The sequence below is a fragment of the Limanda limanda genome, chromosome 4 (genome assembly GCF_963576545.1).
Source record: "Limanda limanda chromosome 4, fLimLim1.1, whole genome shotgun sequence".
Lineage (NCBI taxonomy): Eukaryota > Metazoa > Chordata > Actinopteri > Pleuronectiformes > Pleuronectidae > Limanda > Limanda limanda.
The window spans coordinates 26,043,572-26,113,671 of record NC_083639.1 but is presented as its reverse complement, the minus strand read 5'-3'; the positions used below and the strand labels follow the sequence as shown (position 1 = coordinate 26,113,671).

Genomic DNA, 70,100 nt, shown 5'->3' with positions numbered 1-70,100 from the left:
CATCCTCCACCTCCTTCAGCTGATGACACAATGACACAAAGACACACACACAGTGTTTTTACAGCATCTGTTCTCCGCTGGTATAAGCCCCTGCAACATTTTGTATTTAAACAAACTGACCTCACATTCCTTCCATCCTTGTTTATCCTTTGATCATCCTACAACACTTTTCTGGTGCAGACTGACATGTGTCCATAGCACCAACTATCAAAAACTGTTCAGTAATAGATATTAAATGAGAGGTCAGATTCTGGTCAGACATTTTGAATATGTTGCAATAATTTTGTTTTATTACGACTTAGCTCAAGCTGTTCAGATAGAAGTTATCTACCCCTTAATAAGCTGTGACAAACAAGTGAGTCTGTTATTACTAATTTAATCTGAACTTCCTCAAAGAAGATAATAGTTTCAAAAACTACCAACTATGACTGAATCTTGGGGATATGATGCACAAGACAGGTAAAATATTTCCAGAGTATGGATTTTAATATTTTACAGTGTATTTACTGTAACACCAACTTTATGTAAATATATATGACTATGTTGTATTTATTACAGTCCTCTCTTTTATTTTCTCAACAAAAATAGGATGTTCACGCTGGTATTTTATGAGCATGATAATATCTATTTTTGTATATTTTCTATGATTTCTGACAGCTGCTTTCTTTACCTGTGTTGAGTTTTTAAAAGTTAGTCTCACCTTCCTCTTCAGCTCGGCATGCTGGGCCTCGAGCGGACTATGGGTTTCCTGTCTGTCCGACCCAAACTTCTGCTGCTGCCTGTTAACTGAACACACAGAACAACAGAACTTTGTCAACACGCTTCCACTCGACAACTTCACACAACTGCAGAAGTTCTGCGGCTGACAGTATGGGAATTTACTGTGATAACAAGATACTTAATGTAGTTTCTGGTCAAATCTGTGTTACAACTACATTTATGGATCAATCATACTCTTTCCCCATTCAAGGTGGAACATTTTCCATCTGAACAGCGATTTGCAGTTTTGCTGTGACCTCACCAAGAGGCTCTCTGCTTGGTATCCCAGCATTCCCTCTGCTGCTGCTGCTGCTGCCGAACCCGAACGTGTTCTCTCTGCTCTGCTTCGATGTGGCTCTGCTCAGAGGTTTGTTCTGCCCTGTGCACGACGGCCAGGCCGACTCCACCGGTTTGTTTTCTGCTTTGGACCCAGGCTCCGCTCCAGCAGAGGTCGAGCTGAAGGCCTGCGAGGCGAGGACGTCAATCTCATCCAAGTCGTCTTGGGTGAAGTCCTCGTCATCTCCAAACGGGTCATCAAAGGCCGTCGCTACTTCGTGGTTTAAGCCTCGGAGGCGCTTGGTGGGAGGACAGTTCATGCTGTGAGGGAAGAAGAGGAGAAGGAGGAGCCAGCATGTTAACAATCTGACAGCTCTGACCTTTGACCTCCAAAAGACGGCTGGTTTACAGTTTGTGGGTCAGAGTAGGACTTCAGTCCTTACTGGCAACTTATGTTATGCTATTAAAGCAAGGAGTAAATGGCAAGTATCTTGGAAAACAGATAAAATCCATATTTTGTGAACATAAATCCATATTTCTTAAATATAAAATATGACTCAAAGATACAAGGCTTGTCAACGTGTCCATGAATCATTACAAATCATATATATAATCAGTTCAGCTCAGCTCGTCTCTGCATTAATAACAAATACAAGAATTTGGTGATTTTGGAAGAAAATAAGAGACAAATAGAAATGACAAATGCAGTTTGTTCCTGATATACAAACCGGTCAGATATAGATATATGTTTAAATAAAGGATTCATTTTTAAGTTGACTCTCGGGTTTAAGGGGTTGAATCAATTCATACACAACAGAAGCTTCACGTAACTTCTTTGAAGTCGTTTTAAAAAAGCACAAACAAAGTGCTAAGAACAGCTTGACTTGGTTATTTAATCATGAATGATTCTTTTGACAGGGTTCACATTTTGACCAATGGATTCCAATGACTTTTCAATGACTTCAAACCAATTATCCATGACCAAACATTTTGTGGAATCTCGGTGTATGAATGAAAAAGTGAAAAAGTTTAGTATTTAAGCTAACAATGAGAATTCCAAAGCATACACTATACATTTAATTACACAAATGAATGAGAGACAATAGTTTGATTGAGGTCTTTGTCTGTTGTAACCCATGACATGTACTTTTCCATTTGTAGCCAAGCGTGGTTAAATCTACACTTCCCTGGCATAGTGCATTATCTAGCCTTAAAAGCATATGAATTATTTAAAACTCAGCATAAAGGAACGACATGAAAATATGACCAAATTCCCATGACTTCTCCAAAACTTCTGGGATTTAAATTTTTTCAAGCACTTTTCCAGGCCTGGATATTACATTTTTTACAATTCCATGACTTTTCCAGGTTTCTCATGACCGTAGGAACCCTGGTCAATGTGTCCATGAATCATTAAAAATATTATATGATCAGCTCAGCTCAGCTCGTCTCGTTTAAGGTTGTTGAATCAATTCATACACAACAGAAGCTTCACGTAACTTCTTTGGAGTCGTTTAAAAGAGCACAAACAAAGTGCTAAGAACAGCTTGACTTGGTTATTTAAACATGAATGATTCTTTTGAAACTTTTAACAAACTGGGCTTCACTTTATTCAGCTGACTGGTGGAACTGGTTTTGACTTTGATGATCAAACAAGCGGATGAACACCGGTTCTGTCGAGGCCACACTTTAATAAACAACCTTTAATAAACACTTTGCTAACATGTGCAACGTTTACCTTGTTTCTCTCTCGGTGCTGCAGCTGGGACTCCTCACTTCAAGCTAACAGCTAACAAGCTAACAAGCTAACTCTCTGTGATTCCAGATGGGGGAGTTAGCCTGCTATGCTAACACAGCTAGCTCCGGCCCGACAGGCTTTAAACAGGAAGTATCGCTTCATTAATGATTTATCTGAGTAGTCTCATCCTTCACGTTGTTCCCGGGCTCCGAGTTAAAAGAGAAAGTTATTTGTTTAATCGTTAATAAGACGAAGAAACTCGCAGTTTAACTCTGACAGGAAACTGAGGTTCGGCCATTCACCCGCTCCGCTACTGCAGAGAATCTGACCAATCAGAGAGCTGCTCTGACGAGTCGACCAATCACCGGCGCCCGTGGCTGCTCTACGGGTCGCTGTTCGAGACAAACTGTGCCAAAAGCGCAATGTGAGGGAAACACTATTATTGTTTTATTCTCCAACAACAGGAAAAATGCAGGTTTTTCAAGTGCTTCGACATTTTCTCAAAGAAAAAGACTGAATTTGGCTCCGTGTTGACAGGGTTGACTGTTTATTCTAAACAGTTTTTTATGTATTGTCTTGTGTTTTATGTATTTGTTGTTAATTCCTGTTGTATGTTCTGTATTCTCGTGTGTTTCTGCATTGGGTTGTTTTGTATTTTGTCCTTCGCATAGTTTTGTTCTGCATTTGTATTCTGCATTATATTGTTTTGTGTATTTGATTGTTATTGTTGTTTTTTGTATTACTTTGCGGTACCTTACAGAATGCTGTACGTGTGATGTTAAATTGGTAAATATATAATTTCCGTAATTCTCATTATTTAGACTTTAGTCCATACTACATATAATAGGCTGCTATACCTGCAGCTGGTGAACTTACCTGAGCACATAGACTAGAAATAAGGGGAAGCACCTGTTAACAGAGTTAGACAAAATCTAATACAAAGACTGTATAGGGCCCATGATAAACATGTTATATCTTATAATCTTTATTCCATGAAAAATGTGAAATTGGCAGGCTGAGGTTTTATTAGGTGGCATGCGTTTCCTGGACAATTGTTGGCTAAACTGTGTCTGCATGAGAGGTTGAGCCCTGATATCTACATTGTAAATATAATTCCATTTAACATATTAAACCAGATTAGTTAAAAAAGTGGAAACAGTGACACACAGGAATCCCAGTTCTGTGCAAAGGTACTAACATTTAACCACCAGCAACTCAGAGCTAATTTATGAACATATATGATGAGTTTGTCAAATGTCAATGAATCAACATTTTGTCAGCTCCTTTTCCTCTGAATTTTGGCAGATGGATTGTCAGATGGTGGCTTAGAGAGATTTTACTAAAATAATCTGTAACAATACACAAAGCAGCCTGTGATTTACAGGGATTTACAGGCGTTGGCTGAGATATCGAATAATGTTGGCTGTTCTCTCCCTTTTCCACTTTAATTATACAATGAGTTTTTTTTATACAATACATTTACGTGTGATTTATTTTGCGTATCCTCTAAAATGTTTCTCTCCTGCTCTTTCTTTATTGCTTTTATTTAATGTCACCTGATCAATTCAACAAAATCACAGCTGAATTCAAAGTGTTACCAGGAAATCAAACCAAAATGTTGCTAAAATTGGAAAAACTGTGACGTGACAATGTCTCCGTGTTCCTAGTGGAAATTATTAAGGCAAATTTAATGAATTAAATGTGCCTCTTGTTAGTCCCTCCATGAGGCGAGTAATCAGCTGCCACAGTTTTTATCCACATCCTATTTGAAAGGCTGGTGGGTGTTGATATGAATCCCTGCACGCACACGCTCCTCATATAGAAGCTTCTGCAGCTTCTCAGCAACAGCAAGAGTGCTTTCCATTTTTAGACACAGACAGGTCTGTGTGTGTCGCATCCGAGCATCTGCTGTGTGTGTGTGTGTGTGTTTGTGTAGCTCTGACACATGCTCTCTTCCTCTCTCTCTCTCTCTCTCTCTCTCTCTCTCTCTCTCTCTCTCTCTCTCTCTCTCTCTCTCTCTCTCTCTCTCTCTCTCTCTCTCTCTCTCTCTCTCTCTCTCTCTCTCTCTCTCTCTCTCTCTCTCTCTCTGTCCCTCTCTCTCTCTCTCTCTCTCTCTCTTCCCACCTCCGTAGAGAAATGGCAGAGCTGAGGCATCCAGATTCATCCGTCATCATCATCATCATCAGGAAACACACACACACACACACACACACACACACACACACACACACACACACACACACACACACACACACACACACACACACACACACACACACACTTAATCTGTACCACAACCCACTATCAGATAATAATAATATTCATACCTTTAATTACACATGAGTATACATACACATAATAACATTAAATGAAAAAACGAAAACACACACACACATCTATATATATATTATGTTATTTTATCTTTATCCCTTTTAATATCTTAATTATATATTTTTTACATTTTTCACTTTTTACACCTTGTGATTCTTTGATACAGGCAAAGGAATAATTGGCAGGCGAACTGGTTACCATAACAACCAAACAGTCAAAGCAGGGTCACTCAGAATGAATCGGAGTAAATGAAGCCTCCATAGACGTCTGTGTGTTTACACTGCAGAGCCGAGGCTGTGAATCGGAAATGTTTCCTGCGGATGTCTCAGGAGACGCTATCATGGGACCCTGACCGCTGTCCAATCAGAGCTGAGCTGTGTTCATATTGGAGCCTTTTACACAACCTGTCTAAGGCAGGAACGAAGCACCCAGTTCTATATAACAGGTACAGAGACAAAATGTTCGACCTTCATGGTGGGAGCATTCGTGTATCACCTGATCCAGCATCATCAGCATCCTGTGGTATGAATGTTGTGTTGCACATCACGCCTCTGAAACCAGAACACATGTATTCTATCAGTCAGCCTCTTTGAAACAGAGATCCTGGACCTCGCTGACCTCATTACGTCATTTTTGCTTGTCTACACTGAACCAAACAAGTCGGCATATTTTACAATGAGGGCTCCTGTAGAATAACCTTCCCTTATAAATCAGGCCAGCTACCCCAGTGTCCTCATTTATAACTGTTTTAAAATACATTTCAATACAATGGCTTTCAATTAGATGTTTTATTCATTTATAAGTAGGAGGTGGCTCATAGTAGAAGCTTCCTCTCACTGGGCAGAGCTGTAATTTAAACAGGAAAACATGTATCTAAGAATCCATGTATCTGGATGAAATACATCTGACATGTTTAGGAGACAGATATTTGTGAGTGTGGGCAATGTGGTGCAGAAACAAATATATATCCGGTCAATTTAAATGTGGCATTATTGGGGGCCAGTTGGACCCTGGTGGAGGTAATAATAACTCAACGCACTGTATTTTAACGAATGCAAATCAAAAGGAGAGAGGTGATGGGAAATAAATGATTGTAAAGATGGCAGCTCTTCAATCTGAAATAATAAAAGTCATATTTTATTGAAGGTAATGTTCTATTCACATTAAGTTGCCAATAGCAATAAATGCTCCATGAATTAAAGAAATATGCATGAGCACAGCAATATGATAACAGTATTTCACGTCTACCAATATTGTGGATATGTTTATTTTTGCAGTTTTTACAGCACATATGAAGAAGATGAAGATTTTAATCCAAATAAGGAAAAATAACCACATAGTTTTATTAGATGTGAATTGTAGACGCATTGGACTGAAACTAGGAAATCAGTGATGTGTTGTTGCACTTTGGCCACAGTCATTAACAGCTGCTGTAGATCCTGCAAACCATCTGGACTCACTGTGCTCGGTTGGTTCCATGCCCCGAAGTCGGTTTTTGGCAAAAATGGAAAGAACGCAATAGTTTCATAAGACTCTGTTTATCCATTAGGCCACTCGTGAATCAGAAAATAGATCGCGTTAGTCACAATGACGTACAAAGACTTGTGCATTGCATCCAGTGTGGCTCAATTCAAATGACTGTAATCGTCACCCTTCAAGCCGGAGACCAATAAGCACACATACGATTAATCCATGCACATAACAGACAAGAGTGAATACTCACATACTCAATATTTTATTTTAGAAAATGCCTACTAAGGTTTAAGTGCATTTATCAAGGTAATTGATCATTTATTTGATACACATGCAAACACATTCCTGATGGCGGCAGCTGGACGTCATCATAGAAGACTGTGTGGGGGGGTCATTGATTATCTCATGTGTCTTCTTCAGGAATTAAGCTGCACAAGAGATTCTTGTGTTTGGAGCTTGACATTGGTTACTGTCCATCTGATAGAGGGATTTGAACACACCTTCATATGGGATCTGGTCTCCTTGTGTCGGTTTAGACCAGGTCTGATCTCCAGGTTCAGGTAGACTCTCTCATACGTTGATGACATGTAATAGATATAATTACGTAAATTCGAATTTCCTGCTTCAATTACTTCTGTTGCATTGTATCCTGTGTAGACTTCATCAGTTTGGGATTGGAAACGATGGATCTGGACTAAACCGCCCGTGTGAATGCGCCTATAAGATCAGGTTTAGACGAGGTCTGTTTTCCAGATGTTGATTTCTACGATGATTTGTCCACATGGACCTCAGGTAGATTCTCTGAGAGCCAATCATTAGGAACACGAGACCTCTGATAGACCGACTGGAGGAAGTAATCCCCCGTCATGCCTTGAGCAGCATCTGGTGGGAGTTCCTCGACGAGCAGCTCGTAGATGGATGGTTGGATGGTGTGTTTCTCCTGTTACTGTGCATATCGCTGCAGTACAGGCAGGCTCCTGCACATGTCCAGGCTTCACTGAGGAGTTTTCCGTCAGAGAGGAAGACATCCAGAGGGAGACCACCGCGTCTGATTGGCCGATTGCCCCGAGAAGGCCTCCAATCAGACACCATCCTCGCTGTGTGACTGCGTGTGTTTCCCTCTCGCCTCTGAATGCACTGTGTCAGCCTGCGCATATTTTTATCTTTGCAGCAGTGCATGCATGCAAGAGTGCGAGAGTGTGTACATGTGTGTGCAGGATGCTAATATCTGGAGCTGTGAAGGGGGGGGAGGGGCGAGGAAGGAGACGCTGAAGAAATTGATAAAAATAGAAAGAAAGGAGGAAAAATAGAGGAAGGAGGGACGAGGGACAGGGAGGAAGGCACAGATGTTGAGGAGAGGAGGATACAGAAAGGCACACTGAGCAGAGATTGACGGAGAGAGTGACGAGGAGGAGGAGGAGGAGAGGAGGAGGAGGAAGAGACGATCTGCTGTAGGAATCAGCAGCATCGTTGATTTTCACAGGAACCAAGGCAACTCTCCTCTGTTGCCGTGACGATGGGCTGCTGGCTCTCTGGACCATGGATGGGTGACCAAACGGTGAGCGACCAAAGACCTGCCTCACTGCTGTAGACAACTAATGATGCTATGTGTGTTTTGTGTTTTACGTCTCATTTGAAGAAGATGGAAAAAGCTCCATTAGGCCTGTTCACGTTTGTCTGTGTGAGTGTGTGTACATGCATGTGTGTGTGTGTGTGTGTGCGTGTAGATGCAGATGCGAAATGGCAACGTTTAATTATTTCTGCACGATTCAGCATTTGTGTGAATAATAAACCACAGGAGGATTTTTAAATCTCGGACAGTTTAAATTTTTACCTCTAATACGTTGAATTTTCATGTTGCGTGAACGGACGTGGTTCATGCGTGTGAAACGCTGGAGCCCCACAGTCGTTCTGCTGCTGTCCTCCACACACAGGTGCCATTTTGTGCTTCCCAGCTCATGCTGTGTGTGTGTGCGTGTGTGTGTGTATGTGTGTGTGTGTGTGTCTGTGTGCGTGTGTGGTTAAATGTAGCAGTGGGTGACTCACGGTTGTGATGTGCTGGAGTTAACAATACTGTTCATGCGTCTAATTCGATGGCCGCTGAGCTGCATGTATGTATGCGTGTGTGTGTGTGCGTGTGTGTGTGTGGGGCGTGCACAAGTGTGTGAAGCAGGATGGGGTTTGTGTTGCCTTGTAGGTGTTAACCCTTTAGTGGAAGCATGGACACCGTGTACACGTTCATCGTATTTGACTTTGGTCGCAAACATTTCGGTCTCACTGGGATAAACCCTCCATCTGTGTGCAGGCGGAGCTGAGGCTTGTGACCCAGTTGCATAATGTCGACAAATTCAGAGTATTGGGTTTGTTTTGTGTCAAATTGTAAAAAAAAAAATAAACAAAACTGAAGTGCAGTGCAGTTAAAATGGCAGCATGGAGAATAAAATCGGATTGTGGTATCGATGGATGCTGCTCCGTCTACATGCATGAATGAATCAAGGCCTCATCCTGTGAAACTCTTATTTAAATGAAGTTCTTTCGAGACACAGATCAATAAAAGAATTGCGCAGAAGAGTAAGATGCTTTACATGTTAATATCAGTAACTTCTTGAACACTAACACACCTCTAGTTTGTAATACAATCAGGATCTCCCAGTTAATAACCCCGATGATGGTGGTGATGATGTCACCAGGGGGTCATTTTTTTTAACGCCCACAGCCACAGGACAAAGTGTCTTCACAGGCAGGAACATGCAGATGGTTCATGGACCACATTTACATTTCTATTCTTGAAGAGCACTCGAAGCGTTTCACAGTACACTTCACATTCAGCCAATCACACGCTGAATCTCACGCTGCCGCGGCACGAGAACCGGACGAGCCCGAGAATCAAACCACCGATCGTCTGATTAGTGACCAGCCCACTATATCTCCTGAGCCACAGCCGCTCCTAGAACTGAGTCAAATTGATGGAGTGTCCCTTTAATTTGTTGATGAGCCCTGGACAAAAATGTGCTGCTGTTTTCTTATTTGAATTAAGAAAAATGTGCCTCATTCACATAAATATATGCAGAATTAATTGGAGACTAATTTAAAAGTCTCTCTGCTTCTGTTTTGAATTCACTCTCTTTGGTACTTAAGCGATACTTCAATTAAATACTCATCTTATTGTATCATTAATTGATCTTGGTCTTTAAATGTATGTGTCTATTTCGAGAGGAAATCCAGTAACGTTGTCCTGTATGGAAAATATCTGCTGCTTTCTGGTGCACAAGCAAACATCATGGCTTCTCTGATCCAGACATAAAAATGTAATAAGGGATGTAGAGGAGAGTCTGGGTTTGTTCCTCCTGAGCATCACATGTTCTATATAAATATAATGATATAAATATAGAAGAGTAGATACATACACAGTACAGAAAATAACATTTAAATATCAGCATAAACTAAATTCTCTTACATTGATCAGTCGTAGCTGACAGTAATTCTTAAAGGAAGCTAAAGGCTACAGGTACTTTAGAAGAGACTTTAGAAAATAAGTTTTCTCAGTTTGAGGGATGTTTTTTTCATAATAATCATAAGATTTAATTTATATTTGATATTGATCACACTCATTATTACTCTCTGATCACTGATATAATTGATTGGGTGACTAGAGGTGCAACATGACTGAAAGTTTCAACCTTGTTTGCTGACTTTGTTTCCAGATGTAGAGTTTGAATGCAAAAATACACATGAATGTAAATCTATGAAGCTTTACGATCACAAAGAAAAACATCATCCTAGTGTGGACATAATCTTTTTAAATAATTAGCTGCATGCTTGATTAAACATAATTATTGTCATTTGCCACAACATTGTATGTAACTTAAGGAGGAAGAAGGAATTCTAACAGTTTTGTCGTTAATTCATTCAAATTTGTACATAAATGTAAAATAGATAATTCTCACCATCTCTGCAGTTCCCATAAGCTTGTTAATCTCCTTTAGCTCCTAGTTTTGGTTTTACCACATTTACAAGCCAATTTCCAGCATGTGAAGACAAACAGGTGAAAAGCCAGATGGTTTAGAAACAAGAGTTTTTTCCACATTAGTCAGGTTGATGATCATGTTGCTCTGTGTCTGCCGGACGTGCGGATTGGCCGGTTCTTGCTAATGTCGCATCGCTTTGATATTTGTGCTTGTCTCAGATGAGTGGGCGGAGTCTAGCAAACCTGAGCCAGCGGGATGCTCTGCGAATCCTGGCGGCCAGTCAGCATCCAATCACCATGCAGATCAAGGGTCAGAGGGGGTGTGGCACCGAGGCAGACAGGGGAGCGTGGGAGCCCCTCCCCCTCAATCTGCAGCACCTCAACTTGCCCCTCCCAGTGATGGGGGCGGGACATAACGCATCAAGCCCCTCCTACCAGGACAGGTGAACACACCTTTCTACGGCCATGATGTTGTCAGATTTCTAATTTATTTAGTCTTGCTCAGTAACAAGTTTTTTTTAAATCCAGAGTCTTGCAAATATTAATTCTGTGTTGTTGTTGTCCATCACAGACATTACTACAGCCACATGTCTCTGCCACAAGATCACTGCGACAGAGGACGCTACAGCTACCTGTCCAGCTCCCCTGGGGACACAGTGGACATCGGCCACCAGGTGACACTTTTATACTTTTATGAAATGCAGCTCAGTAGCATCTGGTTTAATCTGCATGGGACTAACAAACTAGGCACTAGTATAACCCCCATGCCATTTATAAAGTTAGGAAACAGTTCCAAAGTGTCACTTTAACTTCAACACTGAAGAACAGATTTAAGTCCTACAGCAAGAAAATGAAAAAGTTTCATGTTTTGAGCTGTTTCTCATTTTCTCTGTCTCACATCATGAATCCTTCAGGATCCAGAACTGAGCGGTCGTCGACCGAAGGAGCAGAACTGTCTGATGAGATGTTGCAATACCAACATGGAAGAACAGAATCGCTGCCACAGTCAGGTAATCCAAAATTATTCATATCATCATTTCTAAGTTTCTAAGTAAAAAAAATACAGTTTCATTATTGATTCCACAATAATGGATTTTTCTTTATAGCGTTTTAAGTGTAACTGTTTTTGCAGACTGATGATGAAGACTTCATGCTGGAGAAGACAATGGGCTTCCTGCCTCTGCACCATGAGCTGGACAGTGGGTTGGGTTGGACTGATGGCTCCCTCCACCAGGGGGACCTCTCGGGGCTGGAGACTGAGGAGGGAGGCCTGGAGGACTGTCATTCCCATGGGGTCCTTGCCCCAGGCAGTTGTGGGGGCTTCGGGGGCGGTGGCTCACCCTCATCTGAGTCCTTCATCTCCTCAGAGCTCAGCGACTCTGGCTTCTACAGTGTGAGCACCGGTGAGTTCAGGCACTTCCAGAGGCTCCTGGAGAAGCGCATGCGGCTGTACAATGCCAGGCTGCAACACCAGGGCGAACCCTGTGAGAGGCGGGAGCGGCGTGACAGTTGCCCCAAGAGCCACCGTGAGCTGCTGGAGGCCATTCCTGAGGCTCTGACCATGCAGCCACAGAGTCAGCACCTGCAGGTCGGGATGGAGGAAGCTGGGCCCGTCATGGACCTCCCACCCCGAGGACTCTTCAGGTAGCAGCTCATAGAATAAATGTCCCTGCATAATGATCAACTAGATGTGATCCGAAAATCAGGTTGCATAAGTCTCTGGGGCTGGTTTCACAAAGTCCTGTCAGACTGGTGTGCAGAGTCTGTACTTCACACATCTATGAGTTCTGACAGGTCCGGCTATTTTTACCTTCCAAATTGTTAAAAATGTAATGTCTTTGAACAACAGCTGAACTTAGATATGTAAAATAATCTTTCTGAATCCGTTTCCTGACTCGTTTGTTGACATCTGTGTTTGAATTTCCAGGGTTTCATCGGTCCAGTTCCACAAGGCAGATCGACCCTGTCTGAACCGGCACAGCTCCAGCAGCGGAGCCCTCTTCAACCCTTCTCATGCTCACGCTGCAGTCTCACGAATGACTGCTCCGATCCTCTCCACCTGCAGCACCCCCACCAGCCACAGGAGATCACTGGTACCCATACAGCAGCACCATCAAGGCTCCAGCTCAGTGGGGATGCTGAGGAGAAGCCGAACGCTGCACCATCGTCCTCCGCCACACGAGTACCGACGCCGGGCCAGTCACCCAGCATCCCCTTCCTACTGCGCAGCAACCATGCATCACTGCGGAGGGGTCACACCACAACATGTCCTGCCACCAGGTCTGCCAGAGGAAGGGGAGCTAGAGGCCGGGGGGATGTCTTCCCACCCAGCGTCCCTGGCCATCTCACCCCAGCAACATTCCACCTCTCTGGGGCACATGAGGCCTGCTGAAGCCCACGAGCGATGCTACGACAACAGCAGCCAGATCGCTCACCATGACTGGTGGCACTCACAAGACAGAGCCATGATGACTCAGACAATGCTGGCAGAAAGGGAAAGAGAGATCGAGAGGGAACTAGAGCAACAAAGGCAACTGCAGAAGGAGCTAGAGCTGAAGAGGGAGAGGGAGGCACAGATTCAGGAGGAGATGGACAGAGAGAGGCAGCAGGAGCTGGAGAGGAGCCGAGCCAGGGAGCAGCAGCACCTCCAGAGCCTGGTTCACCCTCCTCAGGCTGGAGACGTCAACGACACCTGGCCTAAACCAGCCAGTCGACAGTCCGCGGGTTGCGGAGGAGGCAGGGGGCCTTACAGCACCCTGGAGGGCTACATCGGCCCTGGTGCTGGTGTTGCTGCTGGATGGGAGGCAAAGAAAGGAAACATTAATGCGACGTCAAGCCCTAATCCCAGTTGTGGTCCAAAATTTGCCCCAAGCTCCAAACCCACCCTGAACTCTCGGATGGCCAGGAACCAGCTCCTGAGGGACCGGGCGTCTCAGCTGGCGGACGAACGCAGCGGGATGAGCACTGACGAGGAGACCAACACCGACATCCTGATGGGTCGTTACTGGAGTCGAACCGAGAGGAGGGAACACTTCCTGTTGGCTCGCGAGCAGAGGCAGCAGCAGCAGCTGCAGGCCAGAGGAATGGCTATACGAGAAGCTGTCGGCAGAGGAGGAGCCATCACAGGTGGAGGAGGAGCCACTTTTAGTGATGGAGGAATGCTGGACAGCAGGGGAGTTGGACCTTTTGCAGAAGGACGGTGCAACACCGTACTGGAGCTGAGTCAGAAGAAACTGAGTCGTTTGAGGAACAGGAAGCTGCTGGACGACTGGACGACAGTAGAGGAGCTGCTGTCTCATGGGAACAGGTTGGACAGCCACGGGAACATGTTGTGTCCCAGCTCCCTGCTGACGGTCACCACTGTCTAACTGCATGACACGCCACGTCGAACTGTAACTCTGTGTGCGAGTGTGTGTGAGATAAGATATAAATCAGGCATTTTTATAAATCTACTTGTTCTGTCTTTTCCTGAGTGAGAAGGGAAGATGGTTATCAGCTTCATCTCAAGGACATTAGCCTCACTTAGCACTAATTTAGGAAGCAGAGGGAAATTGCCAGCCTCATGCCATCTAAAATAAAGCCTACCCCTTCCCCAGCCACCAGGGGGGGCTAAACAATAAGAAATAGTTATCTGTTCCTCTCATTTGATGAAGGACTCGCAATTACCTTGATAAGTAACGAAATATAACGTGTTAATCAATCAGTTTTGGAGTTATTGGAAGGTGTGGAGCTAGGCTAGCACTGTCTTTATGCTAAGCTACGCAGAATGTGCTGGATTGTGTTCTTCATCAAGGACATCTGGATGTTATCCCACAAAAAAAACCTGTCAAGCTATCTTGGTTGTTTTCTCACATTTGGACTAATTTGTTAATATTAGATCAAATATTAATCACTGCATCAGCAAAGCCACCAGGGTCTTGATGATGTAGATTTGAACATCAAGTTGACTCAAGCCAAACACATACTTTGTACATGCTTAGCGAAGTGTGGATGTCATATTATATTTATGACCACACAAAGCGTTTGAGCCTGCAGCACAGGCTGGACTGACCCGCCGTGTCCTTGTATTGTCGTCATTCCTGAATCTTGAAGCTCAAAGATGAAGCTGAGACTCGTCTTCTCACAAAACTAAGAGGAAGACGGAGAACGAGGGGTTTTATGGAAAGGCTGGACTGTTCCTTTAATGAATGTGTGCGTGAGAGAGGGAACCTCACTGTCATCGCTGTACATCACCTCGACCGATAGCGTTTTTTGGGCGAGAGTGTGTGTCACCATTGTACAGCACTCCAGACAAAACGTGCGTGTCAGTGCATGACGCCTGTAACGACAAACAACAGAACAAGGTCAGCTGAGTGTGTTTGCATCACGTGTTTCATGCAACATCTTACGCTCCGTTTATTTCACAGTATCTTTGACAGAATGACCAGAAATTTGGGTTTGGACTTAAATCCTCGAAGCAGATCTTGACGTTTTGGGGAGCAATACCGTTCCGCGTGCTGTAAACCTGGTTGTGCACTAACGATAGATCACATACAACTACTTTTGCATCAAGGCCACAGAACACATCCACTGTAGCGATGCAGACAGTGACAGCTGAGAGTGGATACCAAATCCTGGATAGTTTTTTATAGAAACTCTGTTTACAAGTAAGAATAATAATCGGTGGGAGCTTTTGTAACTCAATGATAAAGACACAATCTGATTCACTTGCTTGTGCAGCACTAGTCCAAACTGTGATGATGAACAATGCACCACAGAGGTTCGATCACAGCTTCTCTCTGCTGCACAAGTTTAGGCTGCATTCACGTCCGAGATCTCCAGTCCTGCACAAACATGCAGCTGAGTCGAACAACATGTTTACGTCAAATTGTGACTCTGAGGTGGAAGTTTGAGGAATTTCTGACAGGTCATGTGTTCAGTAAACATCCGGCATGTTTAAAACAAGTATTGTCAAAATACAACAGTAGCAAAACGGAACAGAAAATACACATTTTCTTCTCTAGAAAATGTCAATTAATAACAAAAAAGGTAATATCATGTTATTAATGATATTACTCAACTAAACGTGCAATTTTAAGCTAAGTGATCAGACTATAGATTACTGTTCTGCGTGAATGCAGCATAGACAGTGCGGCTGGTGTTCTCGGCTCATGGCTCCTCGTTCCTGCAGGTGTCTTTACTGTTGTCAGGATGTTTACAGATCTACCTTCCCAGGTAACAGCTTATGCACATTTACTGAAATCTGCAGCGACTGCGTGCAGACGATTTTAAAAGACGAGAACACACACCTCAAGTCGACTTTTCGTTAGGTCGTCCGGACTATACAGCAGCGTCTGTGCAGTCAGGACAGACAAAGCTCAAGTCAGCGTTGTTGACATTCCACTACACAAGAAGGTACAATGTAATCTGAAATCTACTGATTCCAGCTTCTGCCGTTTGGGAAAATGTGCAATATTACCTCAAGCTAGTTTTAATATGACAATGATGATGTTGTGTGCACTCTCTGACAGGTCTCCATTGAATGCAGTGACGGATGCACAAAAGGGGCGAATTACGACAAGTGCACAGTAATCCTATAATCTAAAAAGGAAAGAGCAAAGGTTGTGTAGATATTCATATTATTTCTCTACATTTTTTTTCCATGAGAGGGACCTAAGAAAACAACTTTTGCACATAGATTTTTATACTTAAAAGTTCTCCCTACCTTTCTCTACCAGGGACCTAGGCCAGTGGAACGACTGTAGATAGAATGACAGTGTGTGTTGATGTTTTCTTTATAAACTATCATAGTGATTTATGGAGGAAAAAATACAGTTTATTGTCATTGTGTTGGACATATTTCAATATTTTCATTGTGATGGTTATAAAAACAACAAGAACTGTTTTTATGATCTTTAAAATCGAATTAATTTATTTAAAAAGCTGGTGATACTTTGATTTGCCGTTTTTCAAAGGGTGAACACAAATTGTGAATATTATTGTCTCTTTAAATGGATAAATTGAATTTTACTGTTGTTTTGTGTCATTATGACATGTACATATTGATTTTGTGGAAAGGTGCGGATGAGGACCAGGTTAGTAACAGGACACGCTGACGCCATCAGACGTCGCCAGTGGTTTGATCGTGTGATTCTGTCGGTTTGTAGCTGTGTTACGGAGGCTGTACATACAGCACGGAGATTTACATTGTAGTATTAGTACATATTAGTTTAAAACTCACAATATTGTCAACATTCATAGAAAGTGGTTCAGTTTGTTCTGAATGTTACATGTGACATCCATAAATTATGAGTAGAGTCACTGACGCTAATTCTTAAGGAAACGTTTCGATATTTTCAGATTTATCTTCTTTATCATCTTCTCCAGAGTCAAATGTATTTGATGGATGTGACTTTTATTTCCCAGTGTCCAGTACAAAGATCATTCAAGGACGTTAGCCTTGTAAAGCATAAATACTGGAAGCCAAAGAAAACACTCACGTGACAAGTGTGGCTAAAAACCCACTTTTCAACCACTACAATGTGTAAAGCAAAGGTTAAAATTATACAGTTAGAAAAGGCGGAATTTCATGTAGCTACTCTATGCTAGCTCAAAATGTCTGCTGTGATATGAAATAACAGAAAGTTAAAGTTAAGCAATATGATTTGCTACGATACAATACTATTCAATAAGATACCGTAAAATGTGATACAAAATGATTCAATATGATACAAAATGATACAATATGATACAAAATGATACAAAATGATACAAAATGATACGATACGTTATGGTATGATACTATACAAAATCAAACTATATGATAAGATACGATATGCTACGATCGGGGGGGAAACTGAATGTTACTTTACACTTTGTACAGAGACATCAGTCAAGAGAAAATCCCAACAACCCAACAGCATCAGATCATCATCACCAGTGACAGTCAGTCAAGATCTAATTCAAAATTCCAGCGTCATTTGTAAAAAAATCACCATTTTGATTGAAAGATTGTAATAATGTAACGTAACAACCTGTGCAGCTGCAAATATCTCATTCATGCGCCCCAACTACATTTCTGTGTAAATATTTCTCACCACCTTCCCATCTGTAACCAGGGAAACAGCACACACGCACAGATCAGTGATGTGGGCGTGACTCAGAGCCGGGCGTAGGAACGTCCTGGTTACCAGGTGTGAGCAGTGGGTTTGTTTAAATCTGAAAGAGGAGTTTCTGAAAGGTGGATTCTTTCCCCAGAGGCTCGCAGTGTCTCCTTGTGCTTCCAAATTCTGCTCAGCTGAGCAAGTCCTGCACCCATCACTGTGCTGGACAGATGCAAGGGACGTCCATCTTGTCCTCTGACTCTGGAGAAGAAGGAGAGCGTTAACAATTTACAGACATTTCACAGTGGTTTTTTTTCTTCTTTTGAATACATTTTAAACCCTGAGAAAAAGAAAGAGGTGCTGGAGGTTTGATTCCACACTCCCACCCCCCCCTGTCTCAGCTGTGACTCAAACAGTCTGAATAATGGATGACGAAGAGAGAATATTTTTCTTCTCACCCCCCCCCCCCCCCGCCCCTTCACTCTCTCTCTGCTTACGTTACACAAGAGCACAGAGAGCTGAAAATAGCTGCTGTCCTCATGTGATGTGAAATTAAAAGCACACTGGAGCGGAGACGCACTCGTTTCACTCCATCTGACAATCCCTCCATCCGGCCTGCAACACCTCCTCCATCCGTCCGGGCGAGGGTACTTTTCACCACAGCAAGCTTTTTTGGAATATGATGATGTACATGTGATTGTAATAAAGAGATTTTAATTAGCTATGACACAGTGGTGCTGTGTTTTCACTGATTGCAACAATTTCCTGAAATGTAGGAAAGGCTTTTAAAGTGACATATGAGAAGTGCATATCGGGTTGAGTTAGTTATTCATCTCTGGTTAGAAATAGAAATTGAATATTAATTTTATAACATTAACATGGTAATTGTTTGTTGAGATCTGTATTTTATGTACGTCATGTGAAGTCAACAGATGACCTCTTCAGTTACTAGCCAGGGCCCACATGACTTTGTCACATATACACGTTAACATACATATAAATTTATGATGGGTCATTCCTTTTTAAATTATTTAATGAATATTTCAATGCATCTTTTTATAAAGCGTTGCCAAGGTTTTGATAGATTAAAATGTCCCCTCCCTAAAACTGCAATGATACACTTGATATATAATCACCTCTGATCCTAAATATCAAATATTCATTTTCCTCATTTTATCCCACAATTTATTTTATAAAATAAAACACAAAACCTAATTATTTTCCATTTACTACATGATAATGATATTTCTTTTGGAGGGTCAACACAGTCGGGACTATGTCACTGCTTAGCAGCAACATTGTTTTTTTTTGCATTATTATTTTATTAAGATTACCATTTAAAACAGGTTGAGTTTGAGGAATTTAACTCCACATCCACAAGGGTAAAGTTCACTTCAGACATTCCTCAGCCCAGTGTGGCATCACAATGCAGTTAATGGGATGCACACTGAGACACACTTGTATTGATCCCTCAGTAACAGTGATGAAAGGACTGAGTGTGGGAACCCGGAGGAGAGGGACTCACAGAGCCTCAGTGGTCCACAGATCCAGACCTCTGCCCCAAGGACACAGATGTTAAAGGCTATTGAAGCACCAAGACAAAAACATATACTGAGGTATCTCTAAGTATTTGTTTGTAAAAAGTCTTTGGTTTTTTGGTTTTAAAACATCCTTGAAATGTTCTATATGAAAATGGCAGTGACTTATTATATTGAAGTATTCCCCATAATCTCAAATTCAAAATGCCACTGCTTGATTTGACAAAATGTCATACAATGGTCTCAGTAGATTTACTCTTACTAATAAAACAGTCAAACCAACAGATCACTTTCTATTATTTTCTTCAGATTATGTTTTATAAAGTGTAGATTTCTATGCTTGTCTGAAATGTTCATAACTTATTTTAAAAATACAAAAAAGATCCCAACGTTAATCTTGAGAAGGCTTCTATCTTTGTAGAATAAAATTAAAGAGAAGAAACGGAGTCTGCTTGTGTGGACTAATCCTCTTTTAACACAGCACACGTCCCAGCCTGAGTTAATGGGAGAAGTGTGGGAAAGCCCTGAAGAGCACAGCCACAGTTCAAGTTGATTAGCGTCTTAATCACACAATCAGCCGCCTCCTGTCCCGAGGGACCGGGCACACTTCAGGAAGCAGCTGCTCCGACCTCCCGGCTCCTGATGGGAACATGTGAAATATTGATCTGTTTGATTTTAACAAAAAGTGAATTTCGACTGGAAGGTACAAGATTCTGCAAGTGCATATTGAAAGTGGGAGGAAATTGAGGACGATTGCTTGTGTTTGTATTTTTTCAGATTTTTGTTGTTCCGCTCCAGATGGTTGGTGACGTCAGGCTCGGTCTCAGTTACAGCTCAAATCCAGGATCCATTACAAAAGACTCTTTTGTTGTGAGCGGGCAAATGATCAGTGTGGGAAACGGAGGGAAACTTTCTACTCACACTCAGAGGAGTGAGGACACATCTGCTACATCTGGACTTTATCCAAATTTAGTCTTTAATAAAAAAAAATACCATGATTTCTAATGATGTGTTCCAGTGCCTTGCAGCGTAAAACTTTTACTTTACAGTTAAATTATTTAAATAATTAAATGAGAATACCTCATATAAAATGTGTACATTTTGAAGCACAAAGTTTTTAGATCAGTGCGACTCTACTCACTTATACATACTTTATTAAGCTTTCATTTACTTTGATATATTTTATAGGCCATAGGGTGAATTTTGCTCTTATACACAAAAGTCTGTTTGTTTATGTGATGTTCTGACAACGTGTGCTGAGTCAAAGTCATTGATCAGGCAACAGATCTGCTCTCTACAGGGTCACCACTTTCCCAGATTCTCCCTCCATCACCCCCCCAGTGCTCCACCTGTTCCCCTGCAATCCAACTATTGTCTCCGGCTCGTATGACAACTGAGCATGTGGCAGCCCCACAGTCCCTTTCTCTTTTCCAGGCTCCCTGATTGGCTGAGACTGTGGGAACCTGCAGCCAGCCCCAGACCCACACATTGATATGGAGATGTGGGACTATAAATAGGAGGGATGAAGGCAGCAGAGATCAGATTGTCTCTACACAGACCTCTACAGCACAAAGATCCACACATGGCTCCTACAATCACTGCAGCAATGACCAACTCTCAGGAGCATCTGACTCGGAGCCACAAGGTAAATTGAAGATTCAAGGAGACGTGCTCTTCTTCTACGAGAGCTTGTGTTTGTTCATGCTGACTCTTGACTCCAGAATGACTTGATGACTAACTTTGTTCTTGTCCCTGCAGCTCAGAAAGCCTCTGGTGGAGAAGTTACGCAGAGAGCGAATCAACAGCAGCATCGAGCAGCTCAAGTCTCTCCTGGGTCCAGAGTTCCTCAACCAGCAGCCAGACTCCAAGCTGGAGAAAGCGGACATCCTGGAGATGACCGTTTGCTTCATGACACAGCTGCTGCAGCAGAACCAGCAGCAGAGAAGACTGATGAAGCACGTCCACAAGCTGCAGTCTTCCTCTGAGGAGAAGCTGAGAGAGGCTGACTTCTCTCCTCTGAGCTCCACAGTCCACAGCAGCATCTCCAAAGACAAGAGTCCAGTCAGCAGCGCCCCCTGGAGGCCGTGGTAGACTCCTACACACTGGAGTTACCAGCAGACAAACTGGGACGAGCTCAGTGGTCAGAGACGACTGGAAGTGAATTCCATGAAATGTAAGGACTTGTTCTTCTGTATGAACAGAAACACGTATTGGACGTTTCCTAAGGAAAAGAAGCAACAATATCTTTCAAGTGAAGAAAGAAAACATCTTGTCATGCATGTTGGATGAATCACATCTGATTGCATCAGCAATTATTATCACACCTCACTGTGTCAGTGATGTATCATCACATGATTTGTTACCTGTTGATTAATATTGATCTTTGCTGTGAAAACATCTAAATGTCCTTTTTGTGGACGTGTTTTCATCAGGATTTTAACTTTGAATTTCTCTGTTCAGTCAAAAATGATCTGTTTTAAGATCCAAACGTTTATTTCATTTTCTTTATGAACGAGAACATCTTGTCATTCATGTTGCATGAATCACATCTGACTGCATCAGCAGTTATTATTGTACTTCACTGTATCAGTGAAATATCATTACATGATAACATTTATTCATATTATACCTCACTGTACTTCATGGTTGAAGAGAAATCAGTGGAAACATTTTAACATGTTTCATTAATATTGATCTTTTTGATCAGAAACCTTAACTTTCTCTTTGTTTACATTGTTAATCATTGATTTTAATCTCTGTGGTTAGTTGCATTTGTTGTGTTGTGCATCAACAAATACTGAAACCGAATTCTATGGAATTTAAGGACGTGTTCTTCTGTGTGAACAGAAGGACGATTAAATACTAAATGTTTTCAAACTCTCCTTTGGAGAAAAATGTACTTTTCCTAAGGAAAAAGTAAATATGGAAACTTCATCTTTCACATTGAGAAAGAACATTATTAATTCATGTTTAATGAAAGTTTATATTTCTCTGCATTTGTATGAGATGACCTTGTACTAATTCTGTATCTTTGATCATTTTGATCAAACTGACTTAGTGTCATATTTGTTAATCACTTTGATTAGTTAATATTGATCTGTTATAGGATCTATATGCATTTATATCCTTTAATCCAAAAGGTATGTGTGTAAATCTGCTGCTGTGGCAGTGAACTGTTTACTTTAATGAAAGTGACCTTTATACTCACCTGATCTGTTCTAGGGTCAGTTTGTTCCACCTCAGCTTTTATATAAAGCGTAAATGTTGATTTTAAATCATATTTTATATTAAGATGAACGTCAACTGTTTGTGTCTTTTGTAAAGACCCATGTTCCTCCACTCAGTTTGAGTGCAGCGTGACTTGGAGATGCTGCCAAGTTGTTGTCGTGATGCATCATCACATGTTTCTGCTCTGGATGAAAACTTCATCTTTACGTTTGTCAATAAACCAAACCATAATCGAATCTACTGCATTCTGTTTTCTTGTGTTACTCATACTTACATAACTATACCACAGTGATGAGGAACAGATTCCCAGAGAGATTTCTGTCACGGTAGAGGTCATGTATCATCAAACCATGGTTTAAGAAGGTGGCACGGTGGTACAGTGGCCCCTCTTCTTGTCCAATGTCAGACAGGATTGGCATCAGCCCACTTGATTTCCCTCATCAACAAAAACAGATAAATGGATGATGACCAAACATCAGTCGTCAAACCTTGGACCTGATTCTCTCTCCACAATGCAAACAATCATATTGTAATTTAGATCAATATCATTTTTCAGTGTAAATACATGTGTTTGATTATCTGACATCATCCACTCTCTGTCACTTAGTGAGGAGGGTCTAGACTTTTTCTCTTTGCAATGGACCCCCCTACAAGACAGAACATATTCTGGGAACCCCCTTGTTTACGTTACTTGGAAAATGTTGTCATGAGCCTAATTTTTATACTTCTACTCTATGTAGGACCAACACAATAGAAATGTGTTTGAAAGATATTAGAAATGCATTTAAACTATTTTCACCATGTCAACACTGAATATACATATATCATGATGATTTTAAAGGATGAGTCTGGATCTTTTCTCTAACCCCTGGCAGTTTGCTACAGACCCAATTTGAGAACCACTGACTGAGTGGAACCTCATGAGTCATCAGACCACATGCAGACATTTCCACTTTGACTCTGACTTTGTCTCAATGACAAAACTTCAGCTGAGTCACGTTTATTTGGGAAACTGTTGGAAAGTTGTTTCGAGTTTATAGTTAAATTTTTCTGCTGTTAGAGAATCAAAGTGAACATTCCCCTCTGCAAGAGGCCGAACATCGGAGCTGGTTTGTGACAAAGTCAGTGACACACACTTTGTATTGATCCCTTTGGTTAAATGCATGAAAGGAGAGAGTGTGGGAAACCAGAGGAAAGTCACTCACAGGGTCCCAGTGGGACAGTGAGGGATGACCTCTGACCTGAGGAGACAGAGGTTAAAGTGAATATGTTGCTATTAAACCGGAAAACACGCCTATTGTTTCAAATAGCGCGCATTAATTTATAATCTCTTTTTAAAACAAAAATAATTCTATTAACATTTCAAGACCTATTGCAAGTTCATTGGGTGGAGACATGTTTTTTTTTATAATTAACTTTAATTACAGGCCACTTCTCAAATTCAATTATATGTGAATCAGAAGGTTGTAACAGGATTAAACCATTTCAGGACAGAAGCAAATCAGATCAGGGAATAAAACATTACAACAAATAAATAATAATAAAGAAAAACAGGTAATGAAAGTTGTGTAATGTAGGATTAATAAAAAGCTTTTTTTTGTATTCATGCTTCAAGAATATGTCGCTGATTCTGGTTTAAAATAGACAAAATGGACACTAAAATAAAATGTTAAATGAAACTATAACTAAAGTTTGTTCTGAATACAATCTCCCAACATGGAGTCTTGAGAAATGTTTTAAAAAGCAGCGGATCCTTCGGTGTAAATGTACACACTCATACAAGTACACACAAGTGATCACACTGTTTAATACAACCTAGGGCTCTCATAATAAAGAATAATTTAAAAATATTAGTTTCTGCCTATGCCAAAAACCCTCTCTCCTGGTTTGAGGTGACAGATGAACGGACTGAATGTAACAGAATGTGGGAAAGCACCGGACAACTCTGTCCCACTTCAGCCTGATTAGCATCTTTAACCACACCAGCAGTCGCCTTATTGTCCGGAGGGATTTGGCACACGTCAGGAAACAGCTGTCATCAACCCTCTACACTTTGAAAACATTCATCAATAACAAGGATATGTTTCAAATAACAATATTTGAATTTTTTACAGTTACGATTGAAACGGTTACAAATAAACTGCTTAGATTGTATGTATTTTTACGTTATAATTTTTGGAAACTATCAGAGTTTAAAGATCCCTCTGATCCAATGAGGTTGTTTCCCTCCAGATGGCCGGTGGGCTGACGTCAGGTCAGTGTCTCCATCGCAGCACACGCCCACGTTCTGTCACTAAAGCTGCTTTCAAAGAGCTTTTGTCGTTCACTGACCACATCATTCAAACCCTGAGTGTGGGAAACTGAGAGAAACTTTCTACTCACACCAGCAGACACAAGACCACACAGCTGCTGCATCTGGACACAAGGACAACTTTATAACTAATAGACAAAAAAACAACACAGAGTGGTCTCAAATTAAATATAATACACTGATTGGTTACATGAATCACTGTAGTTAAAGTACTGTTGGTATATAAATATATGATAACATTTGTTATCTTTTGATTGATATTGATAATTGTGACAATATGTTGAGATGTCCTTTATAATGGAAACAGTTATTATCTGGACACCAGGGAGACTAAATTTAATCAATTAATAAAAATCTGTGATACCTGATGTTCATCTCCTGTGCCTTGCAGAAGAGATGAAATATGTTTAAATTTTCCATAAAATGAAAACAATTTATAAAGCTTATTCGGGTAATATAGATTATACAGGAATTGTAAACTTGGACAGAGTTTAGAGTTTGTGTAAAACTTCCATCTCCTTCTACTGATGAAGAGTCTGGTTTGACACGTGTGCTGCTGAGCGTGTGCTCAGTCAAAGTCTTTGATCAGCATCAGGCAGCAGATCTGCTCTCTACAGGGTCACCACTTTCCCAGATTCCCCCCCCAGTCCTCCACCTGTTCCCCTGAGATCTAACTATTGTCCCTGAGGCATTAGCACCATTCAGCATTAATTGTCCCCCCGAGCTCTCTGATTGGCTGAGACTGTGGGAACCTGCAGCCAGCCCCAGACCCACACATTGATATGGAGATGTGGGACTATAAATAGGAGGGATGAAGGCAGCAGAGATCAGATTGTCTCTACACAGACCTCTACAGCACAGAGATCCACACATGGCTCCTACAATCACTGCAGCAATGACCAACTCTCAGGAGCATCTGACTCGGAGCCACAAGGTAAATTGAAGATTCAAGGAGACGTGCTCTTCTTCTACGAGAGCTTGTGTTTGTTCATGCTGACTCTTGACTCCAGAATGACTTGATGACTAACTTTGTTCATGTCTCTGCAGCTCAGAAAGCCTCTGGTGGAGAAGTTACGCAGAGAGCGAATCAACAGCAGCATCGAGCAGCTCAAGTCTCTCCTGGGTCCAGAGTTCCTCAACCAGCAGCCAGACTCCAAGCTGGAGAAAGCAGACATCCTGGAGATGACCGTTTACTTCCTCAGACGACTGCAGCAGCAGAATCCAGCTGTGGGCTCAGCAGCCGTCAAACGGGGCTACTCCAGATGTGTCCAGGAGGTGGCGCACTTCCTGTCCAGGGAGGGGATGAATGCACAGTCGCAGAGAAGACTGATGAAGCACGTCCACAAGCTGCAGTCTTCCTCTGAGGAGAAGCTGAGAGAGGCTGACTTCTCTCCTCTGAGCTCCACAGTCCACAGCAGCATCTCCAAAGACAAGAGTCCAGTCAGCAGCGCCCCCTGGAGGCCGTGGTAGACTCCTACAGACTGGAGTTACTGGGACGAGCTCAGTGGTCAGAGACGACTGGAAGTGAATTCCATGAAATGTAAGGACTTGTTCTTCTGTATGAACAGAAACATGTATTTGTGTGTTGGACGTTTCCTGAGGAAAAGAAGCAACAATATCTTTCAAGTGAAGAAAGAAAACATCTTGTCATGCATGTTGCATGAATCACATCTGATTGCATCAGCAATTATTATCACACCTCACTGTGTCAGTGATGTATCATCACATGGTTTGTTACCTGTTGATTAATATTGATCTTTGCTGTGAAAACATCTAAATGTCCTTTTTGTGGACGTGTTTTCATCAGGATTTTAACTTTGAATTTCTCTGTTCAGTCAAAAATTATCAGTTTTAAGATCCAAACATTTATTTCATTTTCTTTATGAACGAGAACATCTTGTCATGCATGTTGCATGAATCACATCTGACTGCATCAGCAGTTATTATTGTACCTCACTGTTCTTTGTGTATTAGAGTTTTATCATTATATGATAACATTTGTTAACTATTGATCAGTATTGATTGTCGTCATTAACAAATATTTCTGTCCTTTTTATGGACATTACTCAGAATGGATCTGTTTTAGGATCCAACATTTTTCTCTTTTACAAAGATTTTACTTAATATCACTATTTTCCAGTGATACTTTTGTTTTCCATTGTGTGTCATGTATTGTTAAAATACAACACAACTGTAATATTTTCCAACTATGGAAATGTACTGATCAAATTGATCAAATATCTTAATTATCCTTTTTTGGATATTTTGTCATAATTGACGCTCCATCACTTGTTGTGATTGTTGAAAACTGATCTGTTAAGGTCACAATGTCTATTTATTTTACAGTAAAGGTACAAATGTAATATCAAAAGTTTGATTATTAAGCATAATGTTTATAATTGTGAAAACTTATTTTCCATGTGGAAAAATGCTGTGAAAGTACAGTGAGCACTGTGTCCTCACATGCTGTCCACTGTTTGTCTTTTATAAAGACACTTGTTCCCTCACTCTCTCTGAGTTCACTGTGTCTTGTAGAAATCTGCAAGGTGTTGTTGTGACGTATCGTCACCTCTAGTTGGCGCTGTCATACTCTCATTGTGACTTTTTGAATAAACAAACTTTCAAATGAAACATTTTTCTCTTGTCATTGTGTTTTAAAGTGACCCTCTTTATTAAGACGAATTTTCAATTTTAATCCTAATTGATATATATCTACAGCATTACTCCTGCATTTAATTACAAACAAATACAAATAATTAATACAATTGAGTTTCAGTTGAGATTGTTTTTCAATGAAATTAGGTCATAAATGTTACATCACTCTGTCCATATGGAATAAATCAAGACATTTAATGCAATCACGTTAAAGACACTTCTCCTGGACCAGGATTTTATGATATTAGTGCATTTCAGGTGTTTTAATTTAAGATATTTTAAGTTAGTCATCTTCAAAGAGAACACACATTGTCTGTAACGTGACGTGTAACATGACACACTTGTATTGTTGTGTCAGTGAAAGCAGTGAAAGGACTGAGTGTGGGAAACCAGAGGAAACTCCCTCACAGAGCCTGCGGAACCATAGATCCTGACCTTTGACCTGAGGCCACTAAATTATTTATAAGGGACATCGGTCCCAAAAAGTTCTTGATAAGTTTTAAACGTAAATACACTTAATTTTTTTTCTCGTTGTAGTGAAATACCGTTCACCAGATGTAACCGTTATTCTAGCAAAAGTGGACTTGACTGTGACTTAACCTGTTAATCTGTGACCTTTTACTAGAAGAGAACATATACTGATGTTCTTTATGACAAAATATAATTTGAATGGACATTAAGTTAATTTAGTGTTGTCACATATCACTGTTTGTGTCTATTTATAATGTTATTAGGGTTTACCAACACTTGTGTAGTGCATTAAGGCAAGTCTACTTTAAGACAAGACAATATAATCGCAGAGGGGACGACAAGAACAACAAGTATCAGTGTGAAGTAATAAATCAGTAAACATACAACATAAATGTAAGGAAATATACAAATAGTACCAAAATATACAGTTTAACCAGGACTGAATAAATTAAATAATGAGTAAAATCAAACCAGAGTTAATGGTAGTTAAGTTGTTTTTCATGATCAGAAAAATATCATGAATATGTCCATTATTCATAACATTTAAGCATTATACCACAATTATAAATAAAGGTTTAAATAAAGTTTATGTTATGGTATGAGTGAGGTACAAACGAAATTGATGAGTTCATATGTAGAAAGTCAGCGTTTGTGATCTATTTGTTAAACTGGCACCAAGTTGTCCTTGTGTCCAGATGCAGCAGCTGTGTGGTCTTGTGTCTGCTGGTGTGAGTAGAAAGTTTCTCTCAGTTTCCCACACTCAGGGTTTGAATGATGTGGTCAGTGAACGACAAAAGCTCTTTGAAAGCAGCTTTAGTGACAGAACTTGGGCGTGTGCTGCGATGGAGACACTGACCTGACGTCAGCCCACCGGCCATCTGGAGGGAAACAACCTCATTGGATCCCTGCCAGTTTTTTAAATATACATTTTTTTTAAAAAGTACATCAAGTCTCTGCTCTGCTCGAACTACCCCGGCACCTGCATTTTTGAGCTTGTGGTGATAAAGCTAAATTTAGGATAAATCCTTTTTATAAATCATCAACTGGCTTTGTATCTGGAGTGTGTGTGTGTGTGTGTGTGTGTGTGTGTGTGTGTGGGGGGGGGGGGGGTAACGGCAGCTGTTTCCTGAAGTGTGCCAAATCCCTCTGGACAAAAGACGACTGCTGGTGTGGATAAAGATGCTAATCAGACTGGACTGTGATTCAGTCGACTGCAGCTTTCCCACACTCTGACCACACACTGTTCACGCTGAGACATGTTCAGGCACAACCGTCCCTGCCCAACCACACAGGGATCAATCCTTTTATTTTCATTTTACTTTGTTTTATTGTTGACTCTATATAAAAAACAATGAAATTGGAGAAGTAACATAATAAATTCAACATTTGCCATAGACGAGGATTGTAAATTGGTTATTATTTTATTTTATTCTATTTAGAAATTAACTGCAATCAAAACAAAAAAATTGAGAGCTTCTCAAACACAGTATTAAGACTGACACTGAACAATATCCTGTCATAATACTGTATATATTAATAATATAAACAAAATATATATAAAAGTTTTACTTTCAGATTCAAGATTGAGAAAGTTTATTGTCACTTCTCTGTAGATCCGCTGTGCAGGCAGGATGAGATAGTGTTTATAGGTGAACATAATCAAAATGAATAATGAATATACAGCTTGAAAGTGAATTAAACAAAACAACACAATCCCACACGTCAGTTAAAGTCAAGTGAAAAGTGTTGAGTGCAGTTATGAGCGTCAGTACATTTAAGCTTATATAAAACAACAAGTAGAGCAGCTGTGAATTGTATATATAAATCTATGTAATATTAAAATAATTAAATCTGTTATTCAGTAGATTAGAAAAATATGTCTTTGTTATATTTGCATGATTTTCTGAACGTTTCATGTTGGCTGCCGTTGCCTCTGTTGAGCTCTGGTCAGGTTTTCATTCTGATTCCTCCACATTCGCTCCTTAACCTCATCGGGAGCAGAGGTCTCCATCTATTGTCCCTCCAGACTCTGTGAGAGCGTTTCTTCTGGTTTCCCACAATCTGTTGTGTCTCTGCTTTCACCAGACCAACAATAGATGTGAGTCTCATTAACCATCACAGTTCCTTCAAAGTTTTCACATTCCAGCACCATCAACTGAGGAATGTGCCAAAACTATGAATTATTTATCTTCACCAGAGGAATGACGGGAATCCTCCACTTGACTTTTGATTTTTAAACAAATAGAGTGGATGGAAGATGACAGTCGATGTGAGTCAAGATAAAATAAGTTTGTTGTGTGTCTATGAAATAAACTCCAGATGTGATACTGATGTTTATCATTAAAGTGTGATGTCACAATACTCTGCTAGTTATGTAAGTAAAATTATGAAAGGAACATTAAAAAAAACTGCAGAACTTGACATAAGAAAAATTGAGTTGAGGACAAAAAGAGTTTGTATTCAATTGATTTATTTTTTGAACTCAGTCATTCGTTTCATAAAATATGTGATGATGCATCACAACAACAACTTGGTGACATTTCCAAGAAACACTGCACTCAAAATGAGTAGAGGAATTTCCGTCTTCACAAAAGACAAACGAGATTCATCATCATCCAGTTTTACACCAAACTTTTCTAAATGACCTTAAAACTGATCACAGATCACATCAAGTAAAGATAATCACAAAGTGATCAATGCTGGTTGTAAATCAGGACATTTTTGTATAACAAAAATTATTGGGATGTATCAGCTTAAAGAACAAACCTTTTTAACAAAAGGATGAAAATACAAAGTGATCTGAAAACTGATCAAATATCAAAGACATAAAAAATTAAGTCAATTCTGTAAAAAGTGTCCAAACAGAGAACAAATACATCTGTGAAGTCACAGAAGTGATACACATGTGAACAGTCATTCATGTATGACTGGATTCATGCACCAGCACAAAGACTCTTTCTGAAAATGAAAGATAAAGTTGATATATTTCAATATTTTCCACAGGAAATAAAAACAAATTCTCCACAGGAAAATTCGATAAACACAATAAAGTATTTAAGAAGCTTCTGATTCGATATGAAGCAAAATCTTTTGACAAAGAGTTAACAAGTTTGGATCTTATAACAGATCAGAGAGATTAAAGTGAAGTAAAGAATATTCGGACAATATGTCCACATCAGTGTTTCTAATAAAAACACAGCAGTCACTGGAAAATTGTAACAAAGTGACATTAAAAAAAATCCTTAAGAAGAAAAGAATCATTTGGATCTTACAACAGATCAAATTTGGCAAATACCAGAGATTAAAAGATTTTACGTTTCTGATCAAAATGATCAATATTGGTGAAACATATTTAAATGTTTCCACTGTTTTCTCTTCAACCATGAAGTACAGTGAGGTATAATACGAAAACATGTAATCATGTAATGATATATCACTGATACAGTGAGGTTCAATAATAACTGCTGATGCAGTCAGATGTGATCATGCAACATGCATGACAAGATGTTCTCGTTCATAAAGAAAATGAAATAAACATTTGGATCTTATAACAGATCATTTTTGACTGAACAGAGAAATTCAAAGTTAAAATCCTGATGAAAACACAAAAAGGACATTTATATGTTTTCACAGCAAAGATCAATATAAATCAATAGGTAACAAACCATGTGATGATATATCACTGACACAGTGAGGTGTGATAATTATTGCTGATGCAATCAGATGTGATTCATGCAACATGCATGACAAGATGTTTTCTTTCTTCACTTGAAAGATATTGTTGCTTCTTTTCCTCAGGAAACGTCCAACACACAAATACATGTTTCTGTTCTTACAGAAGAACAAGTCCTTACATTTCATGGAATTCACTTCCAGTCGTCTCTGACCACTGAGCTCGTCCCAGTTTGTCTGCTGGTAACTCCAGTGTGTAGGAGTCTACCACGGCCTCCAGGGGGCGCTGCTGACTGGACTCTGGTCTTTGGTGATGCTGCTGTGGACTGTGGAGCTCAGAGGAGAGAAGTCAGCCTCTCTCAGCTTCTCCTCAGAGGAAGACTGCAGCTTGTGGACGTGCTTCATCAGTCTTCTCTGCTGCTGGTTCTGCTGCAGCAGCTGTGTCATGAAGCAAACGGTCATCTCCAGGATGTCTGCTTTCTCCAGCTTGGAGTCTGGCTGCTGGTTGAGGAACTCTGGACCCAGGAGAGACTTGAGCTGCTCGATGCTGCTGTTGATTCGCTCTCTGCGTAACTTCTCCACCAGAGGCTTTCTGAGCTGCAGGGACAAGAACAAAGTTAGTCATCAAGTCATTCTGGAGTCAAGAGTCAGCATGAACAAACACAAGCTCTCGTAGAAGAAGAGCACGTCTCCTTGAATCTTCAATTTACCTTGTGGCTCCGAGTCAGATGCTCCTGAGAGTTGGTCATTGCTGCAGTGATTGTAGGAGCCATGTGTGGATCTCTGTGCTGTAGAGGTCTGTGTAGAGACAATCTGATCTCTGCTGCCTTCATCCCTCCTATTTATAGTCCCACATCTCCATATCAATATGTGGGTCTGGGGCTGGCTGCAGGTTCCCACAGTCTCAGCCAATCAGAGAGCTCGGGGAGACAATAGTGCTGAATGGTGCTAATGCCTCAGGGACAATAGTTAGATCTCAGGGGAACAGGTGGAGGACTGGGGGGGTGATGGAGAGAGACTCACAGAGCTCTGTGTGGATCTGGGAAAGTGGTGACCCTGTAGAGAGCAGATCTGCTGCCTGATGCTGATCAAAGACTTTGACTGAGCACACGCTCGTCAGCACACGTGAAGAAGAAAAGCTTCATGTTGTTTTGTATGAATTTATGACACATAACGTGAAAATATATATATTTAACACAAGAAGAAATTGTTAATATGTAGTTTTTAACTTCCACTGAGACAAATATCCAAATACTTTTATAATTATAATATAATAATATCCTATTATTTTAAAAGATTGTATCTCCTCAAAATGCAACATTCTTCAAAAAGTGTGTTTTAGTATTTGATAAAACAGTGTGAAGTCCTTTTATGTGGTTAAAAATAAACTCTGGATTTTAATGGTGCTGCTGTCCAGATGTAGCAGAGTCTTTTGACACGTGCCTCGTTGTGAGTGTGCGTGTGTGTTTGTGTGTGTAAGTGTGTGTGTGTGTGCGTAAGTGTGTGGGTGTGTGTGTCTAAGTGTGTGTGTGTGTGTGTGAGTAACAAGCTCAGCTCACTTTCCCACACCGACTCCCTGAGCTTTGGTCAATGAACAACAAAGAGACGTGTGTGACAGATGCTGCTGTGTGTTGTCATGGAAACACTGCCTGATCCATCTGGAGGGAAACGATCCCATTGGCTGATTCTGATCAATTGTAAACTCTGAAATAACAGAAAAACTGAACTTTGGTAAAGTTTCAACAAAGTGTCTTTAGCGTCACATGTTTTTACTTCTAATAGTCGTCATATAAACTTCAGTCATAACCACGTGTGATTGTTGATCATGGATCTGATCAGCTCCATACATGTTAGTGTGTGTGTGTGTGTGTGTGTGTGTGTGTGTAGGGGGGGCCTTCCTGGGGGGGTGCTTGTTTGATGAAGTGTGCCAAACCCCTGTGGAGGATTCCTCTGCTGCAGCTGGAGTGGACGTCATTCCCACTCAGCTCTGAGCTCCACAGTTTTCCCGCTCTCTGTCCGTCAGCAGGAAACACACACGAGCCTCAACACAAGTGACGTGTGTGAGGTTTGTGTCTCAGGCAGCGAGTGGACAGACGTGTCCTGTCCTCAGACTGTTACACAGGGAGACACGGGGCAGGAGCAAAGAGTCTGAATCAACTGTTATTAACTCATTAATTCATGTTATAAAATGCAAAAGTTACATTTGTATTGTGTTTTAATTTCATAAGATCTAAATATTCTCATTTATCTGTATGGTCATTCATTTGCTGAAAAAATAATGATAAAAATAATAAACTCTGTTCATAAAGCACCTTTCAATCCCAGTTACAAGATGCTTTACAAGGTAAAAATTAAGAATTTAAGGCCACAATAGGAAACATTAAACAAGCAGTTTGTAAATCACACAGAATTAGAGAATAAAATGTTACAGATGAGAAAAGAGTCAAATCAAAACAGAAATTACACAAATTGAAATGATTAAAATAATTGGTATAATATCAAAGCTTTATTGAAACTAAATAAAAACAAATAACAAGTTGAAGGGGAATTCAGATTCCAACTTCTTAGAGAACAAACCTCTGAAATATAATATTAATAGAGTTTTAAAATAGGAGGAGTTTGACAGATGCATTTTTTACAAATGAAGCCTCTAGTGAACTTTTTCCTTCTCACTGGACTTTGACTCATGTTTGTCTCATGACGTAATGATCCTGTGTTGTCTTGTGTTTGTGTCTCTTCATGTGTTTGGTATTTGGTTCTAATGTTGTATTTCTGATGGTTTTATGTATTTTTTTAAACAACCAAGTTTCTGCTCTGATAATAACTCTGTCTTGTCCTGTCAGCTCTGCTCCTCCCCCAGTTCATGAGTGGTTTGAAGCCAGTTTAATATTTAGATGCAGAGTCTTTTTAATGTGTGTTTTGAGGTCAGATGTCAGAGGTCAGGATCTATGGTCCCTCAGGCTCTGTGAGTGAGTTTCCTCTGGTTTCCCACACTCACAAGTGTGTCCTGTTGTACGTCACGTTACAGACAATGTGTGTTCTCTTTGAAGATGACTAACCTTAAATATCTTAAATTAAAACACCTGAAACGCAGCAATATAGAAACCTAATTCTGCAGGAAAAGTGTCTTTGAAGTGATTATGTTACAATTTAATTAAATTTCTGGATTTATTCCACATAGACAGAGTGATGTAACAGTTATGACCTAAATTCATTGAAAAACTATCTCAACTAAACTCAATTGAATTAATTATTATTTTTATTTGTTTGTAATTAAATGCAGGAGCAATGGTGCAGATCTATATTAATTAAAATAAATCATTTAAATAGGGTCACTTTAAAACCCAATGACAAGAGAAAACATTTTCATCTGAAAGTTTGTTTATTCAACAAGTCACAATGAGAGTATGACAGCGCCAACTAGAGGTGACGATGCGTCACAACAACAACTTGTAGATTTCTACAAGACACAGTGAACTCAGAGAGAGTGAGGGAACAAGTGTCTTTATAAAAGACAAACAGTGGACAGCATGTAAGGACACAGTGCTCACTGTACTTTCACAGGATTTCTCCACATGGAAAATAAGTTTGATGTTAATTTACAAAGGTAAAAACAGTTAAAACACAAATGACTTTATAACAAATCACATTGTTCTTACTGATCAGGAACTTCAATTAGTTTTCAGAAGTAAAAACAAATGGTCACAAGAAACTGTGACATTAAGTTTAAACTTTTACAGTAAAAGAATAAACATATTGATCTTTAAACAGATCAGTTTTCAACAATCACATAAAGTGATGGAGATTCCAATACGACAAAATATCCAAATCAGGACAATGAAGATTATGATCAACATGATCAAAACTATTCAAGAGGAAACATTGTTACTATGTAATTCATATTATGAACACATGACGCAAAATGGAGAACAAATGTATCTCAAGGAAACTGTGATGAAACAAAACCTTCACAAAAGAAAAAATATTGATCTTAAAACAGATCAGTTGTGACTAATCACACAGATTAAAGTAAAGTCCGATTAGAACATGTCCATAAAAAGGACAAATATCTTCTCATGACAAAGACCAATACTGATCAATAGTTAACAAATGTTATCATATGATGATATAACACAAATACATGAAGTATAGTGAGGGACAATAATAACTGCTAATGCAGTCAGATGTGATTCATGCAACATGCATGACAAGATGTTCTCATTCATAAAGAAAATGAAATAAACGTTTTGATCTTAAAACAGATCATTTTTGACAGAGAAATTCAAAGTTAAAATCCTGATGAAAACACGTCCACAAAAAGGACATTTAGATGTTTTCACAGCAAAGATCAATGTTAATCAATAGGTAACAAACCATGTGATGATACATCACTGACACAGTGAGGTTTGATAGTAATTGCTGATGCAATCAGATGTGATTCATGCAACATGCATGACAAGATGTTTTCTTTCTTCACTTGAAAGATATTGTTGCTTCTTTTCCTCAGGAAACGTCCAACACACAAATACATGTTTCTGTTCATACAGAAGAACAAGTCCTTACATTTCATGGAATTCACTTCCAGTCGTCTCTGACCACTGAGCTCGTCCCAGTTTGTCTGCTGGTAACTCCAGTGTGTAGGAGTCTACCACGGCCTCCAGGGGGCGCTGCTGACTGGACTCTTGTCTTTGGAGATGCTGCTGTGGACTGTGGAGCTCAGAGGAGAGAAGTCAGCCTCTCTCAGCTTCTCCTCAGAGGAAGACTGCAGCTTGTGGACGTGCTTCATCAGTCTTCTCTGCTGCTGGTTCTGCTGCAGCAGCTGTGTCATGAAGCAAACGGTCATCTCCAGGATGTCTGCTTTCTCCAGCTTGGAGTCTGGCTGCTGGTTGAGGAACTCTGGACCCAGGAGAGACTTGAGCTGCTCGATGCTGCTGTTGATTCTCTCTCTGCGTAACTTCTCCACCAGAGGCTTTCTGAGCTGCAGAGACAAGAACAAAGTTAGTCATCAAGTCATTCTGGAGTCAAGAGTCAGCATGAACAAACACAAGCTCTCGTGGAAGAAGAGCACGTCTCTTTGAATCTTCAATTTACCTTGTGGCTCCGAGTCAGATGTTCCTGAGAGTTGGTCATTGCTGCAGTGATTGTAGGAGCCATGTGTGGATCTCTGTGCTGTAGAGGTCTGTGTAGAGACAATCTGATCTCTGCTGCCTTCATCCCTCCTATTTATAGTCCCACATCTCCATATCAATGTGTGGGTCTGGGGCTGGCTGCAGGTTCCCACAGTCTCAGCCAATCAGAGAGCTCGGGGAGACAATAGTGCTGAATGGTGCTAATGCCTCAGGGACAATAGTTAGATCTCAGGGGAACAGGTGGAGGACTGGGGGGGGGGCGATGGAGAGAGACTCACAGAGCTCTGTGTGGATCTGGGAAAGTGGTGACCCTGTAGAGAGCAGATCTGCTGCCTGATGCTGATCAATGACTTTGACTGAGCACACGCTCGTCAGCACACGTGTCAAACCAGAGACTCTTCATCAGCAGAAGGAGATGAAGGTGAAGTGCAAAATCTCTACGGTGAAGTTTAACACAAACACTGAACTCTGTTTCTGCAAGTTTACAAATCCTCTACAAACTTTTTAAAATAAAAAAAACTGTAAACAGAGTTGCAGTGAATTGCTTTCTTGAATTTCATTGTAAACTTTTATATATATCTTTAGTTTCTGTTAAAATATAAAACATTACTTCTTTAACTCACTAGAGATCAACATCAGATATCATTATTTATTTTTTCATTAATGATTGAATAAATGAAGTTGTCCTTGTGTCCAGATGCAGCAGCTGTGTGGTCTTGTGTCTGCTGGTGTGAGTAGAAAGTTTCTCTCAGTTTCCCACACTCAGGGTTTGAATGATGTGGTCAGTGAACGACAAAAGCTCTTTGAAAGCAGCTTTAGTGACAGAACGTGGGCGTGTGCTGCGATGGAGACACTGACCTGACGTCAGCCCACCGGCCATCTGGAGGGAAACAACCTCATTGGATCCCTCTGAGATCTGATGGTTTTTAAATATAAACTAAAATTACATGAAGCATCAGGAGCTAATTGGCAACTATTTCATCTGAAACTATAAAATATGTTATTTAGTCAAAACAGAGAGTTTGTATTCACGACTTGATTTAAGATTCAGAGCAGATCTGCTGCCTGAACCTTTTTATTGATGAACGATGTAACTTTAAATATAGAACGTTCAACTTCTACCACTTTTATTCTGCCTGAATAAAGAATTTTGATTATTAATTTTGAATTTTTCCCTTTGTTTCCCTAAACAAATTCCTGTATTGATCAGTTTATTTGAATACGTGTGTCATGTCCACACTGTATTTACATGGTGTAACCAGGAGGATCCTGCAGCTGTCCAGATGTGTCCTCTGACTTCAGGGTGAGTAGAACGTGTCTCTCAGGTTCCCACTGACTCAATGAACCACAGACACACTTTGAATGGAGCTTTGTGGCTGATCCTGGACGTGTGTTGTCGTAGAAACAGAGCCCAGCGTCAGCGACCATCTGGAGGGAAAGACCCTCATTGGCTGTCTCTGACAGTTTGTACAGTTCAAACACACAAATGATCACAAAGATTCAACTCAATTAATCTGTCAGATTATTTTATCCACTTTTAATCTGTGTGAAACATGTTGATGGTCCACTCATAAGTGTGTGGTGGAGTCAGCAGCTGGATCCAACAGTGGTCTCTCTACACGAGGGAGGGAGGGTGAGGCAGCTGTTTCCTGAAGTGTGCCAACTCCCTCTGGAGAAGAGTGGACTGCTACTGGAGTCAAGGAGGATCATCAGCTCTTCTCTCCAGATCTTTCCGTCACTCCTTTTCTCTACAGTGACAGTCTGCTTATACAATTAATCATAATATGAAGTAATTGAATCAACAGTTTAATTTCTACATATTGTTCTTTTATTTTGACAAGGTCTTGTTTTCACCATAAACTGTATATATAGGTTTTCACTGAACATTTAACATAATGATGTGATCCTGAAATATTAGTGGAATAAAACAAATTAGATATTGTACATTTCAATTTCTAAGTGAAGTCTAAATATTACTTCACATAAAAGACATGATTATAAGTAAAAGTACAGATTATAGAACTACTGAAGGACATTTTATTATGTTGGCAAAAAATACTAAGTTTAAGGACGAACATATTGAGAAGGATTTGTGAGCTAGTGTCTCTTCTAATCTCTGCCTCTCTTTGGAGGTTAAATGTCTGGATCTATTGTCTCTCAGGACTAATGTGACGTATAATAGGACACACTTCTTTTGTTGCTGCAGTGAAAGGAAGGAGTGTGGGAAACCAGAGGAAACTCACTCACAGACGCAGAGGGACAATAGATCCTGACCTCCGCCCCGAGGACAGATTAAAGAGACGAGATTAAAGGAAACACTGATGTTTCCAATGGGACATTTTTGAGATGTTTCAAATAATATATCGATTTTTTCCAAGATAGAATCACCTTGAGCATTTTTATAGACAGTTTTTTATAGACATTACGTAAAGCTATAATTGAGCAGAAAACATTGGAAGAATGGAATTTAAGCAACCTGTAAAAGTGACTATAGAATTATAATGATATACAATACTTAGGATTATAAAAACCTTTCAACTGCATGAAGTTATTACGAGTTTAAAATATAGACGACTATATATGAATGATTTCAGGATCACATATTATGATATTCTCCATGAAAACATAGAAGACAAAAAAAGAAAAAAGACAGATTGGTGTTGTAATGAAAGAATATGACTACAAGTATGATACATTGAACTCTATAAGCCTACGTATTGGTTCTATTGATCAATTTAGAAAACATCTGCCCGACAAACTTTTACTAAATGATTTAATTATACTTCATATCATGATTAATTGTATTACGAAATTAAGTTTTGAAAGTTTTTTTCTCTGTAGAAAGAATTGTATGTTTTCAACATGTTAGAATAGAAGCTTGAACATTCCTCTGTTGAATGAGGTGAAACCTTAATGTCATCAAACATCTTAGTGCAACAACACTGAGTTTGACTAAAGTCTCAATGAACTGTAGATTAATGACACAGTCTCTCCACAGGCGACATGTGATCTGATCTGTGAGGATTTAAATTCACTGTAAAGAGTTTTTTTCATGGAAGTGAAATAAATTCATAAAAACACATGTAATCGTCTCTTGTTCTTCATCATAAACAAGAGAAATATAACAAGATGATGAGGAAACATAATTTTCATTTGACAGTTTGTTTATTCAACAAGTCACAATGAGAGTATGACAGCGCCAACTAGAGGTGACGATGCGTCACAACAACAACTTGTAGATTTCTACAAGACACAGTGAACTCAGAGAGAGTGAGGGAACAAGTGTCTTTATAAAAGACAAACAGTGGACAGCATGTGAGGACACAGTGCTCACTGTACTTTCACACCATTTTTCCACATGGAAAATAAGTTTGTTGTTAATCAACAAAGGTAAAAACAATAAAAACACAAATGACTTTACAACAAATCACATTGTTCTTACTGATCAGGAACTTCAATTAGTTTTCAGAAGTAATAACAAATGGTCACAAGAAACTGTGACATAAAGTTTAAACTTTTACAGTAAAAGAATAAACATATTGATCTTTAAACAGATCAGTTTTCAACAATCACATAAAGTGATGGAGATTTCAATACGACAAAATATCCAAATCAGGACAATGAAGATTATGATCAACATGATCAAAACTATTCAAGAGGAAACATTGTTACTATTGAATTCATATAATGAACACATGATGCACAATGGAGAACAAATGTATCACAAGGAAACTGTGATAAAACAAAACCTTCACACAAGAAAGAATATTGATCTTACAACAGATCAGTTGTGACTAATCACACAGATTAAAGTAAAGTCCAATTAGAACATGTCCATAAAAAGGACAAATATCTTCTCATGACAATGATCAATACTGATCAATAGTTAACAAATGTTATCATATGGTGATATAACACAAATACATGAAGTATAGTGAGGTACAATAATAACTGCTGATGCAGTCAGATGTGATTCATGCAACATGCATGACAAGATGTTCTCGTTCATAAAGAAAATGAAATAAACGTTTGGATCTTAAAACAGATAATTTTTGACTGAACAGAGAAATTCAAAGTTAAAATCCTGATGAAAACACGTCCACAAAAACAGGTAACAAACCATGTGATGATACATCACTGACACAGTGAGGTGTGATAATAATTGCTGATGCAATCAGATGTGATTCATGCAACATGCATGACAAGATGTTTTCTTTCTTCACTTGAAAGATATTGTTGCTTCTTTTCCTCAGGAAACGTCCAACACACAAATACATGTTTCTGTTCATACAGAAGAACAAGTCCTTACATTTCATGGAATTCACTTCCAGTCGTCTCTGACCACTGAGCTCGTCGCAGTTTGTCTGCTGGTAACTCCAGTGTGTAGGAGTCTACCACGGCCTCCAGGGGGCGCTGCTGACTGGACTCTTGTCTTTGGAGATGCTGCTGTGGACTGTGGAGCTCAGAGGAGAGAAGTCAGCCTCTCTCAGCTTCTCCTCAGAGGAAGACTGCAGCTTGTGGACGTGCTTCATCAGTCTTCTCTGCTGCTGGTTCTGCTGCAGCAGCTGTGTCATGAAGCAAACGGTCATCTCCAGGATGTCTGCTTTCTCCAGCTTGGAGTCTGGCTGCTGGTTGAGGAACTCTGGACCCAGGAGAGACTTGAGCTGCTCGATGCTGCTGTTGATTCTCTCTCTGCGTAACTTCTCCACCAGAGGCTTTCTGAGCTGCAGGGACAAGAACAAAGTTAGTCATCAAGCATTCTGGAGTCAAGAGTCAGCATGAACAAACACAAGCTCTGGTGGAAGAAGAGCACGTCTCCTTGAATCTTCAATTTACCTTGTGGCTCCGAGTCAGATGCTCCTGAGAGTTGGTCATTGCTGCAGTGATTGTAGGAGCCATGTGTGGATCTCTGTGCTGTAGAGGTCTGTGTAGAGACAATCTGATCTCTGCTGCCTTCATCCCTCCTATTTATAGTCCCACATCTCCATATCAATGTGTGGGTCTGGGGCTGGCTGCAGGTTCCCACAGTCTCAGCCAATCAGAGAGCTCAGGGAGACAATAGTGCTGAAATGTGCTAATGCCTCAGGGACAATAGTTAGATCTCAGGGGAACAGGTGCAGGACTGGGGGGGGGGGAATCTGGGAAAGTGGTGACCCTGTAGAGAGCAGATCTGCTGCCTGATGCTGATCAAAGACTTTGACTGAGCACACGCTCGTCAGCACACGTGAAGAAGAAAAGCTTCATGTTGTGTTGCATGAGTTACACATGAAGTGAAAATATATAGTTAATACAATAATAAATACTGATTTCGTTGTTTTAAACTTCTACTGAGACCAATGTCCAAAAACATATATTTTGAAATGAGCATTTCATTTGATATTAATATTATAGACCATGTTTGTATTGTTTTAAAATGTTTTATTTCCTCAAAATGCAGCATTCATCAAAAAGTGTGTTATAAAATTTGATAAAACAGTGTGATGTCTATTTATGTGGTTAAAAATAAACTCAGGATTATAATGGTGCTGCAATCCAGATGCAGCAGAGTCTTTTGACACGTGCTTCGCCCTGTGTGTGTCTAAGTGTGTGTGTGTAAGTGTGTGTGTGTTTGTGTGTGTGTGTCTAGGTGTATGTGTGTGTGTGTGTGTGTGAGAGAGTGTGTGAGTAACAAGCTCAGCTCACTTTCCCACACCGACTCCCTGAGCTTTGGTCAATGAACAACAAAGAGACGTGTGTGACAGATGCTGCTGTGTGTTGTCATGGAAACACTGCCTGAGCCATCTGGAGGGAAACGATCCCATTGGCTGATTCTGAACATTTGTAAACTCTGAAATAACAGAAAAACTGAACTTTGGTAAAGTTTCAACAAAGTGTCTTTAACGTCACATGTTTTTACTTTTAATCCTTGTCATATAAACTTCAGTCATAACCACGTGTGATTGTTGATCATGGATCTGATCAGCTCCATACATGTTAGTGTGTGTGTGTGTGTGTGTGTGTGTGTAGGGGGGGCGTTCCTGGGGGGGTGCTTGTGTGATGAAGTGTGCCAAACCCCTGTGGAGGATTTCTCTGCTGCAGCTGGAGTGGACGTCATTCCCACTCAGCTCTGAGCTCCACAGTTTTCCCGCTCTCTGTCCGTCAGCAGGAAACACACACGAGCCTCAACACAAGTAACGTGTGTGAGGTTTGTGTCTCAGGCAGCGAGTGGACAGACGTGTCCTGTCCTCAGACTGTTACACATGGAGACACGGGGCAGGAGCAAAGAGTCTGAATCAACTGTTATTAACTCATTCATTCATGTTGTAAAATGCAAAAGTAAGATTTTTATTGTGTTTTAATTTCACCAGATTCTTATTTATATGCAGGGGCGGCTCCTAGCATAGGCGAAGTAGGCGGTTGCCTAGGGCGCAAAATGCAGAGAGGGCGGCACAAGGGACTGATTTATCATGACGTGACACATGCAATATAAACCAATACATTCACATCACAACATCATCTTCTAAACCCGGGGACGCACCGGAGATAGAAGCGCCACGAAAGCTGTCCGCCTCCTTTCCGCGCCCATGTTAAATAATCGGGCTGTTCGCACCGGCAGCGTCGTGGCGGGAAGCTGCGGGAAGCGCCTCGGCCGCTCGCGATCTGCAGCGATGGTTTCGGGGTCTGTTCTATTTCGCTCGCCGCGAGCAAATCGGGCCGGAAAACACCCTGAAAATGTATATATTTTAAACGATATAAGTGATATATTAAATACATGATTGAATACACATACATATACATACAATATAGTTTAGCGAAAAAGTGACGTGACCGAGACAAGCGTCTTGACATGCATAAAGCATGAGTCATAACGCAGAGGATCCGGTAATTTTTCAAAATAAAACGGTCTTATTTTGAAAAACTAGCGGATATTAGATAAAAAACAGAAAACATGTAAAATGTTTATTTTTTCTGTGCGGCCCGGTACCAAATGACCCACAAATGGGCCTGTTGCCCTGTTGATTACAATAAATAGGTCTAAAAAATATGTTTATTGTGTTTGACTGTTCCGTACTGTTCATATTCATTAGATTTAAAAAGCAGACATAAAAGTTACTTTCCCTAGTAACTAATTACTTTTGATATACAGTAACTGGTGAGGTGATTCCATTACTTTTAAAAGAAGTGACTAGTAACTGTAACTAATTACTAATTTTCAGTAAATTGCCAAACACTGCTTAATCCACACATTTGTCAGTTGTGTCTAAACAGACAGAAACACACAAGCATATACTCTCTTGTGTGTGTGTGTGGGGGGAGAACAATATAGAGGTAGAATCACCCCGATTGCGGACATCATTGATGTTTATTTTTGTCGACATGACATGATATGCTGTCAGTTCAGCTGATTTCAGACTTTTTATATTTTTATTATATATTTTTATTATTTTTTATAGCTTAGAATTTTGTCTGCCTGTGTGTGCATCTGTATACAGTCCAAAAGTTCTTGGGGATGCATGACAATTTGCGTGTGTATGTTGGGGGGGGCGCCATTCTGAAATCTCGCCAAGGGCGCCAACATTGGCAGGGCCGGCCCTGTTTATATGTATGGTCATTAATATGCTGAAAGTATAATGATACAACTAATGAATTATATTTATAAAGCACCTTTCAAACTCAGTAACAAGATGCTTAATAAGTTAAAAATGAAGAATTTAGGGCAACAATAGGAAACATTTTAAAAGTTGTTTGAAAATCACACAGAATTAGAGCATGAATAAAAGAATAAAATGTCACAGATGAGAAAAGAGTCAAAACAAAACAGAAATTAAACCAATTAAAATAGTTTAAATAATATCAGAGCTTTATTGAAAGTGAATAAATACAAATAACAAGTTCTTGGAGAACAAACTTCTGAAATATGATATTAATAGAGATTAAAAATAGGAGGAGTTTGACAGATGCATTTTCACAAATGAAGCCTCTAGTGAACTTTTTCCTTCTCACTGGACTTTGACTCATGTTTGTCTCATGACGTAATGATCCTGTGTTGTGTTGTGTTTGTTTCTCTTCATCTGTTTGGTATTTGGTTCTAATGTTGTGTTTATGATGGTTTTATATAAAATTAGTCCATGTAAAACTTTTCTCTGTCCTTTTACACTCAAACTGGTTTGAAACCAGTTAAATATTCAGATACAGAGTGTCTTTAATGTATTTGTGTTGATGTCAGAGGTCAGAGGTCAGGATCTATGCTCCCTCAGGCTCTGTGAGGGAGTTTCCTCTGGTTTCCCACACTCTGTCTTTTCACTGCTTTCACTGACACAACAATACAAGTGTGTCCTGTTGTACGTCACGTTACAGACAATGTGTGTTCTCTTTAAAGCCTTGATTCAAACCTTCCACATTAAAACACTGTTTTCACTGCAGTAAAATTTTGATTTGAAATGTACATGTTCTCCTTTGGTTTGATGATTTCACTCAGTGCAGATAAAGAGTCTAAACTTCATCAAACATCTTAATGCAACAACACTGAGTTTGACTAAAGTCTCAATAAACTGTAGATTAAAGACACAGTCTCTCCTCAGGCGACATGTGATCTGATCTGTGAGAATTTAAATTCACTGTAAAGATCTTTTTCATGGAAGTGAAATAAATTCATGAAAACACATGTGATCGTCTCTTGTTCTTCATCATAAACATGAGAAATATAACAAGATGACGAGGAAACAACATTTTCATCTGACAGTTTGTTTATTCAACAAGTCACAATGAGAGTATGACAGCGCCAACTAGAGGTGACGATGCGTCACAACAACAACTTGTAGATTTCTACAAGACAAGGTGAACTCAGAGAGAGTGAGGGAACAAGTGACTTTATAAAAGACAAACAGTGGACAGCATGTGAGGACACAGTGCTCACTGTACTTTCACAGCATTTTTCCACATGGAAAAGAAGTTTGTCGTTAATCAACAAAGGTAAAAACAGTAAAAACACAAATGACTTTACAACAAATCACATTGTTCTTACTGATCAGGAACTTCAATTAGTTTTCAGAATCAAAAACAAATGGTCACAAGAAACTGTGACATAAAGTTTAAACTTTTACAGTAAAACAATAAACATATTGATCTTTAAACAGATCAGTTTTCAACAATCACATAAAGTGATGGAGATTCCAATACGACAAAATATCCAATTCAGGACAATGATGATTATGATCAACATGATCAAAACTATTCATGAGGAAACATTGTTACTATTGAATTCATATTATGAACACATGACGCACAATGGAGAACAAATGTATCACAAGGAAACTGTGATAAAACAAAACCTTCACAAAAGAAAGAATATTGATCTCACAACAGATCAGTTGTGACTAATCACACAGATTCAAGTAAAGTCCAATTAGAACATGTCCATAAAAAGGACAAATATCTTCTCATGACAATGATCAATACTGATCAATAGTTAACAAATGTTATCATATGATGATATAACACAAATACATGAAGTATAGTGAGGTACAATAATAACTGCTGATGCAGTCAGATGTGATTCATGCAACATGCATGACAAGATGTTCTCGTTCATAAAGAAAATGAAATAAAAGTTTGAATCTTAAAACAAATCATTTTTGACTGAACAGAGAAATTCAAAGTTAAAATCCTGATGAAAACAAGTCCACAAAAAGGACATTTAGATGTTTTCACAGCAAAGATCAATATTAATCAACAGGTAACAAACCATGTGATGATACATCACTGACAGAGTGAGGTGTGATAATAATTGCTGATGCAATCAGATGTGATTCATGCAACATGCATGACAAGATGTTTTCTTTCTTCACTTGAAAGATATTGTTGCTTCTTTTCCTCAGGAAACGTCCAACACACAAATACATGTTTCTGTTCATACAGAAGAACAAGTCCTTACATTTCATGGAATTCACTTCCAGTCGTCTCTGACCACTGAGCTCGTCCCAGTTTGTCTGCTGGTAACTCCAGTGTGTAGGAGTCTACCACGGCCTCCAGGGGGCGCTGCTGACTGGACTCTTGTCTTTGGAGATGCTGCTGTGGACTGTGGAGCTCAGAGGAGAGAAGTCAGCCTCTCTCAGCTTCTCCTCAGAGGAAGACTGCAGCTTGTGGACGTGCTTCATCAGTCTTCTCTGCTGCTGGTTCTGCTGCAGCAGCTGTGTCATGAAGCAAACGGTCATCTCCAGGATGTCTGCTTTCTCCAGCTTGGAGTCTGGCTGCTGGTTGAGGAACTCTGGACCCAGGAGAGACTTGAGCTGCTCGATGCTGCTGTTGATTCTCTCTCTGCGTAACTTCTCCACCAGAGGCTTTCTGAGCTGCAGAGACAAGAACAAAGTTAGTCATCAAGTCATTCTGGAGTCAAGAGTCAGCATGAACAAACACAAGCTCTCGTGGAAGAAGAGCATGTCTCCTTGAATCTTCAATTTACCTTGTGGCTCCGAGTCAGATGCTCCTGAGAGTTGGTCATTGCTGCAGTGATTGTAGGAGCCATGTGTGGATCTCTGTGCTGTAGAGGTCTGTGTAGAGACAATCTGATCTCTGCTGCCTTCATCCCTCCTATTTATAGTCCCACATCTCCATATCAATGTGTGGGTCTGGGGCTGGCTGCAGGTTCCCACAGTCTCAGCCAATCAGAGAGCTCGGGGAGACAATAATGCTGAATGGTGCTAATGCCTCAGGGACAATAGTTAGATCTCAGGGGAACAGGTGGAGGACTGGGGGGGTGATGGAGAGAGACTCACAGAGCTCTGTGTGGATCTGGGAAAGTGGTGACCCTGTAGAGAGCAGATCTGCTGCCTGATGCTGATCAATGACTTTGACTGAGCACACGCTCGTCAGCACACGTGTCAAACCAGAGACATCAGTAGAAGGAGATGAAGGTGAAGTGAAAAATCTCTACGGTGAAGTTTAACACAAACACTGAACTCTGTTTCTGCAAGTTTACAAATCCTCATCAAACTATTTCAAATACAAAAAGCTCTATACAGAGTTGCAGTGAATTGCTTTCTTGAATTTCATTGTAAACTTTTATATCCATCTTTATTTTCTTTTAAAATATAAAACATTACTTCTTTATCTCACTAGAGATCAACATCAGATATCATTATTTATTTTTTCATTAATGATTGAATAAATTAAGTTGTCCTTGAGTCCAGATGCAGCAGCTGTGTGGTCTTGTGTCTGCTGGTGTGAGTAGAAAGTTTCTCTCAGTTTCCCACACTCAGGGTTTGAATGATGTGGTCAGTGAACGACAAAAGCTCTTTGAAAGCAGCTTTAGTGACAGAACGTGGGCGTGTGCTGCGATGGAGACACTGACCTGACGTCAGCCCACCGGCCATCTGGAGGGAAACAACCTCATTGGATCCCTCTGAGCTCTGATGGTTTTTAAATATAAACTTAAATTACATGAAGCATCAGGAGCTAATTGGCAACTATTTCATCTGAAACTATAAAATATGTTATTCAGTCAAAACAGAGAGTTTGTATTCACGACTTGATTTAAGATTCAGAGCAGATCTGCTGCCTGAACCTTTTTATTGATGTACGATTTAACTTTAAATATAGAAAGTTCAACTTCTACCACTTTTATTCTGCCTAAATAAAGAATTTTGATTATTAATTTTGAATTTTTCCCTTTGTTTCCCTAAACAAATTCCTGTATTGATCAGTTTATTTGAATACGTGTGTAATGTCCACACTGTATTTACATGGTGTAACCAGGAGGATCCTGCAGCTGTCCAGATGTGTCCTCTGACTTCAGGGTGAGTAGAACGTGTCTCTCAGGTTCCCACTGACTCAATGAACCACAGACACACTTTGAATGGAGCTTTGTGGCTGATCCTGGACGTGTGTTGTCGTAGAAACAGAGCCCAGCGTCAGCGACCATCTGGAGGGAAAGAACCTCATTGGCTGTCTCTGACAGTTTCTACAGTTCAAACACACAAATGATCATAAAGATTACCTCAATTAATCCGTCAGATTGTTTAATCCATTTATAATCTGTGTGAGACATGTTGATGGTCCACTCATAAGTGTGTGGTGGAGTCAGAAGCCGGATCCAACAGTGGTCTCTCTACACGAGGGAGGGGGGGTGAGGCAGCTGTTTCCTGAAGTGTGCCAACTCCCTCTGGAGAAGAGCGGACTGCTGCTGGAGTCAAGGAGGATCATCAGCTCTTCTCTCCAGAGCTTTCCCACACTCCTTTTCTCTACAGTGACAGTCTGCTTATACAATTAATCATAATATGAAGTAATTGAATCAAGAGTTTAATTTCTACATATTGTTCTTTTATTTTGACAAGGTCTTGTTTTCACCATAAACTGTATATATAGGTTTTCACTGAACATTTATCATAATGATGTGATCCTGAAATATTAGTGCAATAAAACAAATTAGATATTGTACATTTCAATTTCGAAATAAAGTCTAATTATTTACTTGACATAAAAGACATAATTATAAGTAAAAGTACAGATTATAGAACTACTGAAGGGGATTTTTTAATGTTAGCAAAAAATACTTAGTTTAAAAGACGAATATAGTGAGAAGGATTTTGTGAGCCAGTGTCTCTTCTTATCTCTGCCTCTCTTCGGAGGTTAAATGTCTGGATCTATTGTCCCTCAGGACTAATGTGATGTATAACAGGACACACTTCTTTTGTTGCTGCAGTGAAAGGAAGGAGTGTGGGAAACCAGAGGAAACTCACTCACAGACGCAGAGGGACAATAGATCCTGACCTCCGCCCCGAGGACAGATTAAAGAGACGAGATTAAAGGAAACACTGATGTTTCAAATGGGACATTTTTGAGATGTTTCAAATAATATATCAATTTTTTCCAAGATAAAATCTCCTTCAGTCATTTTATAGGCAGTTTTTTCATAGACATTACACAAATCTATAACTGAGCAGAAAACATTGGAAGAATGGAATTTAAGCAACATGTAAAAGTGACTCTATAGAATTTAAGTGATACAATACTTGGTTTGTTTCATTTCTCTAACATCTCACATCTAACATCTGCACAACAAACTTTGACTAATTGATTTAATTAAATTTCATATCATGATTAATTATATTAGGAAATTGAGTCTTGAAAGTTTTTTTCTCTGTAAAAAGAATCATAACTTTTCAACATGTTAGAATAGAAGCTTGAACATTCCTCTGTTGAATGAGGTGAAACCTTAATGTATGTGAATGCAGACTGTGGGAAAGCTCTGGAGAGAAGAGCTGATGATCCTCCTTGACTCCAGCAGCAGTCGACCCTTCTCCAGAGGGAGTTGGCACACTTCAGGAAACAGCTGCCTCACCCCCCCTCCCTCGTGTAGAGAGACCACTGTTGGATCCGGCTGCCGACTCTCCACCACACACTTATGAGTGGACCATCAACATGTCTCACACAGATTAAAAGTGGATTAAATAATCTGACAGATTAATTGAATTAATCTTCATGATCATTTGTGTGTTTGAACTGTAGAAACTGTCAGAGACAGCCAATGAGGGTCTTTCCCTCCAGATGGTCGCTGACGCTGGGCTCTGTTTCTACGACAACACACGTCCAGGATCAGCCACAAAGCTCCATTCAAAGTGTGTCTGTGGTTCATTGAGTCAGTGGGAACCTGAGAGACACGTTCTACTCACCCTGAAGTCAGAGGACACATCTGGACAGCTGCAGGATCCTCCTGGTTACACCATGTAAATACAGTGTGGACATTACACACGTACACAAATAAATTGATCAATACAGGAATTTGTTTAGGGAAACAAAGGAAAAAATTCAATTCTTTATTTAAGCAGAATAAAAGTGGATTAAGATGAACTTTCTATATTTAAAGTTACATCGTTCATCAATAAAAAGGTTCACGCAGCAGATCTGCTCTGAATCTTAAATCAAGTCATGAATACAAACACTCTGTATTGACTAAATAACATCTTTTACAGTTACAGATTAAATAGTTGCCAATTGGCTCCTGATGCTTCATGTAATTTTAGTTTACATCTGAAAAAACCCTCAGATCTCAGAGGGATCCAATGAGGTTGTTTCCCTCCAGATGGCCGGTGGGCTGACGTCAGGTCAGTGTCTCCATCGCAGCACACGCCCACGTTCTGTCACTAAAGCTGCTTTCAAAGACCTTTTGTCGTTCACTGACCACATCATTCAAACCCTGAGTGTGGGAAACTGAGAGAAACTTTCTACTCACACCAGCAGACACAAGACCACACAGCTGCTGCATCTGGACACAAGGACAACTTTTTAACTAATAAACAAAAAACAACACAGAGTGGTCTCAAATTAAATATAATACACTGATTGGTTACATGATTCACTTTAGTTAAAGTACTGGTAGTTTATAAATATACGATAACTTTTGTTATCTTTTGATTGATATTTATAATTGTGACAATATGTTGAGATGTCCTTTATAATGGAAACAGTTATTATCTGGACACCAGGGAGACTAAATTTAATCAATTAATAACAAATCTGTGATACCTGATGTTCATCTCCTGTGCCTTGCAGAAGGGATGAAATATGTTTTCTTCTTCAATAAAATGAAAAAAAATTATAAATCGTATTCTTGTAATATAGATTATACAGGAATTGTAAACTTGGACAGAGTTTAGAGTTTGTGTTAAACTTCACCGTAGAGATTTTGCACTTCACCTTCATCTCCTTCTACTGATGAAGAGTCTCTGGTTTGACACGTGTGCTGACGAGCGTGTGCTCAGTCAAAGTCTTTGATCAGCATCAGGCAGCAGATCTGCTCTCTACAGGGTCACCACTTTCCCAGATTCCCCCCCAGTCCTGCACCTGTTCCCCTGAGATCTAACTATTGTCCCTGAGGCATTAGCACCATTCAGCACTATTGTCTCCACGAGTTCTCTGATTGGCTGAGACTGTGGGAACCTGCAGCCAGCCCCAGACCCACTTTGTTCTTGTCTCTGCAGCTCAGAAAGCCTCTGGTGGAGAAGTTACGCAGAGAGAGAATCAACAGCAGCATCGAGCAGCTCAAGTCTCTCCTGGGTCCAGAGTTCCTCAACCAGCAGCCAGACTCCAAGCTGGAGAAAGCAGACATTCTGGAGATGACCGTTTGCTTCATGACACAGCTGCTGCAGCAGAACCAGCAGCAGAGAAGACTGATGAAGCACGTCCACAAGCTGCAGTCTTCCTCTGAGGAGAAGCTGAGAGAGGCTGACTTCTCTCCTCTGAGCTCCACAGTCCACAGCAGCATCACCAAAGACAAGAGTCCAGTCAGCAGCGCCCCCTGGAGGCCGTGGTAGACTCCTACACACTGGAGTTACCAGCAGACAAACTGCGACGAGCTCAGTGGTCAGAGACGACTGGAAGTGAATTCCATGAAATGTAAGGACTTGTTCTTCTGTATGAACAGAAACATGTATTTGTGTGTTGGACGTTTCCTGAGGAAAACAAGCAACAATATCTTTCAAGTGAAGAAAGAAAACATCTTGTCATGCATGTTGCATGAATCACATCTGATTGCATCAGCAATTATTATCACACCTCACTGTGTCAGTGATGTATCATCACATGGTTTGTTACCTGTTGATTAATATTGATCTTTTCTGTGAAAACATCTAAATGTCCTTTTTGTGGACGTGTTTTCATCAGGATTTTAACTTTGAGTTTCTCTGTTCAGTCAAAAATGATCTGTTTTAAGATCCAAATGTTTATTTCATTTTCTTTATGAAAGAGAACATCTTGTCATGCATGTTGCATGAATCACATCTGACTGCATCAGCAGTTATTATTGTACCTCACTATACTTCATGTATTTGTGTTAAATCATCATATGATAACATTTGTTAACTATTGATCAATATTGATCATTGTCATGAGAAGATATTTGTCCTTTTTATGGACATTTTCTAATTGGACTTTACTTTAATCTGTGTGATTAGTCACAACTGATCTGTTGTAAGATCAATATTCTTTCTTTTGTGAAGGTTTTGTTTTATCACAGTTTCTTTGTGATACATTTGTTCTCCATTGTGCATCATGTGTTCATAATATGAATTCAATAGTAACAATGTTTCATCTTGAATAGTTTGATCATGTTGATCATAATCTTCATTGTCCTGAATTGGATATTTTGTCGTATTGAAATCTCCATCACTTTATGTGATTGTTGAAAACTGATCTGTTTAAAGATCAATATGTTTATTCGTTTACTGTAAAAGTTTAAACTTGATGTCACATTTTCTTGTGACCATTTGCTTTTGATTCTGAAAACTAATTGAAGTTCCTGATCAGTAAGAACAATGTGATTTGTTGTAAAGTCATTTCTGTTTTTACTGTTTTTACCTTTGTTGATTGTCAACAAACTTATTTTCCATGTGGAAAAATGGTGTGAAAGTACAGTGAGCACTGTGTCCTCACATGCTGTCCACTGTTTGTCTTTTATAAAGACACTTGTTCCCTCGCTCTCTCTGAGTTCACTGTGTCTTGTAGAAATCTACAAGTTGTTGTTGTGACGCATCGTCACCTCTAGTTGGCGCTGTCATACTCTCATTGTGACTTGTTGAATAAACAAACTGTCAAATGAAAATTATGTTTCCTCGTCATCTTGTTATAATTCTCTTGTTTATGATGAAGAACAAGAGACGATCACATGTGTTTCCATGAATTTATTTCACTTCCATGAAAAAGATCTTTACAGTGAATTTAAATCCTCACAGATCAGATCACATGTCGCCTGTGGAGAGACTGTGTCTTTAATCTACAGTTTATTGAGACTTTAGTCAAACTCAGTGTTGTTGCATTAAGATGTTTGATGACATGAAGGTTTCACCTCATTCAACAGAGGAATGTTCAAGCTTCTATTCTAACATGTTGAAAACATACAATTCTTTCTACAGAGAAAAAAACTTTCAAGACTTAATTTCGTAATACAATTAATCATAATATGAAGTATAATTAAATCAATAAGTAAAAGTTTGTAGTGCAGATGTTTTCTAAATTGATCAATAGAACCAATTCGTAGGCTTATAGAGTTCAATGTATCATACTTGTAGTCATATTCTTTCATTACAACACCAATCTATCTTTTTTCTTTTTTTGTCTTCTATGTTTTCATGGAGAATATCATACTATGTGATCCTGAAATCATTCATATATAGTCGTCTATATTTTAAACTCGTAATAACTTCATGCAGTTGAAAGGTTTTTATAATCCTAAGTATTGTATATCATTTAAATTATAGAGTCACTTTTACAGGTTGCTTAAATTCCATTCTTCCAATGTTTTCTGCTCAATTATAGCTTTACGTAATGTCTATAAAAAACTGCCTTTAAAAATGCTCAAGGTGATTCTATCTTGGAAAATCGATATATTATTTGAAACATCTCAAAAATGTCCCATTGGAAACATCAGTGTTTCCTTTAATCTCTTATCTTTAATCTGTCCTCGGGGCGGAGGTCAGGATCTATTGTCCCACTGCGTCTGTGAGTGAGTTTCCTCTGGTTTCCCACACTCCTTCCTTTCACTGCAGCAACAAAAGAAGTGTGTCCTATTATACGTCACATTAGTCCTGAGGGACAATAGATCCAGATTTAACCTCCGAAGAGAGGCAGAGATTAGAAGAGACACTGGCTCACAAAATCCTTCTCACTATATTCGTCTTTTAAACTAAGTATTTTTTCCCAACATGATAAAATCCCCTTCAGTAGTTCTATAATCTGTACTTTTACTTATAATGATGTCTTTTATGTCAAGTAAATAATTAGACTTTATTTCGAAATTGAAATGTACAATATCTAATTTGTTTTATTGCACTAATATTTCAGGATCACATCATTATGATAAATGTTCAGTAAAAACCTATATATACAGTTTATGGTGAAAACAAGACCTTGTCAAAATAAAAGAACAATATGTAGAAATTAAACTGTTGATTCAATTACTTCATATTATGATTAATTGTATAAGCAGACTGTCACTGTAGAGAAAAGGAGTGTGGGAAGCTCTGGAGAGAAGAGCTGATGATCCTCCTTGACTCCAGCAGCAGTCCACTCTTCTCCAGAGGGAGTTGGCACACTTCAGGAAACAGCTGCCTCACCCCCCCTCCCTCTTGCAGAGAGACCACTGTTGGATCCGGCTGCTGACTCCACCACACACTTATGAGTGGACCATCAACATGTCTCACACAGATTAAAAGTGGATGAAATAATCTGTCAGATTAATTTAGTTGAATCTTTATGATAATTTGTGTGTTTGAACTGTACAAACTGTCAGAGACAGCCAATGAGGGTCTTTCCCTCCAGATGGTCGCTGACGCTGGGCTCTGTTTCTACGACAACACACGTCCAGGATCAGCCACAAAGCTCCATTCAAAGTGTGTCTGTGGTTCATTGAGTCAGTGGGAACCTGAGAGACACGTTCTACTCACCCTGAAGTCAGAGGACACATCTGGACAGCTGCAGGATCCTCCTGGTTACACCATGTAAATACAGTGTGGACATTACACACGTACACAAATAAATTGATCAATACAGGAATTTGTTTAGGGAAACAAAGGGAAAAATTCAAAATTAATAATCAAAATTCTTTATTTAGGCAGAATAAAAGTGTTAGAAGTTGAACTTTCTATATTTAAAGTTAAATCGTACATCAATAAAAAGGTTCAGGCAGCAGATCTGCTCTGAATCTTAAATCAAGTCGTGAATACAAACACTCTGTCTTGATTAAATAACATCTTTTACAGTTACAGATGAAATAGTTGCCCATTAGCTCCTGATGCTTCATGTAATTTTAGTTTACATTTAAAAACCATCAGAGCTCAGAGGGATCCAATGAGGTTGTTTCCCTCCAGATGGCCGGTGGGCTGACGTCAGGTCAGTGTCTCCATCGCAGCACACGCCCACGTTCTGTCACTAAAGCTGCTTTCAAAGAGCTTTTGTCGTTCACTGACCACATCATTCAAACCCTGAGTGTGGGAAACTGAGAGAAACTTTCTACTCACACCAGCAGACACAAGACCACACAGCTGCTGCATCTGGACTCAAGGACAACTTCATACATTCAATCATTAAGGAAAAAAATAAATAATGATATTTGATGTTGATCTGTAGTGAGTTAAAGAAGTAATGTTTTATATTTTAAAAGAAAATAAATATATATATAAAAGTGAACTATGAGATTTAAGAAAGCAATTCACTGCAACTCTGTATACAGTTTTTTATAATTTTAAATAGTTTGTAGAGGATTTGTAAACTTGCACAAACAGAGTTCAGAGTTTGTGTTAAACTTCACCGTAGAGATTTTTCACTTCACCTTCATCTCCTTCTACTGATGAAGAGTCTCTGGTTTGACACGTGTGCTGACGAGCGTGTGCTCAGTCAAAGTCATTGATCAGCATCAGGCAGCAGATCTGCTCTCTACAGGGTCACCACTTTCCCAGATCCACACAGAGCTCTGTGAGTCTCTCTCCATCACCCCCCCAGTCCTCCACCTGTTCCCCTGAGATCTAACTATTGTCCCTGAGGCATTAGCACCATTCAGCATTATTGTCTCCCCGAGCTCTCTGATTGGCTGAGACTGTGGGAACCTGCAGCCAGCCCCAGACCCACACATTGATATGGAGATGTGGGACTATAAATAGGAGGGATGAAGGCAGCAGAGATCAGATTGTCTCTACACAGACCTCTACAGCACAGAGATCCACACATGGCTCCTACAATCACTGCAGCAATGACCAACTCTCAGGAGCATCTGACTCGGAGCCACAAGGTAAATTGAAGATTCAAGGAGACGTGCTCTTCTTCCACGAGAGCTTGTGTTTGTTCATGCTGACTCTTGACTCCAGAATGACTTGATGACTAACTTTGTTCTTGTCTCTGCAGCTCAGAAAGCCTCTGGTGGAGAAGTTACGCAGAGAGAGAATCAACAGCAGCATCGAGCAGCTCAAGTCTCTCCTGGGTCCAGAGTTCCTCAACCAGCAGCCAGACTCCAAGCTGGAGAAAGCAGACATCCTGGAGATGACCGTTTGCTTCATGACACAGCTGCTGCAGCAGAACCAGCAGCAGAGAAGACTGATGAAGCACGTCCACAAGCTGCAGTCTTCCTCTGAGGAGAAGCTGAGAGAGGCTGACTTCTCTCCTCTGAGCTCCACAGTCCACAGCAGCATCACCAAAGACAAGAGTCCAGTCAGCAGCGCCCCCTGGAGGCCGTGGTAGACTCCTACACACTGGAGTTACCAGCAGACAAACTGGGACGAGCTCAGTGGTCAGAGACGACTGGAAGTGAATTCCATGAAATGTAAGGACTTGTTCTTCTGTATGAACAGAAACATGTATTTGTGTGTTGGACGTTTCCTGAGGAAAAGAAGCAACAATATCTTTCAAGTGAAGAAAGAAAACATCTTGTCATGCATGTTGCATGAATCACATCTGATTGCATCAGCAGTTATTATCACACCTCACTGTGTCAGTGATGTATCATCACATGGTTTGTTACCTGTTGATTAATATTGATCTTTGCTGTGAAAACATCAAAATGTCTTTTTTGTGGACGTGTTTTCATCAGGATTTTAACTTTGAATTTCTCTGTTCAGTCAAAAATGATCTGTTTTAAGATCCAAACGTTTATTTCATTTTCTTTATGAACGAGAACATCTTGTCATGCATGTTGCATGAATCACATCTGACTGCATCAGCAGTTATTATTGTACTTCACTGTACTTCATGTACTTGTATTATATCATCATATGATTACATTTGTTAGCTGTTGATCAATATTGATCATTGTCATGAGAAGATATTTGTCCTTTTTATGGACATGTTCTTATTGGACTTTACTTTAATCTGTGTGATTAGACACATCTGATCTGTTGTAAGATCAATATTCTTTCTTTTGTGAAGGTTTTGTTTTATCACAGTTTCCTTGTGATACATTTGTTCTCCATTGTGCATCATGTGTTCATAATATGAATTCAATAGTAACAATGTTTCCTCTTGAATAGTTTTGATCATGTTGATCATAATCTTCATTGTCCTGATTTGGATATTTTGTCGTATTTGAATCTCCGTCTCTTTATGTGATTGTTGAAAACTGATCTGTTTAAAGATCAATATGTTTATTCTTTTACTGTAAAAGTTTAAACTTAATGTCACAGTTTCTTGTGACCATTTGTTTTTGATTCTGAAAACAAATTGAAGTTCCTGATCAGTAAGAACAATGTGATTTGTTGTAAAGTCATTTGTGTTTTTACTGTTTTTACCTTTGTTAATTAACAACAAACTTATTTTCCATGTGGAGAAATCCTGTGAAAGTACAGTGAGCACTGTGTCCTCACATGCTGTCTGTTTGTCTTTTATAAAGACACTTGTTCCCTCACTCTCTCTGAGTTCACTGTGTCTTGTAGAAATCTACAAGTTGTTGTTGTGACGCATCGTCACCTCTAGTTGGCGCTGTCATACTCTCATTGTGACTTGTTGAATAAACAAACTGTCAGATGAAAATGTTGTTTCCTCGTCATCTTGTTATATTTCTCTTGTTTATGATGAAGAACGAGAAGTGATCACATGTGTTTTCATGAATTTATTTTCCTTCCATGAAAAAGATCTTTACAGTGAATTTAAATCCTCACAGATCCGATCACATGTCGCCTGAGGAGAGACTGTGTCATTAATCTACAGTTTATTGAGACTTTAGTCAAACTCAGTGTTGTTGCATTAAGATGTTTGATGACATTAAGGTTTCACCTCAGTCAACAGAGGAATGTTCAAGCTTCTATTCTAACATGTTGAAAACATACGATTCTTTTTACAGAGAAAAAAACTTTCAAGACTTAATTTTGTAATACAATTAATCATGATATGAAGTATAATTAAATCATTTAGTAAAAGTTTGTCGTGCAGATGTTTTCTAAATCTATCAATAGAACCAATACGTAGGCTTATAGAGTTCAGTGTATTATACTTATAGTCATATTCTTTCATTACAACACAAATCTATCTTTTTTCTTGTTTTTCTTTATGTTTTCGTGGAGAATATCATAATATTTGATCCTGAAATCATTCGTATATAGTCGGCTATAATTTTAACATATAATAACTTCATGCAGTTGAAAGGTTTTTAAATCTTGACATGTTAGAGAAATCAAACAAACCAAGTATCGTATAATTTAAATTCTAAATAAAGTCACTTTTCTATGTTGCTTTAATTCCATTCTATCGATGTTTTCTGCTCAATTGTAACTTTTATGTAATGTCTATGAAAAAACTGTCTATAAAAATGCTCAAGGTGATTCTATCTTGGAAAAAATTGATATATTATTTGAAACATCTCAAAAATGTCCCATTGGAAACATCAGTGTTTCCTTTAATCTCTTCTCTTTAATCTGTCCTCGGGGCGGAGGTCAGGATCTATTGTCCCTCTGCGTCTGTGAGTGAGTTTCCTCTGGTTTCCCACACTCCTTCCTTTCACTGCAGCAACAAAAGAAGTGTGTCCTGTTATACGTCACATTAGTCCTGAGGGACAATAGATCCAGACATTTAACCTCCGAAGAGAGGCAGAGATTAGAAGAGACACTGGCTCACAAAATCCTTCTCAATATGTTTGTCCTTAAACTTAGTATTTTTTGCCAACATGATAAAATCCCCTTCAGTAGTTCTATAATCTGTACTTTTACTTATAATCATGTCTTTTATGTGAAGTAATAATTAGACTTCACTTCGAAATTGAAATGTACAATATCTAATTTGTTTTATTCCCCTAATATTTCAGGATCACATCATTATGTTAAATGTTCAGTGAAAACCTATATATACAGTTTATGGTGAAAACAAGACCTTGTCAAAATAAAAGAACAATATGTAGAAATTAAACTGTTGATTCAATTACTTCATATTATGATTAATTGTATAAGCAGACTGTCACTGTAGAGAACAGGAGTGTGGGAAAGCTCTGGAGAGAAGAGCTGATGATCCTCCTTGACTCCAGCAGCAGTCGGCTCTTATCCAGAGGGAGTTGGCACACTTCAGGAAACAGCTGCCTCACCCCCCCTCCCTCGTGTAGAGAGACCACTGTTGGATCCGGCTGCTGACTCCACCACACACTTATGAGTGGACCATCAACATGTTTCACACAGATTCAAACAGGATAAAATAATCTGACGGATTAATTGAGTTGAATCTTTATGATCATTTGTGTGTTTGAACTGTACAAACTGTCAGAGACAGCCAATGAGGTTCTTTCCCTCCAGATGGTCGCTGACGCTGGGCTCTGTTTCTACGACAACACACGTCCAGGATCAGCCACAAAGCTCCATTCAAAGTGTGTCTGTGGTTCATTGAGTCAGTGGGAACCTGAGAGACACGTTCTACTCACCCTGAAGTCAGAGGACACATCTGGACAGCTGCAGGATCCTCCTGGTTACACCATGTAAATACAGTGTGGACATTACACACGTACACAAATAAATTGATCAATACAGGAATTTGTTTAGGGAAACAAAGGGAAAAATTCAAAATTAATAATCAAAATTCTTTATTTAGGCAGAATAAAAGTGTTAGAAGTTGAACTTTCTATATTTAAAGTTAAATCGTACATCAATAAAAAGGTTCAGGCAGCAGATCTGCTCTGAATCTTAAATCAAGTCGTGAATACAAACACTCTGTCTTGATTAAATAACATCTTTTACAGTTACAGATGAAATAGTTGCCCATTAGCTCCTGATGCTTCATGTAATTTTAGTTTACATTTAAAAACCATCAGAGCTCAGAGGGATCCAATGAGGTTGTTTCCCTCCAGATGGCCGGTGGGCTGACGTCAGGTCAGTGTCTCCATCGCAGCACACGCCCACGTTCTGTCACTAAAGCTGCTTTCAAAGAGCTTTTGTCGTTCACTGACCACATCATTCAAACCCTGAGTGTGGGAAACTGAGAGAAACTTTCTACTCACACCAGCAGACACAAGACCACACAGCTGCTGCATCTGGACTCAAGGACAACTTCATACATTCAATCATTAAGGAAAAAAATAAATAATGATATTTGATGTTGATCTGTAGTGAGTTAAAGAAGTAATGTTTTATATTTTAAAAGAAAATAAATATATATATAAAAGTGAACTATGAGATTTAAGAAAGCAATTCACTGCAACTCTGTATACAGTTTTTTATAATTTTAAATAGTTTGTAGAGGATTTGTAAACTTGCACAAACAGAGTTCAGAGTTTGTGTTAAACTTCACCGTAGAGATTTTTCACTTCACCTTCATCTCCTTCTACTGATGAAGAGTCTCTGGTTTGACACGTGTGCTGACGAGCGTGTGCTCAGTCAAAGTCATTGATCAGCATCAGGCAGCAGATCTGCTCTCTACAGGGTCACCACTTTCCCAGATCCACACAGAGCTCTGTGAGTCTCTCTCCATCACCCCCCCAGTCCTCCACCTGTTCCCCTGAGATCTAACTATTGTCCCTGAGGCATTAGCACCATTCAGCATTATTGTCTCCCCGAGCTCTCTGATTGGCTGAGACTGTGGGAACCTGCAGCCAGCCCCAGACCCACACATTGATATGGAGATGTGGGACTATAAATAGGAGGGATGAAGGCAGCAGAGATCAGATTGTCTCTACACAGACCTCTACAGCACAGAGATCCACACATGGCTCCTACAATCACTGCAGCAATGACCAACTCTCAGGAGCATCTGACTCGGAGCCACAAGGTAAATTGAAGATTCAAGGAGACGTGCTCTTCTTCCACGAGAGCTTGTGTTTGTTCATGCTGACTCTTGACTCCAGAATGACTTGATGACTAACTTTGTTCTTGTCTCTGCAGCTCAGAAAGCCTCTGGTGGAGAAGTTACGCAGAGAGCGAATCAACAGCAGCATCGAGCAGCTCAAGTCTCTCCTGGGTCCAGAGTTCCTCAACCAGCAGCCAGACTCCAAGCTGGAGAAAGCAGACATCCTGGAGATGACCGTTTGCTTCATGACACAGCTGCTGCAGCAGAACCAGCAGCAGAGAAGACTGATGAAGCACGTCCACAAGCTGCAGTCTTCCTCTGAGGAGAAGCTGAGAGAGGCTGACTTCTCTCCTCTGAGCTCCACAGTCCACAGCAGCATATCCAAAGACAAGAGTCCAGTCAGCAGCGCCCCCTGGAGGCCGTGGTAGACTCCTACACACTGGAGTTACCAGCAGACAAACTGGGACGAGCTCAGTGGTCAGAGACGACTGGAAGTGAATTCCATGAAATGTAAGGACTTGTTCTTCTGTATGAACAGAAACATGTATTTGTGTGTTGGACGTTTCCTGAGGAAAAGAAGCAACAATATCTTTCAAGTGAAGAAAGAAAACATCTTGTCATGCATGTTGCATGAATCACATCTGATTGCATCAGCAATTATTATCACACCTCACTGTGTCAGTGATGTATCATCACATGGTTTGTTACCTGTTGATTAATATTGATCTTTGCTGTGAAAACATCTAAATGTCCTTTTTGTGGACGTGTTTTCATCAGGATTTTAACTTTGAATTTCTCTGTTCAGTCAAAAATGATCTGTTTTAAGATTCAAACTTTTATTTCATTTTCTTTATGAACGAGAACATCTTGTCATGCATGTTGCATGAATCACATCTGACTGCATCTGCAGTTATTATTGTACCTCACTATACTTCATGTATTTGTGTTATATCATCATATGATAACATTTGTTAACTATTGATCAGTATTGATCATTGTCATGAGAAGATATTTGTCCTTTTTATGGACATTTTCTAATTGGACTTTACTTTAATCTGTGTGATTAATCACAACTGATCTGTTGTAAGATCAATATTCTTTCTTTTGTGAAGGTTTTGTTTTATCACAGTTTCCTTGTGATACATTTGTTCTCCATTGTGCATCATGTGTTCATAATATGAATTCCATAGTAACAATGTTTCCTCTTGAATAGTTTTGATCATGTTGATCATAATCTTCATTGTCCTGATTTGGATATTTTGTCGTATTTGAATCTCCATCACTTTATGTGATTGTTGAAAACTGATCTGTTTAAAGATCAATATGTGTATTCTTTTACTGTAAAAGTTTAAACTTGATGTCACAGTTTCTTGTGACCATTTGTTTTTGATTCTGAAAACTAATTGAAGTTCCTGATCAGTAAGAACAATCTGATTTGTTGTAAAGTCATTTGTGTTTTTACTGTTTTTACCTTTGTTGATTAATAACAAACTTATTTTCCATGTGGAAAAATGCTGTGAAAGTACAGTGAGCACTGTGTCCTCACATGCTGTCCACTGTTTGTCTTTTATAAAGACACTTGTTCCCTCACTCTCTCTGAGTTCACTGTGTCTTGTAGACATCTGCAAGTTGTTGTTGTGACGCATCGTCACCTCTAGTTGGCGCTGTCATACTCTCATTGTGACTTGTTGAATAAACAAACTGTCAAATGAAAATTATGTTTCCTCGTCATCTTGTTATATTTCTCTTGTTAATGATGAAGAACAAGAGACGATCACATGTGTTTCCATGAATTTATTTCACTTCCATGAAAAAGATCTTTACAGTGAATTTAAATCCTCACAGATCAGATCACATGTCGCCTGAGGAGAGACTGTGTCATTAATCTACAGTTTATTGAGACTTTAGTCAAACTCAGTGTTGTTGCATTAAGATGTTTATTGACATGAAGGTTTCACCTCATTCAACAGAGGAATGTTCAAGCTTCTATTCTAACATGTTGAAAACATACGATTCTTTCTACAGAGAAAAAAACTTTCAAGACTTAATTTCGTAATACATTTAATCATGATATGAAGTATAATTAAATCATTTAGTAAAAGTTTGTCGTGCAGATGTTTTCTAAATTGATCAATAGAACCAATACGTAGGCTTATAGAGTTCAATGTATCATACTTGTAGTCATATTCTTAAATTACAACACCAATCTATCTTTTTTCTTTTTTTGTCTTCTATGTTTTCATGGAGAATATCATACTATGTGATCCTGAAATCATTCATATATAGTCGTCTATATTTTAATCTCGTAATAACTTCATGCAGTTGAAAGGTTTTTAGAATCCTAAGTATTGTATATCATTATAATTCTATAGTCACTTTTACAGGTTGCTTAAAGTCCATTCTTCCAATGTTTTCTGCTCAATTATAGCTTTACGTAATGTCTATAAAAAACTGTCTATAAAAATGATCAAGGTTATTCTATCTTGGAAAATCGATATATTATTTGAAACATCTCAAAAATGTCCCGTTGGAAACATCAGTGTTTCCTTTAATCTTGTCTCTTTAATCTGTCCTCGGGGCGGAGGTCAGGATCTATTGTCCCTCTGCGTCTGTGAGTGAGTTTCCTCTGGTTTCCCACACTCCTTCCTTTCACTGTAGCAACAAAAGAAGTGTGTCCTATTATACGTCACATTAGTCGTGAGAGACAATAGATCCAGACATTTAACCTCCGAAGAGAGGCAGAGATTAGAAGAGACACTGGCTCACAAAATCCTTCTCAATATGTTTGTCCTTAAACTTAGTATTTTTTGCCAACATAATAAAATGTCCTTCAGTAGTTTTATAATCTGTACTTTTACTTGTAATGATGTCTTTTATGTGAAGTAATAATTAGACTTTATTTAATTACTTCATATTATGATTAATTGTATAAGCAGACTGTCAGTGTAGAGAAAAGGAGTGTGGGAAGCTCTGGAGAGAAGAGCTGATGATCCTCCTTGACTCCAGCAGCAGTCGGCTCTTCTCCAGAGGGAGTTGGCACACTTCAGGAAACAGCTGCCTCACCCCCCCTCCCTCGTGTAGAGAGACCACTGTTGGATCCAGGTGCTGACTCCACCACACACTTATGAGTGGACCATCAACATGTTTCACACAGATTATAAATGGATTAAACAATCTGAAACATTAATTGAGTTGAATCTTTATGATCATTTGTGTGTTTGAACTGTACAAACTGTCAGAGACAGCCAATGAGGTTCTTTCCCTCCAGATGGTCGGTGACGCTGGGCTCTGTTTCTACGACAACACACGTCCAGGATCAGCCACAAAGCTCCATTCAAAGTGTGTCTGTGGTTCATTGAGTCAGTGGGAACCTGAGAGACACGTTCTACTCACCCTGAAGTCAGAGGACACATCTGGACAGCTGCAGGATCCTCGTGGTTACACCATGTAAATACAGTGTGGACATTACACACGTATACAAATGAACTGATCAATACAGGAATTTGTTTAGGGAAACAAAGGGAACAATTCAAAATTAATAATCAAAATTCTTTATTTAGGCAGAATAAAAGTGGTAGAAGTTGAACTTTCTATATTTAAAGTTAAATCGTACATCAATAAAAAGGTTCAGGCAGCAGATCTGCTCTGAATCTTAAATCAAGTCGTGAATACAAACTCTCTGTTTTGACTAAATAACATATTTTATAGTTTCAGATGAAATAGTTGCCAATTAGCTCCTGATGCTTCATGTAATTTTAGTTTATATTTAAAAACCATCAGATCTCAGAGGGATCCAATGAGGTTGTTTCCCTCCAGATGGCCGGTGGGCTGACGTCAGGTCAGTGTCTCCATCGCAGCACACGCCCACGTTCTGTCACTAAAGCTGCTTTCAAAGAGCTTTTGTCGTTCACTGACCACATCATTCAAACCCTGAGTGTGGGAAACTGAGAGAAACTTTCTACTCACACCAGCAGAAACAAGACCACACAGCTGCTGCAACTGGACACAAGGACAACTTTATAACTAATACACAAAAAACAACACAGAGTGGTCTCAAATAAAATATAATAAACTGATTGGTTACATGAATCACTGTAGTTAAAGTACTGGTAGTTTATAAATATATGATAACTTTTGTTATCTTTTGATTGATATTGATAATTGTGACAATATGTTGAGATGTCCATTATAATGGAAACAGTTATTATCTGGACACCAGGGAGACTAAATTTAATCGAGTAATAAATCTGTGATACCTGATTTTCATCTCCTGTGCCTTGCAGAAGGGATGAAATATGTTTTCTTCATCCATAAAATGAAAAAAAAATGTAAAGCTTATTCATGTTATAAAGATTATACAGGAATTGTAGACCTGGACAAAGTTTAGAGATTTTGCACTTCACCTTCATCTCCTTCTACTGATGAAGAGTCTCTGGTTTGACACGTGTGCTGACGAGCGTGAGCTCAGTCAAAGTCATTGATCAGCATCAGGCAGCAGATCTGCTCTATACAGGGTCACCACTTTCCCAGATCCACACAGAGCTTTGTGAGTCTCTCTCCATCGCCCCCCCCAGTCCTCCACCTGTTCCCCTGAGATCTAACTATTGTCCCTGAGGCATTAGCACCATTCAGCATTAATTGTCCCGCTCGAGCTCTCTGATTGGCTGAGACTGTGGGAACCTGCAGCCAGCCCCAGACCCACACATTGATATGGTGATGTGGGACTATAAATAGGAGGGATGAAGGCAGCAGAGATCAGATTGTCTCTACACAGACCTCTACAGCACAGAGATCCACACATGGCTCCTACAATCACTGCAGCAATGACCAACTCTCAGGAGCATCTGACTCGGAGCCACAAGGTAAATTGAAGATTCAAGGAGACGTGCTCTTCTTCCACCAGAGCTTGTGTTTGTTCATGCTGACTCTTGACTCCAGAATGACTTGATGACTAACTTTGTTCTTGTCCCTGCAGCTCAGAAAGCCTCTGGTGGAGAAGTTACGCAGAGAGAGAATCAACAGCAGCATCGAGCAGCTCAAGTCTCTCCTGGGTCCAGAGTTCCTCAACCAGCAGCCAGACTCCAAGCTGGAGAAAGCAGACATCCTGGAGATGACCGTTTGCTTCATGACACAGCTGCTGCAGCAGAACCAGCAGCAGAGAAGACTGATGAAGCACGTCCACAAGCTGCAGTCTTCCTCTGAGGAGAAGCTGAGAGAGGCTGACTTCTCTCCTCTGAGCTCCACAGTCCACAGCAGCATCTCCAAAGACAAGAGTCCAGTCAGCAGCGCCCCCTGGAGGCCGTGGTAGACTCCTACACACTGGAGTTACCAGCAGACAAACTGGGACGAGCTCAGTGGTCAGAGACGACTGGAAGTGAATTCCATGAAATGTAAGGACTTGTTCTTCTGTATGAACAGAAACATGTATTTGTGTGTTGGACGTTTCCTGAGGAAAAGAAGCAACAATATCTTTCAAGTGAAGAAAGAAAACATCTTGTCATGCATGTTGCATGAATCACATCTGATTGCATCAGCAATTATTATCACACCTCACTGTGTCAGTGATGTATCATCACATGGTTTGTTACCTGTTGATTAATATTGATCTTTGCTGTGAAAACATCTAAATATCCTTTTTGTGGATGTGTTTTCATCAGGATTTTAACTTTGAATTTCTCTGTTCAGTCAAAAATTATCTGTTTTAAGATCCAAATGTTTATTTCATTTTCTTTATGAACGAGAACATCTTGTCATGCATGTTGCATGAATCACATCTGACTGCATCAGCAGTTATTATTGTACCTCACTATACTTCATGTATTTACAGTAATGATCATTTTGATCAGAAATGTTAAATATTTAATCTTTTCGATTTGTCAAATTTGATCTGTTGTAAGATCCAAATGATTATTTTATTCTAAAAGTTGTTTCTATTCCACCTTGTCACAATTTTCTAGTGACTGTTTTTATTATTGAGAACTCATGTTTGAGTTCTCATTAATCTGCTGTCATCACAATGTGATATAAATATCTGGTCTGTTTTAAGGTCAGTTCCTAATGTTTTGCTTCTTTTTTGAAGAAGTAATTAAGTTTGAAAACATCATTGATGAGAAGTTTTTATTCTCCATGTATTTGTCTTTTATAAAGACGCTTGTTTCTTTTACTCTTACTGAGCTCAGTGTCTTGCAGACAACTGCTTATTGTTTTGTGATGTGTCATCATACTTTTATCACATGTGTTGAAAGTCAATTTGTTTTTTTATAATAAACAAACATTGCACTCAAATCTTTTGGTTCTAATCTCATTTAGTCTTACAGTTTCCATAAAATGTGTAGAAATGTATGTTTAATTCTCTCAATCCAGTTCACACTTTATAAATCTAGATTAAAATTTAACTTTATCCAATGAAAAGACCCCCAACCCCCCTTCTTTTATAAAACCCATTAACAGTATAACCTCAGTTTAAAGAGCAGAAACACTTTAGATCAAACCCATTTAGCTTGATGTTTTTATTTGAAACCATTGTATTTGAATATTTCTGTCTCGTTACAATAAGGAAAGAAAAAAGAGAGACAGAGAGAGTTGAGTAAATCTGATAACTTCTGTGTTCTGTAACAAAGTGACACAGTGGTACAGTGGTTGGCACCTTGGCCTCACAGTTAGAAGTATCTCGGTTCAAACCCGATGGCAGACCAGGGCTATTTCTATTCCCATGTGGGTTTTCTCTGCAGCTTCCCCCCCCACAGACGTGCACCAGCTCTGTGATGGACGGGTGATCTGTCCACTCTGTCCCCAGGCCTGTCCCTCACTGTCAGCCAGGACTGACCCGAAGCCCCCTTCTGCCTTCTGACAGGATAAGTGGTGTATACATAGAGGATGGATGGAAACACTGACATTTCAAGAATCCATCTTTACCCTGGTTACACATAGGAATCTGAGAAACAATATATTTTAAGATAAAAGAAAAAATAATCAGAGATGGATCTTTGCTTTAAACATGAGGTTGAGTCGAGAAAATTGGGGCAAATAAACTTCCTACAGACGCACTTAACACACACACTAAAGAACGTGTTTCCTGTTCACCCCTGGAGGCCACTTTGTTATACTTCACCCAACTATGAATATAACTTAACTTGTACAATCTTAACTGTTGATGGTGCCTCTGGTCGTGTGACATTTCTCATAAAGTCAAAGTTTAAACCTGAAAACTGCATCTGACTCAAACAGAAACACAAGGTCTATAACTTGGTCAGATAAATATTAGTAGAAGTAATAATACCTCACTGGAAAAATGCTTTATTATATGTAAAAGTCCTATATTCAAAATCTTACATATGTTAAAGTAGGCCTACAGGAGTACTATTATTAGGAACTGCTACTTAAAGCCTAAATTATTATTGTAATATTGCTTAAATATTATGATCTGATGCATGGATTTGTGGGATTTTATTTTGTAGTTTAACTGGTTTCTGTAGTGTTTTGTAGAGGTTTTTTTTTATGTTTTAACAATTGTATTTTAAACACAAGGATTTTATGACTATTTTCTGTTTTGTGAAGCAAATCTTTAATTTATTAATATTATTATTATTACTAGTAGTAGTAGTATCACAATTAACTGTAAACTTTCAATTTCTATAGAAATTAATGGACCGAGCAACAAAAGCTGTTAGATCAAGGTAATGAAGTGAAAAGTTTGGGATTAAATGCAGTGGAATATAAAGAATGAAGTAGAACATATCAGGCTTATTGACAGAATAATTCAAATACTCAAAGTAAATCAATACTACAGTAAATGTACTAAGTTACTTTCCACCACCATCTGTAAGATTATCGGTTTTCCCATTAGAATCATAATCTTCATGTTTTTCCTTTTAAAAAAACACCGTTATTTAATCTCTTTAATACACGTGAGCATCATGTTTGCTTGTCCGTGAAAAATATCTCATCTTTTTTTTTGTTCATAATAATCTGTGAGCGCATTGAGACAACTGGAAGCTGATGTGTAACCAGGTTCATGTGGGATTACTCTTATCTCCTCTCCATCTGTCTCTGTGTCTATCTGCTGTCTGTGGGTGAGAAGCTCGGGTTTCCCACTCTTCCTCCTCCTCCTCCTCCTCCTCCTCCTCCTCCTCCTCCAGGCCCCTGCACGGCTCCCTGCACCAGGCTGAGCGTGCCCCGGTCGCACGCCCTCCTCTCCCTCGTGGTGCTGGGAGCCACAGCGACACACGGCTTCCCACACTTCTGTATGCAGCCTGCTCAGCCGCTCAGACAATAGAAGTGTGTCTGCTCTCATGAAAGCCTCAGGACGGTTCTCAGGCCGGGGAAGGACAGAAGGCCACTGCTCACATGAACCATCTGGTTCAGCTGCAACTCACATAGTGGGAAAATACAACTTTAAAACTGTATAACTTGATTTTAAAGAATATCACCTGTTATATGAGATACCAGGCTTTTATTTTGTATTCATAGAACCCAGTTTTATAATATAGGGAAAGTTTTATAATGTAGGGAATTCAATATTAACGGCTACATTTTTGAGACAGAGGCCAAAACATAATTTTTTATCTCTTGAATCATCATTTAACAGTTTGATTTGTAGATTCTCTGCATATTTGCAGATGCAGTTTAAGTATCTGTCAAATCCTCCAACTCCAAACATGACATTAAAATACATATTTCCCCCCCGTGTCAACTCCAGGAGAAACACTTTCCCACTGACCTCTCAGATGTGTGGCACCCACATAAAGCATCCCACC

The 70,100-nt window shown here is 39.6% G+C and overlaps 10 protein-coding genes across 10 annotated transcripts in view; 5 read left to right on the top strand and 5 right to left on the bottom strand.

Moving 5' to 3' along the window:
- Window positions 1-3,063, bottom strand: part of atrip (ATR interacting protein) — a 14,072-nt gene extending 11,009 nt beyond the window's left edge. The window contains exons 1-4 of the mRNA XM_061070098.1: window positions 2,774-3,063; window positions 1,022-1,356; window positions 701-786; window positions 1-19 (exon numbers count right to left, since the gene is read on the bottom strand). The exon at window positions 1-19 is cut by the window's left edge and continues 152 nt beyond it. Of these exons, the coding sequence (XP_060926081.1) occupies window positions 1-19; window positions 701-786; window positions 1,022-1,355 (439 nt within the window). The 5' untranslated portion in view covers window position 1,356; window positions 2,774-3,063. The remainder of the gene's footprint in view (window positions 20-700; window positions 787-1,021; window positions 1,357-2,773) is intronic.
- Window positions 3,064-20,746: 17,683 nt separating this feature from the next.
- Window positions 20,747-26,173, top strand: LOC133000126 (transcription factor HES-5-like). The gene is made up of 4 exons (XM_061070000.1): window positions 20,747-20,809; window positions 20,923-21,225; window positions 25,560-25,637; window positions 25,751-26,173. The coding sequence occupies exons 1-4, from the start codon at window positions 20,747-20,749 to the stop codon at window positions 26,171-26,173; spliced, it is 867 nt and encodes a 288-aa protein (XP_060925983.1).
- A 5,592-nt stretch (window positions 26,174-31,765) lies between these two features.
- LOC133000639 (transcription factor HES-2-like) lies at window positions 31,766-32,334 on the bottom strand. Its single transcript, XM_061070586.1, has 2 exons — window positions 32,212-32,334; window positions 31,766-32,098 (listed from the first exon to the last, which is right to left on the bottom strand). The coding sequence occupies exons 1-2, from the start codon at window positions 32,332-32,334 to the stop codon at window positions 31,766-31,768; spliced, it is 456 nt and encodes a 151-aa protein (XP_060926569.1).
- Window positions 32,335-36,146: 3,812 nt separating this feature from the next.
- On the bottom strand, window positions 36,147-36,715 carry LOC133000632 (transcription factor HES-2-like). The gene is made up of 2 exons (XM_061070580.1): window positions 36,593-36,715; window positions 36,147-36,479 (listed from the first exon to the last, which is right to left on the bottom strand). Exons 1-2 carry the CDS (start codon window positions 36,713-36,715, stop codon window positions 36,147-36,149), a joined length of 456 nt encoding a protein of 151 aa, XP_060926563.1.
- A 4,306-nt stretch (window positions 36,716-41,021) lies between these two features.
- Window positions 41,022-41,589, bottom strand: LOC133000633 (transcription factor HES-2-like). The gene is made up of 2 exons (XM_061070581.1): window positions 41,467-41,589; window positions 41,022-41,354 (listed from the first exon to the last, which is right to left on the bottom strand). Exons 1-2 carry the CDS (start codon window positions 41,587-41,589, stop codon window positions 41,022-41,024), a joined length of 456 nt encoding a protein of 151 aa, XP_060926564.1.
- A 5,036-nt stretch (window positions 41,590-46,625) lies between these two features.
- On the bottom strand, window positions 46,626-47,194 carry LOC133000625 (transcription factor HES-2-like). Its single transcript, XM_061070572.1, has 2 exons — window positions 47,072-47,194; window positions 46,626-46,958 (listed from the first exon to the last, which is right to left on the bottom strand). The coding sequence occupies exons 1-2, from the start codon at window positions 47,192-47,194 to the stop codon at window positions 46,626-46,628; spliced, it is 456 nt and encodes a 151-aa protein (XP_060926555.1).
- Window positions 47,195-48,384: 1,190 nt separating this feature from the next.
- LOC133000124 (transcription factor HES-2-like) lies at window positions 48,385-51,920 on the top strand. Its single transcript, XM_061069999.1, has 3 exons — window positions 48,385-48,404; window positions 49,205-49,235; window positions 51,588-51,920. The coding sequence occupies exons 1-3, from the start codon at window positions 48,385-48,387 to the stop codon at window positions 51,918-51,920; spliced, it is 384 nt and encodes a 127-aa protein (XP_060925982.1).
- Window positions 51,921-56,263: 4,343 nt separating this feature from the next.
- On the top strand, window positions 56,264-56,832 carry LOC133000636 (transcription factor HES-2-like). Its single transcript, XM_061070584.1, has 2 exons — window positions 56,264-56,386; window positions 56,500-56,832. Exons 1-2 carry the CDS (start codon window positions 56,264-56,266, stop codon window positions 56,830-56,832), a joined length of 456 nt encoding a protein of 151 aa, XP_060926567.1.
- A 4,371-nt stretch (window positions 56,833-61,203) lies between these two features.
- LOC133000634 (transcription factor HES-2-like) lies at window positions 61,204-61,772 on the top strand. The gene is made up of 2 exons (XM_061070582.1): window positions 61,204-61,326; window positions 61,440-61,772. The coding sequence occupies exons 1-2, from the start codon at window positions 61,204-61,206 to the stop codon at window positions 61,770-61,772; spliced, it is 456 nt and encodes a 151-aa protein (XP_060926565.1).
- A 4,311-nt stretch (window positions 61,773-66,083) lies between these two features.
- Window positions 66,084-66,652, top strand: LOC133000635 (transcription factor HES-2-like). Its single transcript, XM_061070583.1, has 2 exons — window positions 66,084-66,206; window positions 66,320-66,652. Exons 1-2 carry the CDS (start codon window positions 66,084-66,086, stop codon window positions 66,650-66,652), a joined length of 456 nt encoding a protein of 151 aa, XP_060926566.1.
- Window positions 66,653-70,100: the final 3,448 nt, after the last annotated feature.

What these genes read in the sequence shown, in the direction of transcription:
- LOC133000126 (XM_061070000.1), top strand. Translation starts at nt 20,747, where the DNA reads ATGGCTCCTACAATCACTGCAGCAATGACCAACTCTCAGGAGCATCTG. An exon ending in ATCTGACTCGGAGCCACAAG is followed by an intron (nt 20,810 to 20,922) that starts GTAAATTGAAGA and finishes TTGTCCCTGCAG; the next exon opens with CTCAGAAAGCCTCTGGTGGA. An exon ending in ATCTGACTCGGAGCCACAAG is followed by an intron (nt 25,638 to 25,750) that starts GTAAATTGAAGA and finishes ATGTCTCTGCAG; the next exon opens with CTCAGAAAGCCTCTGGTGGA.
- LOC133000639 (XM_061070586.1), bottom strand. Translation starts at nt 32,334, where the DNA reads ATGAAGGCAGCAGAGATCAGATTGTCTCTACACAGACCTCTACAGCAC. An exon ending in ATCTGACTCGGAGCCACAAG is followed by an intron (nt 32,099 to 32,211) that starts GTAAATTGAAGA and finishes TTGTCCCTGCAG; the next exon opens with CTCAGAAAGCCTCTGGTGGA.
- LOC133000632 (XM_061070580.1), bottom strand. Translation starts at nt 36,715, where the DNA reads ATGAAGGCAGCAGAGATCAGATTGTCTCTACACAGACCTCTACAGCAC. An exon ending in ATCTGACTCGGAGCCACAAG is followed by an intron (nt 36,480 to 36,592) that starts GTAAATTGAAGA and finishes TTGTCTCTGCAG; the next exon opens with CTCAGAAAGCCTCTGGTGGA.
- LOC133000633 (XM_061070581.1), bottom strand. Translation starts at nt 41,589, where the DNA reads ATGAAGGCAGCAGAGATCAGATTGTCTCTACACAGACCTCTACAGCAC. An exon ending in ATCTGACTCGGAGCCACAAG is followed by an intron (nt 41,355 to 41,466) that starts GTAAATTGAAGA and finishes TTGTCCCTGCAG; the next exon opens with CTCAGAAAGCCTCTGGTGGA.
- LOC133000625 (XM_061070572.1), bottom strand. Translation starts at nt 47,194, where the DNA reads ATGAAGGCAGCAGAGATCAGATTGTCTCTACACAGACCTCTACAGCAC. An exon ending in ATCTGACTCGGAGCCACAAG is followed by an intron (nt 46,959 to 47,071) that starts GTAAATTGAAGA and finishes TTGTCTCTGCAG; the next exon opens with CTCAGAAAGCCTCTGGTGGA.
- LOC133000124 (XM_061069999.1), top strand. Translation starts at nt 48,385, where the DNA reads ATGTGTCCTCTGACTTCAGG. An exon ending in ATGTGTCCTCTGACTTCAGG is followed by an intron (nt 48,405 to 49,204) that starts GTGAGTAGAACG and finishes TTTGTGAGCCAG; the next exon opens with TGTCTCTTCTTATCTCTGCC. An exon ending in ATCTCTGCCTCTCTTCGGAG is followed by an intron (nt 49,236 to 51,587) that starts GTTAAATGTCTG and finishes TTGTCTCTGCAG; the next exon opens with CTCAGAAAGCCTCTGGTGGA.
- LOC133000636 (XM_061070584.1), top strand. Translation starts at nt 56,264, where the DNA reads ATGAAGGCAGCAGAGATCAGATTGTCTCTACACAGACCTCTACAGCAC. An exon ending in ATCTGACTCGGAGCCACAAG is followed by an intron (nt 56,387 to 56,499) that starts GTAAATTGAAGA and finishes TTGTCTCTGCAG; the next exon opens with CTCAGAAAGCCTCTGGTGGA.
- LOC133000634 (XM_061070582.1), top strand. Translation starts at nt 61,204, where the DNA reads ATGAAGGCAGCAGAGATCAGATTGTCTCTACACAGACCTCTACAGCAC. An exon ending in ATCTGACTCGGAGCCACAAG is followed by an intron (nt 61,327 to 61,439) that starts GTAAATTGAAGA and finishes TTGTCTCTGCAG; the next exon opens with CTCAGAAAGCCTCTGGTGGA.
- LOC133000635 (XM_061070583.1), top strand. Translation starts at nt 66,084, where the DNA reads ATGAAGGCAGCAGAGATCAGATTGTCTCTACACAGACCTCTACAGCAC. An exon ending in ATCTGACTCGGAGCCACAAG is followed by an intron (nt 66,207 to 66,319) that starts GTAAATTGAAGA and finishes TTGTCCCTGCAG; the next exon opens with CTCAGAAAGCCTCTGGTGGA.